Raw genomic sequence first — 52668 nt, forward strand, 5'->3', positions numbered from 1 at the left:
ATTGATCCACGTGCAGCGAAAACACTTTCCTCCCAATGAGCTGAACAACAAGCTGTGAACAATCATTGTGAACTCACATCTTTGAAGGAAAAGACTTGAGTGAGATGTGGAGAGGTGTCGGACTCCGGACTCCGGGGTCACATGACCACTTGAGCTTTGAGGATTTGAGTCACAAATTTGATGACTAACACTCAGACTCGACTCTGTCTCAGTGTTCACGAGAGACTTGATGGATCCTTTTATCCAGATCCAAGATTTCATACTCATCTGAACCAACGACTATAAATAGAGATGGATGATGCTTCTTCCTCCTGTTGTGATAAAATGAAGCCAAAATATTCCTGGACATGAGCGCTGCCATCTTGCAGGTTTGATGTTATTTAGAGACAGATTCTGTGCCGTCACGATCGAGGTGTGGAGCCTAGATAACTGCTTCCTGCAAATAAAATCTCATCGTGTCAGAATCACGACTCGTCAACTCGTTTAATAACTAATTAAAAACCAAACTTATCAGAAACACGAACCCTGTTGTCATATCGTCCATTTTCATTCTCAGTTTATGATAGAAACCTGCTTGTTCTATATCCTGTAAGCATGAAGTGGAGAATACAGGTTTTCAAAGATTCTGTATTTGTTCTCAAACAAACCAAACTGTCGGTGCATCGATCCACAGACTAAAGAGAGAGACAGAGATTAGAATAAAAAACACACCTCCTTGAACCACCTTGGGTGAAGTTAATAAAATAGGTTGAGAGCATATGGCTGCTGCAAAATTAATTTGGCTCCATAGCTGTGGGAGAAACAGGAACCACAGAACAAATGGTGTCAGTGCATCATCGGATCCTTCTCCTTGTGCTATGTATTTAAAAAGACACACTTTATTTAATGTCTGCTGATAAAAATATATTTGATCCTTTATTGGACTTAACTTTCAATGAGCTGATCAACAATAATCAGGATAACAAATTATTTTATCTCTATTGAAGTGCATATTGGCTCTATCTGTAATTTTCCAGCGTGTCTTTGTGTTCCTTCCTTGTAATGAAATCGTTTCTGCTTGTGCTCTGTCGGTGAATTGAGAAGTGCCTTAAACGACCAATCAGTCGTCTTGATGTTTAATCCTCCAGTGCATTGTTCCTCTCAGCCTGTGTGCTGGAAGAAGAAAGAGAGAAAGAAGAACCTGCACCGGTGGTGTCACCACGACTCCCTCGTGACGGCCTCCTCTCACGGGAGGCGTCCTAATCTCAGGACGATGTCAGTGGCCTTCTGGGAAATCTGCAGGGATGAGCGATGACAGAATACAGTCCTGAGGACTCAGCAGAAAACACAATGAACTCCCGGAGAGGGGGAGCAGATGGAGGAGCGAGCGGGACAATCATCTGAGGACTAAGTGTGTGTGTGTGTTTGTGTGTTTGTGTGCGTGTGACATGCATCGATCTCATCTTTTACAGCTTCGTTCCAAAGAAAATGCGTCTCGGAGCGATGAAATAATCACCAATAACTGACAGGAAAAATGTTGCAGCCACGTATTAACTCACGTGTCCAATAAAAACGATTTCACAGAGGACAAAATTGAAAAAAGAAAATACCATTAACTTTAAATACAGATGGACGACATATAGATAATTCATTATAACCAAACTGAACACAAACACTGGAACAGACATCAGTGTGGGATAAGAACTGCAGCTTATAAAGTGTCAGACACCAGATGAGAAAAAAAGAATGTTTGTACCAGTTTGAGAGCGAGAGGACGAAGAGGTGATCATCAGAGTCTGAGCTCTAATTTCTATTTTCTATATCAGAAGTGTCTGTCTGAGGCCGCGCTCCACTTTCTCTCCTAACTAGGCTGAATGCCCTAAAAAGAATCCACACAGACACACACACACACACACACACACACACACACGCACACACACACACACACACAGTAAAAACACATCGAGTTCAGTGACAGACTTTAATTTTGAAAAATCTCCTGGAGGTGTGTTTTCAATGTTCCAGCAAAAAAAAAAGAAGAAGCAACCAAGTTAATAAGTTTGACAAACAGAGAAACTGGGAGAAGTGATGGAATGAAAGTAGGACAATTTATTTAAACCATCAGCTTTTATTTCATGTGCACATTCAGCAAATAAGAATCTGTTTCTGCAGGACAGGGAACATTAAAATTAAAAAACTGTTGTCCCACATTTTCTCCTGACTCAACTCAACCGGCTGCACCTGAACATTTTATCGAACAGGTTTGTGAAGCCAATCATGGTCCGATCCGAGGAGTTCACGTCACATGTGCACGGCAGCGATGTAAAGACATGAAGAGAGAAACCAGTGGTGATGTAAAACCAGTCACAGCAGCAGCAACATACATGAAGCCTGATCTGGATCAGATCTCTCAAATTCACACTGAAATAACAAGCGTGACCGCAGGCGATGAGAGGAACCAGAGGAGCAGGCCAGGCCTCAGCCGTGGAAGGAACCATCCTGAAACATCTGCAGCGTCTGACCTTTACCACGAAAATGTCACATCAACAAATGACGACGGCCTTGGAGCTGTTTATGGTGCGGAGCCAGAGCCACCTGCACTTCCTCACCCACCGGGGACTGATCTTCAGCTGCCGAGGAGATATTTATATTCACAGACAAACGTGACATTAAGGAGCTGCTGAGAATTCAACAGGGAAACACAGAGGCGGCTTCAGAGCGGCGGCGAGTAAACATCAGGTTGTGTAGTACTGGGTACAAATATTCTTCTCTACTACATGGATTCAGATTTCGTGATGTTAAGATTGAATTTTTCTGATCAGGGACGTATGGAAAGAACAAAGTCAAAATGTCGACTCCTCTTCACCACAATTATTTTATGGGCTAAAAGAGAATGAATGTCCTCGTTACTAAAAATAATTCGGAAGAACAATTTCATCAATTCATCCACACCAGGCATTTTGTAAAGGCAGCCGTGTGCCAACGTTATATGTCTTTTATTAAATATTCTTAAAAAATTGAAAATCTCAACAATTCAACTTTATTCCTCAAAACGCAAAATGAAAACCAAACGTCCTCCGGTATTTATTTTCTTTAGTTTGGCCCCAATACTCGTACACATTAAAACAATCCTTTCCCCCCCTCATAACTTATAACCCTGGTTTCCTGAGGCCTGAGGGCCCTCACCTGTGTTTCTCAGCTGTGAATCCCCCCCCACAGGCCCCTGAGTAACGGCCTCTGCAGGTAGAACGTGTGAAGTCTCTCTCTGAGGTGCTCTGTGTATCTGCACCTCATTGGGCCACAGAACTCATGGTGTGCTCATTTCGTGCTGGGAGCAACAATTATTTAAAGTTCTGTGTAAGTGTGACTCATCGGTTTTTATTTATCTTGACCATCGATGAACCCAGTTGCAGCAAAAAAAAATAACTCAATGCTTCACAGCTCGATAACTGGAACATGAATATTTCATTCACTCTGTGGAATTGAGATCAATCCCCGAACCCATCGGCGACCGTCTCCTCGTGAATCAGCCTCAGGGGGCAAAGGTCGACATGTTGGGGTTGCCCCTGTGGACACTGTTCAACCAAGACTCCATCTTGGTTTAACTGTTCGCTGTTTACAGTCGTGACTAGTGTCACAGGAGTCAAATGTTTCTCCGAATAAAAACACAAACAGTTTGTTGGTGTTTTAGCTCCAAACAACATGTTGTCTAATTAACATATATTTGCATATGAAGCAGATTAATTAAAATAGTCGATGTTCTATGCATTTCCATCGTCTCTTCTCCTGCGGGCAACACAAGCCTGCTCAATCTGGATTGGATAATCTGAGACCAGAAGTCTTCCTGCACCGAAACCTTGTTCCATGCCAACAGATCCTGTATATAGGGTTAGTAGACTGTTTACTCTTACATATAATATTCAAACGTGTTTAAAATAAACATATTTGCAAAAGAAGAAAAAGTAAAGAGGTGAACTTAAACAGCAAATGCTCAAATGTTCGACAGGAAGAAGTGAATACTTATCGAGTCCGTCCCCCATAAACGCCTCGATCACTGAAATGGAATCACCTCTATATTGAAAAAAAAAAGTCTTGCATAATGAGTCTCTCAAAATGTCATATTTTGATAACCTGAGGTCCTCAGGCGGTCACATCCATCCAGGACCATCGTCATCCTGGCTGTTGGTCGGACCGAGTCAAAGTAACATGGATAAGTCAATAAACTGACCAGGTGAAGAACATTCCTGTCATTGGGCCCAGAGACATTAAATAGAGGGTGGGAATGGAAGAGATGGCCATATTGTGTATGTGTGTGTGTTTGTGTGTTTGCTCATGGTCAGGCAGCATCTGTGTCCTTGACAGGGTGGTATGTTCCCTCTGCCTCTACAGGACCTGCTGTACCTGCAGTGCAGTACACACACTCGTAACATGGACAAGAGGACAGGGACACACACACACACACACACACACACACACTGTCCACCTGGATCATCTGTTCTTGGGAGATCTGTGGATTAATGGCGGTTGTGTTGGAATGTGAGCGGTAAGTGAATGTTTATAACAGTCACAGGTTCACAAACTAAAGGTTAATGTGATAAAAATGTCTTCTGTCTGTAGATCCGTCTGAAAACCTGTTTGTATCCGTGTGCAGAAGAACAGACCAAACAATCACCAAACAGTCCAGGCTGTGAATAAACAATTACACATTCCTGTGTTCTTCAAGCTGTGTGCTTCAGCTCATTGATGGATACTGCATATTCTGACTTCACTATAATTTGTCCATCACAGTGAATGTAAGTAAAGATGGACGACATGTCACTGCCTCCTATTGCACAAAAATGAGGCCCAAATATCTGCAACTTGGACCAAACCGAACTCAAACCCTGATATCATTTACAAATATTTTGCCGGTCCCAGCCCGATGGGTCGAGGTTTTTTTATTTGTCACACTACACTATTAACTCATTTGTATACCTCCAGATAAGAGCTACCTGAAAATTTGTTTTTTTGGGATATTGGCCAATATCCCATCTGCCCAGGTGGAGGAGGTGGGGTTTCTGACCTTTACTGTTGCCAGCCACCAGGGGGCGATCAATGGGATTTAAAAACATTTTTGATTTTGTAACTCAATTGGAGTCTGTGGAGACTTAATGTCTGCCAAAATAAAAAAGAGGCTTCTGCCACAAAACAAACAAACAAACAAACACTCTGTGTCTCTGCTCCATCTGGTCCTGCGTCTCCTGCTTCTCCCTGCAGACTGAAAACCCACACACAGACACACACACACACACACACACACACACTGTCTCTTTAAATATCTCCATAACACACAAACAGCCATGGACGTACATCAGACCAGTGACGGCGGCTCAGTGATGTCACGAGTTCAGCGAGTGGTAACATCATGTGTCCAGATATAGGAAATAACTTGGTACGGTTAGTGGCGGTTGAAGGATTTTATTAAATCAGGGGCCTTAAAGGGGCAAGTGACAGGACAGGGGCACTGCAGGGGCCAATCAGAACTCAGCTGGTGCCAGGGGCCTGGATCTGCCCCTGGACCCATCCCTGGATCTGCCCCTGGACCCATCCCTGGATCTGCCCCTGGACCCATCCCTGGATCTGCCCCTGGACCCATCCCTGGATCTACCCCTGGACCCATCCCTGGATCTGCCCCTGCCAAAGAATCAAGAAAGAAAGTTGTTGGTGCAACTTAAAGTTACATCAGGTGGTAAAACACAGATGAATAAGGTTTAGTTAGGTTATATTAAGCTTCTAAGTTGGTCAAACATGTATTTTTGTGTACAACATAGTGATGATTCTTTTTTAATGTGACTATATAAAGTGCGACCCATAGTTTGTAAGTTGAGTGGACAACGCGTCTCTGCTTTCTCCACGTTCCAGAGATGAAGCCAAAATAAATCGGATACACTTGCTCTCATCCTTTTGAGCCAGATTCCATCATGTTACTTCAGTGAAACACGTAACCTGTGTCGTCCATCCCTTCTTTTTCTTTACGTGTTCGTCTGTCAATGCTCACGCAGCACGATGACAGATTCTTGTGGCTAATATGAGCTGTGCACGTGTTTGATAAAAGCATCACACATGTGTCTTTTAACAGAACAAGAACCTGGCCCTAGTACAGTGACAAGGTTTGTAACAAGTAGTTTCATTTTCTAACTTAAGAAAACAACTAATTTCCAATAAAAGCTTGTAAGTACTTCAAATATAAAGTACAGAATTAATCCTAAACATTTGTCACGGTATTAACAAACTCAAACTGTTGTGTTAATATAGTGAGTCACTGGTTTTAATGTCTCTTCAGGTTGTTAACACAACCGCAGAGAAACAGATGGTCTCAGTTCTGTGAGTTTCAAACATGAAGCAGCAAATAATTTTTACTGGATGAAAATCTCTCTCCTCTTTTCTCTGGATCCTTTTCGCCATCTGCCACTCGAGCTTCTGTTTTAAAAGAATTTAAGAAGTTTTTTCTTTTGTCTCGGTTCAGTTGTTCTTCATTTCGTTCTATCGTTCCAATTTCCCTGTTTCTTCTCGTCTACTCTCCATCCCTCAGTTCCTCTTCTCTCTATCCCCCCCTATAGTCACGTGGCCACAAAATCATTATTTACACACACACACACACACACACACACACACACACACACACACACATGTAGAGTAGGTCATAGAGCAGAATGAAGAATTGAACCTGTTCTCTCTTGGGACTTTCCAAACATGTGATTGAGATTCAATCTGCAGCACAGAGAGACCCAGGCTCATTACGTGTGAAGGCGTGTGTGTGTGTGTGTGTGTAGAAGGGTTGGCTAAGGGGTAAGGTTAGGTTATGATATCTCTCTAAAAGTGACAACGTGTGCATGTTTAATTTATTAAGTCTAATTCTTGCCGAACATCCTGAAACAGCCCTTTGACATGAAGTCAATCTTTCACTCATTTGTTTCACTGACATTCACATGGACAGCAACACTACGTTAACACAATACTTCTACCTTGCCTACATTAACCACAATGCATCAGCATCAGAGATTGAGGCTTTAGGAAATAATAGGAATCTTTGGGGTGGGGCTTGCAGTGCTGAAGTCACCTGATTGGTCGAGCACTCCTGCATTTCATTTCAGCTGCTCAGACTCTGCAACATCTCGTAACATCTGTGTCTTTATTGTTAGAATAAAAACAGTTGTTGTTGCGTTGCTCCATTTAGCGTATTCATTGTTGTAAAGTCTTCTGCGTTGCCTCAGTGGAACAGTTTGTTGTAGCCATCGGTTGTTTGTGTACTTCTTCAGGACCATTTGCCATATTTGCCAAGTTGTTGAGAACATTCTGCAGGAACCTCTAAGTTCCTTGAAGATACGTTTCTGAGACTAAAAGTTCTGATTACCTTTGGTTGAAAAGTGCCTTAAAATGCCTGAACAGCAAAACACACAATAAAGGCTACAACATACAAGTGAGCTGTATTGTGTTATCAGTGTGTGTATGTGTGTTGGGACATTGGGAGGTGAGCAGCTTTGCACAAGCATGTGATCTGTGCAGCTGTTTGTCTGTGTGTGTGTGTGTGTGTGTGTGTGTGTGTGTGTGTTAGAAAATATAGAGGTGACATTGATTTGTCTTTGAGGATGAAGTGGTTCTTCCCTCGTGCCTCTACCTTTACATCCAATCCCTCTCTACCTCTATCCTCCTCCCCATCCCTCCCCTGTCGCTCTCTCCAGCCTCACCCCCTCATCACAGTGAGGAGGACGCTGTTTAATCTCACAGAAACACGAGATGTGTAATTTTGTTTAAAGTCTTAAAACTCCAGCTCCTCCTCAGTGTGATGTATTCTCTCTGGAAGCAGGAGCAGCAGGAGCAGCAGGAGCAGCAGGAGCAGCAGGAGTGGGAGTCAGGAGGAGGTTCGATTGAACGGCAGAGGCAGGAGGCTGCGATTCTTCAGGAGCGAGTGATGGTCGTATTGATTCGGTCTCAGGGAAGGGAAATGAAAGGGGAGTTTGTTAGAGGTGGAGGTGATGGAGGTGATGGAGGAGGATTGATACTGACTTTCACTCACATCCTTGAACTAGACGTCACACCAAGTCCTCACATGACACATTTACAGTTTAACTAGAAAACCACGCAAGCACCGTGTGTTTAGTCAGTGTCAGGTGTTTTACTAACATTTTATTGAGTTACACACACACACACACACACACACACACACACACACACACACACACACACACACACACACACACACACACACACACACACACACACACACTGGTTACTCAGTGCAGATCTTTACCTCTGGCTGTTCGGCCGTCTGTCTCTCGCTGGATGGACTCCAGAGACACAGCAAGACTGAGAGACTGACGTCAGTGTGTGTGTGTACGTGTGTGTGTGTGTGTGTGTGTTCGCTGTTAATAGATATCAGTGGAAATGGCATTCTGTCATCCTTGCATTGATACTGTTGCACCACAATGGTTACACACAATCTGAACCAGCTACACACTGCGTGTACATACAACGAGTAAAGAAGAAAGTCTCTACAACCCAAACCGTGGGATTTGTTCCCAGTAACAGGTTGATGGTTCCAGTGCCCTCACTTGAGACCTCTCTGTCTGAGCTCTGACAGGAAGTCACTTCCCAGGTGAACGTCTTTGACACCTGATTGGCTGACAGGGTGGACACAGCAGGCAGGAGAGCAAACAGGGAGGAAGCTTCAGTACAACATGTAACCTGTGTACTGATTCCAGGGCTGCATCCTTCAGAGGCTGCGTTTGATAAGAATATTAAGATCAGGCCGTTTCACACAGAGACAAACAAACAGAATGGAAACGAGTGACAAGTGAAAACAAGAGAGAAGAATAACAGAGCACGTTAGACCTGCTCTGCTCGACTTATAAAAGTTTAAATGTTAATACCCGGCGAGGCAGGATTATGATTGAATAACACACATTCAATTGCATAATCTCAGTGGACTACATGGCTGTGTGTGTATGTGCGTGTGTGTGTGAGTGTGTGTGTGTGTGAGCTGAGAGATTTCAAAATTAACAAAATATGAACGCTGATGAAACCCATCCATGTTATTTTTTTTTCTTCAGGCCGTACGTTACGAGTCGTCTTAACGTCCTCAACCTGTTCCTTTATTATTTCTCTCTGTTTCTAATTCCCTCTCTCTCTCTCTCTCTCTCTCTCTCTCTCTCTCTCTCTCTCTCTCTCTCTCTCTCCCTCTCTCTGGGCGGTCTTGTCATCTCTCGTCGGTGTCAGCTGATCCTGTCGTGGCCGCTGCAGCTTGCTGTTGCTTGGCAGCGCCCCGGCTTGCAGCACAGTAATGAGGATGTGGATGTGACCTGCTGACCCGTCCTGATCTCTCTCTGCAGGTCGAGGTCTGGCAGGTTGTTACCTCGTGATTTAAGTCGAACGTGTCGGTGAAACTGATTCAGCCTGTGTTCTGGTAATCGGAACCCGAGCAGTGATGTGACAGGTGAAGAAACTACTTCCAGAAGTGCAATCGTGCAAAAAGGATTCGTCTGTTTATGTGGAAAGAAAATGTCGGCTGAAGGCCTTTGTGGCATAACACAGGTTGTCTGCTCATGATCCTATATTAAAAGGAGACATAACCCTCCATGTTAAAATGATGCTATCCCAGAAACCAACATCGTGCCCTTTTGACGTCAGACTCAGTGCATTGGGGATCATAAAGCGGAGCTGTGGTATCAAGGTATTATACCGGGTTTATGATGGATATAGCAGCCAGCCACCAGGGGGCAGTCGAGATGCTTTGGCTTCCTTCTATGCTAGCTTTCATGAAGCAATCTTTATATTCGGTCTTTGGTCTCCACTTGAAGACAACAACTCTTGGACAAACTCAACTGTGTCCCCATCGAGGCTCCTTCAACGAAAGGTTCCTTAAGTTCAATAACTATGGATTTATTAGGTGGATCCTTCTCGGGACAACGTATCCCAGGATTCTTTGCTGCTAAGCTGTAGCGGCTCAACGTAGCTAAAGATGCAACGGTAAGAGGAGGGACAAGGTGGTAACGCGGATAGGAAATAAATTTGGTTTGTGGTGAATATTCCTACAATGCTCCCCAGTTGGGCTAACGGCTAACGGCTAACGGCTAGCTAACCACAGCATGCTTTACCAGGTAAAGTGTTTGCCAAGTTAAAAAACCCTCAAATGTCAACATCAATATAAAATCTTCACATAGTTCCAGTTTTATCACATTTTTGGTTGATTTGAATTATTCCAAGTTGTTTCATTTCCTGCCTTATGATATTTTCAGTTTCTCTCAAACCTCTGCTTAGTAAAAATAACAATAATTTTGCCTCATCAGCCGTATTTTCTATTGTTTTTAGCTTGAGTAAAAACTGGGACACTCAACACAACCCAGCACCTTGCGTCTCTGTCGTCCCTCCAATCATTCTGCTAAATCCGTCCAGAAAAAAAATACTCAGCAGCAAATAAATCTTGTGATTGTAGATAAACAAACTCATCAGTCCGCTGCAGATTAATCATCTTTTCTTCTTTTCTGCTCCGAGAGGAAGACATTTCTACTGACGGCCTTTTTACATCCCGGATGTCAGAGACTGTGCTTGTGTGTCTGTGTTACTTCCAGTCAGCAGCGTCTTATAAAAAGCTCTTTACACGACACTGCCTTCTGTCCTCGTGTGCCACTGTGGCCAGTGAAGTGCACCGCCATCGTGTCGACAGGCGCTTGGCGGCTCGCCGTGAGCATGCTGTCCAAGCACGCCTTATCACAGGAGCATTGACCTTTTACTACAAGTACCTGCCTCCGCCGCTGTCTCCGCCTTTTCCGTGTCGCTGCCTGCCCCCCCCCCCCCTATCTGCTGCTCCGTCAGACCCCTTGTCTCTCTCTCTCTGCATCTCCATATGTCCTGCTGCTGCCATCACACTAGCTCTTTACTGTTTCCATGTATCCTCTGTTTGGATCCTATTCACTCTCATCATCATCTTCTTTCTTCATCCGAGTTTGATTTAAAGAATAACTTCCCCACGTGTCTTTATTATGTCTGCCTGTATTTCTAAATCTTGAGAGCGGTTCTTCTCATCAGCTTCACACTTGTCTTGTGTATTATTAAGATACCCAAGGAATTGCAGTATTTAATTAGGTGCAATTTGAAAGAGTGATATGTTCAATGTTAACACATTTTGAATGAACAGGAGACCAGAGACCAGATGCTGACGATCACAACTGATTCTCCAGGTCAAGGTTCTGCATCCTGAGTTGAACAATCAGGTGAACGGCTCTTTGTTCAGAGCTCAATCTTCACTACCTGCAGCTCAATGACTCATCGTTACTTTAACAGTTTCAAACTAAACATATTGTGTGTTACAGACTTATTTTGTCTGCACCTTCATTTCTGATTAGTGGGAAGAAGTGGAAATGGTCGTTCATCTTTCTTAACAGTCAATGGAAGTCAATGATGGGCTTATTCATACATTTAATGTTTTAGATTTATTACTTGTGAATTTCAGGATCATAACTGCGGTAATAACGATCAGCACATAATTAATAACCTCTCGGACTGGAAACAGCAGCATGTTACGTTGTGAAGCTGTGGATCAGAAAAGAGGAAAATAACACAAATGTATAAAACGGCCTCGTAGGACAGTCGATGGAGAGAAAGCCATGTTGTTAAATCTGAGCTGAAGCTGTTACTTCTGGCGACAGATGGTTTCTAATTAAATTTAAAGATGACCAGAGGAGAACTGACCCCCCGGCGTTATACTAGGAAAATACAGAGTCTGTAGAAACTGAGGTTTTTGAACATCTCCTCAGACTGAAGCCACTAATTCTCTCCACTCCACTGAGTATACTCTATAGTAAATAAACTTCATGTAACTTTACTAATAATCTGCAGGAAGTTTGTGTTGGTCTTTAATCAGTGTGTTTACAGGACCTGGATGAAAAGATCAGAGTCGTGACATTTTCATGAATGTGCTGTGATGTATTAGTGCGCCGCTGTTCTCTGACCAATCATTTGTCTGGCTGACGTTGTGAAATGAACTCGGCTGTTGGACACGAAAACAACTTGATCATTTCTGCCGACTGTTGCCCGAACGTGTGTGTTTGTGTGTGTTTGTGAGTCCCTTGTGTTGTGATTACATTTGCAAAAAAACGATGATTCGCTATTTTTTTCCCCACGTGTGTGTATATACGATGCATAGTGTCTGTGTGTGTGTGTGTGTGTGTGTGTGTTTGTGTTTGTGTGTGTGCACGTCCCCTATGGCTTCCATCTATGGAGGCAGAAAGATGAATGGAGCCCTGTGAAACACTGTTGATTACACATCTTCTCTCTGCAACACAGAAAACAGGAGAAATGAGGAGAAGAGGCAACGAGCGCATGAAGAACAGAGCTGAAGACACGGAAGAAGATTGATTGACTCGATTGGCCCCTGATTGGTCGCCTTCGTTTTGTAAAGTCTTCTGCATTAGTGCATTTGTCTAATCGACTCTGGTCTGTAGACGACTGTGAAAACACAGGCAACAACAATCTGCAGGAGCCTTTGAGTTCTTTGAAAAAAACAAAACTATTCTGGCCTGTTTGGTGGAAAAGTGATCATGGTCATCATCACAGAGAAATACTTTGTCATGTTGTTTCTATGAAGCTGGCTTTATTTGTAATTATCTCCAAAAGTGTGCAACAGCCAGGATCAATAGGTAAAGTGAGTCATCCAGCACATGCACCCAGAGGTGGACGAGACAGGAAATAACATTCCATGTCATGTTTGATGAAAAATAGGATGCATATACTTCAGTTATAGCAAATAGTAATAATATATATACATATATATGTATATATATATTTGTCCTTGTCTTTCTTAAAATCCTTGTTTGAAAAGAGAGCCTCAAGGAAGTGAGCAGAGAGAGAGAGAGAGAGAGAGAGAGAGAGAGATAGAGAGACGAAGGGAGAGAGACATTTTCTAACTTGCCGTGCTCCGCTCCACTTCCACTTCCCTCAAGCCACACCCATATTCCCTCATCCCCTTTGTGATTGGCCGCACTGCCAGCAACAGACTGCTCTCCATCCTCCCTCCTCCTCTCCCTCGCTTCCTCTCTCACTCACTCTGGAGCGAGTGAATGAGTCCAGTCAGACACAAGCTGTTAAAAACAGTGCAGCCTCTCTCTCTCTCTCTCTTACACACTCTCATCATCTCTCTCTCTCTCTCTCTCCCGAGCATCGACACGGCAACAGAGGACAGAGGAAACGTCGTTGACAACAACTCAACACTGAGACCATTCACAACAACAACAACAACAACAACAGCAGCAGCAGCAGTAGAGCATCACTCCAGTTCAAAGCAGGAGCAACAGATTGCCCCTCAGTTGTGATTGTTCCTGCAGCTGAAGCTCGGGAATCGGAAAAGCAGCAGCAGAGCAGCAGCTCCTGCAGCGGCCGTCTCCCGGGGGTTTGAAGTCAGGGTCTCTCTCCTCTGCTGTGCCGGTGCACGAGGAAACGCCAACGAGAAGCTTTGATTCAGTCTGAGAGCAACACGTTTTCGAGGAGGGCGTCAACATCACCTCTACCACCAGCAGCGTCTCCTCCCATCCTCCCTCTTTCCTCAGGATCTGAAGAGCGACCAGAGCACTCAGAGGTGGAGGACGAGGGAGTGACATGCAGAGTTCCGGGAGTTTTGCCGTGAAACCCAAAAAGACGAGATAAGGTTTTTTATCGGCGTAAAGACGGAGGTAAGATTCAGACGTCAGGAAGTCCATCAGACTTCTGAGGAAGAGGAGGAGGAGGAGGAGGAGGAGGAAGAGGATGCGCACCAGCACCTGCCTGAGAACGGAAGCAAAACAAGAATCCACAAACTAGAGACGGGATGACAGCAGGAGGGAGATATCACTCTGCTACACAAAGCCAGAGATACATATCCAGTTGAAAACGCTGTGAACCAAACAGAAACACATCTTGGTGCCTGGTTTTATTTTCTAGGATGATTCTGCACCAGTGGAAATTACATCTCATCTGATGCATCAACATCCACATCGCTCTTTGACCTCAACTTTTCCCGCGAGAACGCTTTTGCGCCGATTCCGGTCGGTGTGAGAATCTTTGGGGGTTTTTCTTGCGCCACTCTTGTTTTCGGGGTGAGGTGGATCTGCCGTTGGGGGCAGCTGACAGACATCCAAGACGCCGCGCGCCGTACTCCGCGTGAAGAATGCCCAGCCGCGCTTGGCCAAGCCGGCCGACCCGGGCCCGACGCCGGGCCTCTACATGGAGCGGTCGCAGAGCCGCATCAGCCTGTCGGCGTCCTTCGAGGCCCTCGCCATCTACTTCCCCTGCATGAACTCCTTCGACGAGGATGATGGGGGTGAGTGGGAATGACACGCACATGCAGACACACACATGCACACAACCACAACGAGATTGAGAGGCCATACATAAAACATGGGACACGCAGCACGACATTTGTCACCTGTCAGGCAGCACGAGAGTCGCACTCAGTGAATCACACTGCAAAACACACATGTCCTGTAAAAACATTGTGTAGTGTCCACGTTCATGCTGACACATTCTTACCCCAATATGGAAAATTCACATTTCTATTTAATGATGTTTAACCTGAGTTAGTGTCTGATCCTCTGGGTCCTGCCAACATCGTTTAGATCTCAAACAATTAACTAATTAATGGATGAATCAACCCAGAGAATATGAATCATCAGCGGTTTGGGTTTGTGGATGGAAGCCAGTAAAGAGAAGACAAACATTTTCTGGCTGCAGCTTCTGAAAAGTGATGATTTGATCATTTTGTCATTGAAATGAAAATGTGTTGCTTCCTGGACAGAACCACTGGAAAACTGCAGATCTCTCACTGCCCTGAGGTTTTATAGTGAAATGATTCATATGTGATTCTGAATATAATGGAAAGATTAAATGTGAGTGAAAATATGTGTTCGTTGTTAACATTGAGATATGATGTGATAAACCGGGTCAAAGAGTCACATGTCCGTCTATAGTGTTTGGATTTAAATAGATTAAATAGATCTGTGTGTGCTTGTGTGTGTGTGTGTGTGTGTGTGTGTGTGTTTGTGTGTGTGTATCCATATGTGTGTCTATACTTACTTGACTATCTGACACTATGGTAGTATCGGATTCCATGTTTTCGCTGCACACCTGAGGTTACGTCAGTTCTTCTTTGATGAGATCAAATCTTTCCTCGAATCGAAAAGCATCCGATGATGTAACATGTTTTAATCTGAACTGGTTTTATTCATTTCATTGCTGCTTATTTCCCGTCGTATGATTCCAAGTGTACATGCTGGAAAACGTTGGTACCGGATTGTTCTGAAGTACAAGATAACGGGTATTATGAGTGAAGGCCTATATAAGTACAAGTATACGAGAACCTCTGGAAAAACAAGTAGCAGCAAGTCCTTTTAAAAACAATCAAGTATAAAGACAATTCAGCAATTTTATGAATAAACACGTTGATTGACAGCAGATGACAGGAGTGACCCGACGTGACATCAGAGCCAGAAATGAAGGCTAGTGTCATTTGACTTTCGTTGTGTTTGTTTCAGCTTCTGGAATCATATCTCGATTCTATGTGTTTTGTTACTTAAATTTCCTCTAAAACTGGATCCCAGTGATGTTGAGGCATCTCAGTGGGGCAGCATGTATCTGGTGTGAATCCTTCTTTTTCCACTCAGGATTCCAACCTGTCCATTTAATTCTGGCAGTGTCCACGTAAAATGAAACCAATAAAAATCCAAAAGCCCCTTAAACGCCCATTTGTACGTTCACAAATACAAACGTGTGTTTCCAGACGCACACACACACACACACACACACACACATGTGAAAGCAGTGTGTGAGGTAATCAGAGCGGAGCGGCAGGCCGGGGCTTGTGGCTCTCAGACTAATTAAATGCTAATATGGCTGCTGATTGTGGCTGACTGCGGCTAAATAGAAGCCTGATTGCAGGTTAATTCTCTCTCTCTCTCCTGCTCAGTCTAATTGTCTCTCAGCCGAGCTTTCCCCCCTCTCTCTCCGGCCTCCCCTCACTCTGTGGTCTCATAATCCTGTTTGCAGGTTAACTCCGTCTTTCCACTTTAAATTGGGCTTTAATCACTTTCTCTTTCATTTCTTTGTCTTTTTTCACTGTCTCCTCACATCTCTCCCTCTGACCTGAATTTGAGATCGCTGTTATTTTTCTCTCGTCTCGCACACGATCAACCCACACACACACACACACACACATACACACACACACACACACACACACACACACACAGACACACACACACACACTTACAAATGTGTTATAGCGGCTCAGGCGTCAGACTGACAGCTGAGGTGATTCTCCTGCATCACACAGTAAATGTAAAACCTGACGAATTAAATGTTCTCATCCGTGTCATCCGACTCAAAACAACATCCGGCCTCCACTGTGTTTAAAACAGAAACTCACTCACACACTCACTCGTTCACAGTAGTGTCATGTTTTACAGTCCCTCCTTTCTACATTTCCCAGAAGGCTTCTTGATAACTGCCAGATCACATATGTCCACTCATGGTCGTGAGCAGAGGATTTTAAAGTTAACTGGTGAGGTCAATCAAATAGGAAACCAGTTGCTGCATTTTATTCTGACCTGTTTCCTGCCTGTTCAACGCTGACAATAATTCCCTTGTATTACTGCACCGCAAGACTTATAATGTTTTAACTTCATGTGATGTCTTGATGACGTCATTCCTCATCCAAACTAGTCGAGTCTATCGTCCAATAAGATGCAGAGATTCTCCCACAAATGTTATTTTGCACATTACTTTGTTGCCCTTTGACCGATCAGCTCCAAAAGTGAATCATCTGGTGATACACTTTCAATCAATAGTCACAACAAATTTGGTCAAAGTCCATACATGTGTTGTTAAGTTATTTTGTACATATACACACACAGACAGATACAAATAGTCCAAGCAGATGTTTACTTGTGTTTTTAGCTGCTCAAACCTATAAAATTATTCTCATGTGCTGAGTCCCAATGACAGAGCGATCTCAAATTGCAATTCTCTTAAATACTTGGCGCTGCAGCAGAAGCCTGAAGAGTAGATCTGTCTCTCACGTCACTTTCACTAATCGTGAAGCTCCTCAGGATCTCCAGGTGACCGAGCCTCGTTCTGTGAATCCTGGATCAGTGCTGCAGACTCACGTCTTCGTGTCACAGACTCAGCTGCACACAATTCAAACTGCCAACACAATAATCTGCACTTTGTTCCAGTGATTTATGTGCTTGTTGAAGAGTTGTTCACACTCCTCACAGTGATTTATGTGATTTATCGACTCCGTGAAGTGTTGAAACACGACAAGTGCATCTGCAAGGAAGAGTTCAAGTTTCACACAATGAAATTACTGAAGTATCTAGTAATTTTTCGTGTTTATAAACTTACAGTAGTTACTATACTTTCACAATAACTATACTTACCATATATTTATACTTTAGTATACTGACATTGCCAATTCATTACAAATCCCACATCACAATACATCATATGATACTTTAGCTACAGTGTACTTAAAAAAATATGAGGAAGCAAATGTACAGATTTATAAATATTTTATAAGAAATCATATTTAATTGATTTAAGGAGGAGTCTCTTGTTCTGGCTTGTTTCTTCAATTAAGATATAAACTCTAAATATATACGGGCAGAACAGGAGACAACCTGAGTTTATATTTTGTTCACTTCTCTGTTCGTAGATCAAATATTTATTTGCATCAACACACCAGTTGATACTCACATTAGATTCTGGTTTATTAGTCGCACCGTGGGGAAATTAACCGTGTTACGATGTGGATGGTAAAAATAGACACTCGTTAAAAGTAATGAATGAGTACATTTACAGTTTAAACACAAGGAAATGTAAAAATAAATAATAATACATACAATCTAAACGGTTTACAGCAGCATTGCACACATATGAAATTAATTTACACTAATACGTTTCTTACTGAGACAAATGTCAAAGGTTCCTTCAGAATCCAAGTTTCCCCCGAAAGACTCTGAGGCTGTTTGTCGATCAGTAAGTTACGAGAGAGTCGGTTAAACCACCGTGTGACGTACGAACACACATCAGGTGCAACGGCATCGAACCAGCAGCAAACAGTAATGAGATGTCACTTGTTGTGGGAGGAACTGGAACATAAATCTTCCACGAATTAGGTGGAAGCGAAAGAAGGGAGGGAGAGAAGGAAGGAAGGACGGACGGAGGGCAAGAGATGGGAGGAGGAAGCTGAGGTGGAGGGACGACAGAAGAAAGGAAAGGGCTGGAAAGAGGCAGTTAGAAATAGAAAAGGAAAGCAGCATCAATCATACATCAACCAGCTATAGACGGGGAGATGGAGGGATTGGAGGGAAGAGTGATGTAGGTGGAGGAGGATGGAAGGAGGGAAGGAGGGAGGGAGGGAGGGAGGGAGGGAGGGAGGGAGGGAGGGAGAATGGAAAAAAAAATGACTCTGTCTTTCCTCATCACCCTTACATTTCCTTTCTCTTGCACCGTCCTTCCTTCAACCCTCACCGCCCTTATCTTCCCTCTGTCATCCCTCCGTCTTCACTCCTGCCCTCCGAGCACAGGACGGTCCAGGGCAGGGAGGACAGGAGAACGAGATGGGACGGTACAATAGTCATTTCTTTTTTTAATGAAAGATTTTAAACAAAGACGTGTTAAGATTTCTATTCTGGTGAATGTGGCCATGGTGACGTGAAAAGGGCGGATTCATGTGTCGGAGGCACGAGTTATAGAGGGGGGGGGGGGGGGGGGGGGCAGAGAGGAGGAGCGAGGTCCCTGGTGAGCTCCTGAGCTGCAGAGCCGACCCAGAAAAGTCAGGAGTAAAAAATGGACTGCCAGGAAAGGAGGTCTATTCTATAGGGAGGAGGAGGATGAGGATAATTTGTTATACTGAGGGTTGTGGTCGGCAGCGGCAGGGAAGCAGTTGTTCAGCTGGTCTTGAGTCTGATGCAGGAGCTGCTCCTGTTGTTTGAACAGTTTCTCACCAGGACGTACAAACGCTGCAGCTGCAGACGTGACCACCAGCAGCTGCAGCCGGCCCCAGAGGTTCAGTGAAGGTTATAAAGTCATGTGACGTCAAACAGATCTGATTCTTTGCACCAGAAAGATCTCACGTTTTATTCCCTCTAACCTGTCATATCCATTCTGTAACTCGTCTCAGCCTCGATGACCTGGTCCGACTGTTCCCAGGTGTTACAAGATGAACTGAACTCTAAACCCGACTCACAGCTTTTACACGCTCGGCCTATTCTCATCCCTGGCTTCATTGTCAAAACAAAATAAAAAGAAATGAGCAGGTTCATATAGGTGTCTTGTTTCCATCACTGCTGATTGGAGTCGTTTGACTCAGAAGTCAAAGCTGATTGGATCCAACACAAAAGCAAGATGTTAGTGGGTGTAGCTGGTGTTTTGACGAGTGGGAAAGAGGCTTAATTTCCTGTTTTTAATTAAGAAATCTTCATTAGGAGATTCAATGAGCCCACAGCCCGGACCACAATGATTTTCTCTGCTGTGAACAAGACCCACCGATGCCTTTATAAATAATCAGCCGGATGTTAAACTGTGTGATGAGTTTGATTCAACCTCTTAAACTCCTGAGATCCGGTGGAGATTTTATCAAAGGTGTTGGAGGCCGAGGTCGAAAAGAAAAAACTGAAAAAAGGAGAATAGAACGAGGGAATGGAAGAAAATGAGGAGGAGAGAATATTGAGCGATGCACCTCCAGCGAGCTCGGCCGTCCTGACGTTGTGACAGATTGAGAGCAGGAAGTCCGGTTGTCATGTGAACTTCAAGTGGAGACAAACGAGCCGAGCGGCGGTGAAACCCTCTTCAAACACAACGTTACATAATGAGTGACAGCTTCGCTCTGAACGCCACCGACGATTAACAGCGGCTCTTTGTGTCGGAGTGACAGGAAATCACAGGGAGGCAATTGGAACGTGTTGATCTGACGAGTCACCTCGCATTGTCTGTGCCGGTGGGTGAAATCCTCCCTCAGCTCGGGGCCGTCGTGAAACGGTCTGATACGAACGAGTGTTAGCGGTGAAATATGAAAATCACTGGAGAAGAGACTTTAAACGACGGGTTCTTATATCGTCCTTCCACTTTGACTAGTCAAATCTCCCCATAATTTTCTTCTCTTGATTTTCTGCTCTGTTCTCCTCTTCCTTTCAATCTTCTCCTTCACCTGCTGCTCTGTCCTTTGTCATCATCTCTCCCGCTAACACTCTTCCTCTCACTCTTTTCTTCTTCTCCCATCACCTCCCTCTTCACCTCTTATCTGCACACTCCTCCTTTTACTTCCTACTCTCGTAAAAAATATCGAAAACTTTAAGAAAAATATTTTTTTAACAGCCTAAAAGCAAAGTGTCCAGAGTCCTCAGACCACTCTCTGTCTCATATCTCATGTTTTATAGGAAATACAATTTCTCTAATCTCTGCATCGCTCTATAATTTGATTGGCCGCACTTACTGCAGCTCAACCACTCGTGCAGCTAGCTCGTTAGCTTCGTCACCAGGATGGAGTGACTCCTGGGGTTGGTTGGCCAGAGAGAGATCCACCTGTTTAAACCTTCCTCACTCAGGATTCTGAGAAGCGATCTGAAGGAGCCTTCGGGGGAGTTACGTTTCACCACTTGAAACGGTGACAACGTCAAAGATGATGCAAACGACCGCCTCTCTCCTCCACCTCTTGTTTCTCTAGGCTGTGGCGTTTGTGTGTGTTTTCACGACAGAGGAATACAAATACACACACTTTGTAACACACGTTCGTCTCTCTCGTGTCACGCTTGCTAATTAAATGAAGTGGAAAAAACCCAGATGGAAAATCTGAAATAAATGAGCTCCATGGGATTCTCCGATGTAATCTGCTCTCACTAATGAATCTAATTGACTGTGGTAATCTGCTTACATCACACTTGTGACACCGTCTGACTAACCTCAAGTCACCAGATGTTTCGTCTCTCGTCACGGCCTTTTCTAAACAAACCGATGTGATGTCGAATTTCATCCTCTAATTTTCTTAATTTCTTAATTTAAAAAAAAAAAAGAGAAGCTGCATCCACCTCAGGCGGAGCATCAACGTCTCTAATGACCGGCGGCGCCTCCCTCTGCCGCGGTGTGATAATGAAGTGAATGTGAGGACACGTAGAGAACGGCCGTCTCTTTATGACGCTGCCGACTGAACCGAGGGCCGGGCAGAAAGCACTGGTCTGCAGCACACAGCTCTTTATTGCTGCTCGCTGCCGCGTCCACTCATTATTTGGCAACAAGCTGTTTGTTGCACCCGGTGTTTACGAGCGGGGAAGCATCCGGCAGCGCGGTGCTTTCTGTGTTTAAAGATACGCCCTGTCATTTTGTTACCCCGCTCTCAATGTCCTCCATGTTTTCTCTCCGCTCAGTGAACAATGATACTTTCGTATGTTCTGATGGATTTCAGGGTTAATAACTTTTTATATTTATTCAATTTCTTTTCAGATTAGTTTTGTGTTTGACTGACATAATAGATTTGAATAGTTTGTTTTGGAAAAAGAATTCGGTCTATTATAGATAATATATCAGCACAAGGAAAGGAAAAATTACTTAATAGCTCTATCTCGAATTTTCATAACTTAATTCTATTTTTGTTTTGAATATATATAGTTGAAAAGTCATGAAAGCTCCTCAAAATGTCTTGATCGTCCCCAGGCTACGGGGTAGGTCATAAACGGTCCCTCCTCCATGTTAGTGGATAGGACATGGTCCAAATTTAAAGGCAAACTTTATGTTGCTTTTATCAAACTAATATTTGTGTTAGTGTTATTTTTGCCCTTATCATCGTACAGTGGGAGGAAGAGGAAATGCGTCACCCATCTTTATTCAGAGTCCATGAGCCAGGGACACTTGTCAGGGACTCGTTTTACTCGCAGATGTCCGTCAGTCAAAGTGATCAATAACTCAACTTTACTTTACGTGTATCAGGTTAAAACACTCAAAAGGTAAAAGTTCTAAATAAAAGCAGAGGTTATGAAGCAGCCATTCATTTGTAACTCTGTGAGAACGTTAGCTGAGCCTCAGTCACACATGGCTTCATCCCTGGGGCGTCTTCTGGGATCTGCTCCGAGCGGTGGCAGCTGGGAGGATCTGAGGACGCTGACGTCAGGGTGTTTATACATTATTTATTTGCACAGGCTTTAATATCTCCTGTGAATATCATTTCAATACACAGACTGAGGCCTCTTATTGCTTTGAATTAAATAGAAAACGTTGTTTAACTGTGTAGTTGGGATAAAGAAGTTTATATGGTGAGGGATGGAGATATAAAGAAAAACCGAGGGCAGGACTCTGGGAAAATAAAAATTTGTTATAGTTGAAATAAATAACAAAATAAGGGACTGACAGCATTGCTAAAGCATCATCATAATAATAGGGGTAAAACGAACTGATGAACTTTGTTTCAGAGCGGTTCCTTTTCTTCAGATGAGAAATAAAAAGAGACAAAGCGAATAGTTTCTCTAAATGTAAACGATCTTTAAACATCAGTCTTTTCATTCTCCATCGTGTATACAGTTCACTATAGTGCAGAGCGATGATTGGACAGTGTAACATGTTGCTGCAGAGGCAATAATTCACCTTAAAGTTGTGGGGGAGGTTATTAAATACATTTAACATGATTTAGGACACACACCTACACACACAAAAAGCACAAGTGCTAGCACACAGACGCCAGAGTCCTCTATTATAACTGGCACAAAGGTGATTGGTTCCCGCCAAGGTCTGTGCTGCAACCACGGAGCAGCGCCGAGGACCGACTGTTTTGAGAATGAGGAAAATGCCTGAGCAAGGACTTTGGGAAATGAAAAGGCTTCTCTGAAGACTCAACCCTAACAAAGACGTGATGAAATTAGGAAAACGCCGCTAAAGAGCTCCTGAAGCCAAGTTTAACTAATGAAATGGTTTGATATCGACAAAACAGGCCATGTGTGGTCGACCTTAAAAAGCACATTTTTTACGAGCATTGCTCACCCCTGAAGTTCTTATCAAAGTTTATTTATATGAGCTTTATCCGTATATTACATCTAGACATTGATTAATGGTTTTTCATAACAAATGTAATATGAGGCTCATAAAATTCACACACCAGATTCCAATGTTTTCCTTGAGTCAATAGAATAGCTGAGTGTCGAGTGTTTGTGTCTAAACAAAAGCAGCTGAGTCTCAGTGCAGCAGCTTGGAAGCTCATTAACAAACCAATGATGAATGTGAACTTTTACCACAGAAAATGTTTAATCAATACAGAGGTTTAACCGGAGGATCGGCAGCTGAGGCCCGATCGATAACTTCCCCACAGGTCACTGAGACGCTCCCTTTGCTCTGAGCCCGAGACGGTTGAAAAACATCCTCTTTAATTTTCAGGAGAGATTTTCCCCCGGCCAGGGAGAAGCAGGACGTGTGACATGTGGAATCAATCAACTCATGCACAGACACAGTGTCACCAGGTCTGAATCGATTCCTTTTAACCACATTGGGGAACTTAGTTTTTTTTTTATCACACTATATAACATCAGTGGTGCTGTTATTTAAGATTTAAATTCCCAATGAAAGCGTTACGGTTTTCCAATTGATTATTTTATAAGGAATCTCAAGGAATTATTGGCCAATGATGAAAGCAACATGGTGTAACATGTCAGGAGAGTTGGGAGCATGGACAATATCACAAAAGCGAAGCCACAGTATAGGAGATGTATCCCCATCTCCTTAATGTAAGCAAATGGGACCAATGCAAACTACAAAGTCAACATTTTCTTAAAGATGGTTTCTGTTATTTCTTTCTTTCTTCTTTTTATTTTGACTTCCTCAGGATTTGAATAGAACATTAAATTAACAGAAACCTTAACATCAACAGCATCTGTCTTGAATACAAAGACCAGTAGTTCCACTGTTTTGTTGTGTTTCAGTTTCTTTGGCTTTTACAGAGAGAAGGATATTTGCTCTTGTACTTTTGTGGTAGACAAGGAAGTGATGCATCAGGAAATGAGGTCCTACAGGAGTTATTCCACTGGGTAGTGTGGCTTGTCTTTGTTCTACTGGCTTGCAGCACTCAGAAATGGTTCTTCACTAATGGTCTTCCGCTGTGCACCACGTCTTCTTGGCGTACAGCATTTCTTATTAACATACGTTACCACATAAAGTAATTGAGCTCCGACTCCATCTTCTGGGCCCGCAACATTCTGCTTCGCCCATCGCTTTCAGTGCCAGGTTTCAAAAAGCTGCTTCTTATTCATCTCAGGCCTTAGTCATCGCTCATCATCGGCTGTAGTACCTCAACGGGAAAGTAATTTTTCATATGAATGCCAAACTCTCTCTTTGCCTCCCAGGATCTTCTTCCTCCTCCGGCTCACTCTGACGAACACCTTACGCCAGAATTTCTCTCTGTTTGTAATGAATGGGCTAAGGTTGACAGAGCAATTTTACACACTGGATATTGCAGTATATATATTTTTACTTATCCAATATGCAGTATTATCCGGCCCTTGTTTCCGTCATTGTGTGGCTTGATTTTAGGAGGGAGAGAAGGTTTTAGTAAGTGGTACAAGAGAGAGAGATAACCTGCTGCTTGTCAAAATGACAGATAACAATTTTTTAAAGAAAGCGGAATAGCAAGGATGTCTTTAATGAAGATGAAATCTGGAAAGTTCTGAATCTCACCTGCAGAAGCATTTTGAGACGTTTTCTTTTCATCCTAGACTGTGAGTGTGAAATTAGGTCAAGCACAAATGCATTGTGATGTTTTATTCTTATTCTCCAGATGAGGAGACATACCCAGACTGTCTTCATTAGCTTGCAGGGCGAACTCAGTGTGGGGTTAAGGGGCCAACACAGCATCAGATGTGTGTGTGAAGTTTGAGAGTTTTGAAATGTTCTTAAAGGAATTCAAACGAGAAGGAGGAAGAGTCTGAACAATGCTTCAGTAACATCAGCAGCTTGAGGAGCTCTTTGATTACCCGCCTGTACCCACTCCCTTCCCCTGTGAGCTAGTTATGGATCTATATACTAAATACTGATTCGTATATATGAGGTTGTTGTTCAAATGTATAGAAATGTGTAATAACTTGACTCGACAATGCTTTAACTCTCCACATCGTTAGGACAAACAAAACAACCAGGTAAAAAGCAAAGCTAACTTTTGCCACCAAGTTCAAGTGAAGTCAAAACATCTCCATTTCCCCCTGGTGCCTGGCTGCAGTATAGGTCATGAATATTTACCCAAAGATTAGCTTTGATGCTATAAACAGGAGATGACTCTTCCATCTATATTAACCATCTGTGGATATTTTTGCTTTGGAGCGTTAGCATGTAAAAACATTCCTGCTGGATATTTGGCCTAGTGTAGCAGTATGTTAACAAATTTGATGTTAGCTTACATGGCCTAATATGTCATAAAAACGATTTTTCCTTTTTGACTTTGTCTTTTGTTCCTTCTAGATGCAGTAGCATGTAAAAACTTGCCAAAATCCTATTCATCATTCACACACCTTTGTTTTCAGTGAGCTTACACAGATAAGTTTGTTATAAAACTGTGACTTTTCACTTTGGATAACGTACTTTATCATTTATATAATCGTAGACCTAATATTATAAACTTTATCCTAATTTACTTAACAGCAACTAACTAGGTGTAGCCTTTCTCTTAGAAAGTGGCTGCTGGAAACCATGGGGTCTTTGTGGTATTTTTCCTCAGAGGTCTAATTCAGTTCTGAGTCATTTACTAGGCCACTAGGTGCGACCCGCCTCGTTACCGTCTCCCTGTCTGTCAGTCAGTGTGTTGGCTGAATGGGGAGCAGCTATTTTTGTATCTGCTCTGCTTTCATTAATGTTTCTCTGCTGGGAGACAAACTAATGAGTCCCCGCTCTCTGATGCTACATCACAACTTTTTTTGTACGTCAGATCAGATACTTTTTGTGCTACATCACAGTGGGCGCTCTGGATCGCACACCGTGATCTACATTCACCAGGATACTTAAGAGCGAGGTGTGTTATTTTCTCATGCATTTTTTCTTTTCTTGAAGTACCTGTACAGAGCACAGAGGAAAGCAGATTGTGTTTGAGTCGAATCATCCATGGTAATTAAATCAATTCTTGCAGATGTTGAATCATGTTTTGACTTCAGTAGGACACGGGTGTGAGTCACTGATAGGTTTGAGAAAGTGGAGAAATCAGGTGGTGAAAGTGGATATTTACACACTTTCTGATTCCTGTGAGTAGCGACATATGCTTCCTGATTTCATGTGAAGGGACGAGACCTGAAACATCTGGAAACAAATAAACAACAGCTGGGCACAGCGGGAAAAAGTGGTCCAGTGAGGCTTTCCAAGCAGATGCTAACCTCTGCATTATAATCAAACTAAAAAACATTTGAGACATTTTTTTGTTAATTAACTGGCAGAGCGACCAAGGCTTTGTCATGCCGTGGATATTTTCTCCTTCATTTTAGAAAAACAGCTCCGTCAACACAACCTTCTTTTTTTCAAAACACAAAAAAGACTAGAAAATCATACCTGTCCAGCAGGTGGTGATAAAGTCCACCTTAAGGATTAATCAATTACCAGTGGAAACCGCAGTGGTTTATTGAGTTGGGCAGATGACTGTGAATGTCGGTAATGTGGTGCAGTGATGCAGTGATTCACAATGTAAGCTGCCATTGCTGTTGTTTCAGGGACGTGCTCATTATACAAGGCAACAGTGAAGATGTGTAAAGTAAACTCAATCAATCAATCAATCAAATTTTATTTGTATAGCCCATATTCACGAATTACAATTCGTCTCATAGGGCTTTAACAGGGTGTGACAATCAAACTGGGATGTCAATGTGTCCCAAATGCTCTGATTGACATCTGGATACCGATTAGCACAGTTTTTGAAAATGTTCACTTTGTTTTAGTGACGTGGATGAGAGGCACAAACACAGAGGGAACAGGGGATAATACTAGATGTATAACAGCTTAAAGACATGGAGAGAGAGCTGAGGACCAGAGGAGGAACCACAGGCCTGATGTTGTGTGGAAAGTGTCGGGGATGAAGAGAATCAGTGTCGAAATAATGTAAATAAGAAAAGCTGCTGATCTGCTAAATTCTAATCTGTTATCCTGATTGCCTGGTAAGATTGCCTTTCAGTCTGCGACAGATAGAGCATGTTGAATCGGATTGAATGGAACTGAGATAATATCCCATCAGCGGCATGGAAGGGTTGCAGCGGAACCGAGTGGTGGATGTGTCTCCCGCCATTATCCACCTGCTGTGTTGGTTATGTAACTCTTACCCTTACTCAATGCAGCACCTGTGAGGAGAGGTGACAGGAGGCTACACAGACACACACACACACACACACACACACACACACACAAACACAGTTGTTGTATCTTTGTCTTCAGAGGACATTACAATGACTTACATCCATTTTCTTGTTGTTGTTGTGTGTCTGTGAATGTGTGTTTGTGTACGTCTTGGCTGCAAGATAATTTGTATGGACAATAAAACATAGTGTTAATTCTATGTCCCCATAAGAACCACAAGTTCTCAAAATGTGTAAAAAAGATCTAGGTCCCCACATTATGAGAAATACAAACACCACGTGCAAACACACTCACCCATGTTGTGTTTCCTTCCTTTTGGGGACACTCACTGCCGTTGTGTCTTGAATCTTAACCAAATAAAACTTGAAACAATTTTTAACCTGAAACACAAAACCAAGTCTTAACCCTGAAAGTGAGAACTGGCCAAAATGTCCTTACTCTCTGAGGGCTTATAGTCAAAGTATCTGGAAGGGCAAGAACACAAACACACACACGCAGACACACACACACACGGAAATGTAGAACATGACATGCCGCTGTGCGTCCTCACTATGGTCTCCCTAGTAACCACATCATTGTCCTTGGCAACTGTGTCTTTATTTCTGTCACCGCCGGAGACACAAGCTGTGTCCGGAATCACTCCCTTGTTCACTCATTACCCACAATAAATTGTGCAGCGTTGCATTGTGGCACCATTATTACAAAGTAGGACCCCTGCTGTGGCCACTAGTATTCTTAAAAGAGCACTTTATCAAGCAAACACAGGGTTGAGACAGATGCACAGATACTGGATAAGGTTCGGTTTTTCCCAAACGAGCAACAACTTTTGTCTGACAGAAGTAAATGCAAAGCCAGTTTCTACAGAATAGAGGACATCCGCATAATTATGTAAATGAACACAATGCTTGAACAGAAACACTTTTACTTTGGAAAAAATGCACAACTTAAGGGGCTGCTGAGGAATTGTGGATTTAGGTTATAACATGATAATCAGAAAACAGCTCAAGCTTTTTTCTGGATTTTAACAAAACACTTTTTACCTTTTACTGAGACGTTTTTAAGTTTATATATGTTGAATTTTAATATATACAAATAACAGTTTGAAGTATCCAAAGTCAAGAGGTGATTTTTGTAAAGGATGAATTAATAGATTAAATTACTGTGAAGGAAAGAAACTACAAAATAAGCAAAGAAGTTCATATATAATAAAATACTAAGCAAACAAAAAAAAACCTAACAAAAATACAATACAACAAAATATGAAGACGGGAGAATTATAGCAAGTCATAGTCCAGGTTTATATAACGAGTGTGTTGCAGAGCAGAGGAAGGAGACAGAAGAAGAATAGAGGATAGAACATGTGTTTTTTCTTCTCTGTGTGTTCATGTACATGTTTTTACACATGTTTTGTGTAGATGCCGTCGTGTTCTGCGATACTCTGGAGATCAGGGAGTTTTTTTTTTTTTGTGAGTATTTAGTTTAGAAGAGGATGTTTTCCAGGCTTTATTAAAGTCTGTGAACTGTCATTATCTCTATTGACACATGTTCTGTATCTAGTTTAATCCTGTGAGTGAAAAGATTTTCTACGTTTCCAGTTTTTTGATATTTTATCATTAGGTAAAGAAATCAGTGTTTCTGAATGGATGTTTGGTTTCACAAGAGTAAACTGTGTGTGTTTTGATTCTGGTATAGACGAGCGTGACTCGTGACTGTTCTCAACACAATGGTGCATATTCGGCTGCAGGGCTGAGAGCAAAGCAGATTTGGTGGCTGGTAAATCCAGATGTGGGGCAAGATTAGGATTAGGAAGTTTATTTTACAACTCCAGGGGTCTGCATGTGGCTGTTCAGGTTGATCATCAGGTCACTCGAGCATTAAAACTTCATTCTGACCTAATTTCTGCTGCTTGTAATCTTTACAACCCTTGAGCTTTAAGCTTCCGTCCTCTACATCTCATAGTTAATCAGGCTGAACGATAACGTCGAGTGCATGTTTGGGATGAAACATGTAAATGCAGGTTCGTATTGTTTTACGACTTTTGTCTTTTGCATCGTGAAATCGTTTGAAATGCAAACTTGTGAGTTGCTCCTTAGTTGCTTGATAATCTTAAGAGTTTATTAAAATATCCTATTTAGGGACAAGATTTTGGGGCCTTTTGGTTTTGGTTTAGAAACCGGCTTTATGCTTTTTAATTTATCTGCGTTCAATATGCTGTAAAAATAGAAGAGCCAAAATGTCGCCCTGACATAAACCACCTAGAAAATCGATCATGCTTTGTGTTTTTGTGTAGATATCTACTGAATACAACGGATTCAACTGGGTAAACGTTCAGCTTGAGTCAGTTTTGCCAAAGTGAATGTTTCACCTTGTGACAGACTGAACAGTTAAATATATATAAATAATACAAAAATGAACATTTACAAGATGTGTCCTATAGTTCGTTTTGAGCAAGGAAATATAATGTTTATCTCGGCATCACTTGATTTCTAGGGATTATTATCATCTGGTGGTTTTACGCAAACAGCATGTACAGATCTCTGGTTCTATTCTGCTGAAGGAATAATGTTTCTGTCTGCCACCGCCATTAAATATGTTTATGTCTGCAGTTCCACTTTTGGTAGAACTGATCTCTGGAGTCAAAGGAATGAAAACCACAGACGGAGGTGCAACTAATCTACATTGCTTCAAAAAAAGCAAAAGAAGATTAAAGTGGAATGATTATTTCCCGTAATACTAATATACAGTATGTGTAGTTCCAGGTTCTATTGACCTTTGTGCCGGGTCGTGCTGACAGCAGCTGAGTGGCAGCTCTGCTCAGGGGATCACTGATCGTACAGAACCAGTCAGGGAACAGGAGCTTTAACCCAGATCTGCCAACAGCCCGTCCCACGTGAGCACGATGGAAATAGAACCATTCTAGGTCGCTCTGTAATAATTGCAGGACTAAATTCATAATTTGTATGTATGTATGTTTGTGTGGGGAGTGCGTGTGCCAGCGACTTTCTTTCCATTAAGGTGATTGAAACTGTCTGAGGAGAAAGAAACGGTACGACATCGTCTGGAATTGATCAGGAGCCGGAGGCTGAGGAGGGAGGAGCAGAAAGATGGTTCTTAATTCATCGATTTTAACTTTTAGTCAGAATAAAAGAAAAAGACCACACAACCTTTTAAAGAAGAGACTGTCACATGGTCTCCATACTGTGTGTGTGTGTGTCTGTGTGTGTGTATTTGCACATGGGGACTTTTTTTCTTTAAAAACATCAGTAATTTTAGAGTAAGTTAGGTTTAAGTTAAAGTTAAGGCTAGGGCTGGGTTTAGGTTATTATTAGAATAAGGGGGAAGTTTTCGTAGTTGTTATGCTCAAGGTTACAGTAAATCTCCGGGAAATGATTGCAAGTCAATGAAGTCATGACTGTGCGTGTGTGCGATTATGAGTGTGTGTGTGTGTGTGTGTGTTTGTTTCTGTGTGTGTGTGTGTGTCCTCACTATTAAAGGAAAACAACTTCCCCGTCCTGTTCTAAAAACAAGGTCAAAGACCTCCTGTAAGAGCACTTCATTATAAACCTAACCTCCATCAGCACACTCTCTCTCACACACACTCTCTCTCTCATACACACAAACACACACACACTCTCTCTCTCACACTCACACACACTCACAAGCACACACACACAGGACACCTTGCAGCTCGGTCCCATAAAACGAGCCATGCATCGATCTCCTGGTCTATTTTGCAATAAGATGTATGTCTTGGCTCTGAGGAGGAATCCGGGGCTTTTGTCCTCGGCCCTGTTAAAGTGATTTCTCATCGCCGGGCTCGTCCTTCTCTGACACTGATGAGGTCACGGCAGGAAAAACATATTAACAGTTATAACACAACGGCAACAAGGACAAAACCAAATCCTGCTAAGGGCAGGAGGCAAAGAAACGAGGCCCCACAGCAGAAAGACAAACATTTTCCGAATTTTACGCAGATGTTGATGAATGCCCTAGAGACGGTGGAACAATTATTCTGAAGGCGCTCTTTTATACGGATCCACGGCTAAATTTAAGTAGTTGTTCCGTGGGTCATGGCCCAACCCTCCATAAAATTTCAAGTAAATTTGTTCGGTTGTTTTTTTACTAATTCTGGCAATGAAAACAAAACCTCCACAGCGAAGGTAATGATCCTAAAATAAAAAAGAGTTCACCTCAAATCATTTCAAGGACGATTCAGTTTTCTCTACTTGCACTGCGCTGTTTTCACAAGTGTGTTTGTGTTGGTTTCACCCACAGTGGACACGGATGGCAGGAAGTTGAAGGGAGGCATCCAGAGGAGCACAGAGACGGGTCTGGCTGTGGAGATGCCGAGTCGGACGGTCCGTCAGGCCAGCCACGAGTCCATAGAGGACAGCATGAACAGCTACGGCTCCGAGGGCAAGTGAGTAAACAAAATCAACACAAACACAACTTTGCACACAACTGAATTTAGTTCCAACAGGTTTGCCTGGGCAATAAAAAAGCTGGTCTGCTTTGTTCTGGCATCGTTTAGGCATCAGCACCGTTTTGAAACAAGAACAAATTTAAGGCTACATCCAAGTTTTTGTTTGAAAACTACATTAGCTCTGCTACAGATCCGCCGGGAGTTCACACTCCACTTCACACTGTTTCAGAGCCAGTGAAACAGAGACGGTTGGAAACGCAGCTGCGCATATTTGAGTTTTAAACTCTTTTTAGTCACGATGTAGCCTTAGCTGAATCCTAGGGCTCCTGTCATACAGAAGAAATCAGCCTCAGCCGGTGTAGAACACAACATGGAGATCAATTCAAGTGTAACTGCTAATTTTATAATAAGTCTTGTGAAGCTTATTTCTCTATTTCACAAAGATAAAACTGTTCGTAGGCGACGAGCTGTTCTTTTTTACAATCTACCACAATTCAGGTGTCCAGCAGTAGCGGAGTGCATGTGAGTGGTCACATGATTTGTGTTTTTAAGCATGTGAATTAAAATTGATAAAGAGACAAAACGCTTGTGTGGACGGAAATAGTTTTACTTTGTGTTTCGCGGCAGGACTGTTCAGTATCGATGAAGGTTTTTCTCTGTGAACTGTTTGTTCCTGTCGTCCACGGAAAAGGAGCAGTCAGCAGGGGTTTGGATTATGGTTCACACACACACACACACACACACACGCACACACACACACACACACAAAGCATACAGTAAAGCCCGTAGGAAAAGGGCCTGTGCCATCAGCAATGTAGTACTACACACACAAACACACACACACACACATACACATGCACGGTCAGCCACATGCAGATCAGGGCCAACCTGGCTACCAGCTTGAATTCCTGCAGTTGCGTAACAAGACACGTCCGCCCGAGCGACGGGGGCTGGGAGGAGCGTTCAGAGACAAACAGTGACGGGGGGGAAACGAGAGGAGAGGTGGACACTCAGAGCGGATGATTGCATCATCGAATGCGCTTGCATGAATATTAATAGGCCATTTTATTTTGGGAAAATGCAAATTATTCTGTTCATGCTGCGAGACAATCTGGTTGAGTTTGTTTCCCATATAATGATAAACATGGCAGCGATGACCGGTTTACTCTCAAGTGGGAACACGACTTCCTGTGTGAGGCAGCAAGAGAAGCAGGATTTCTTTCTGCTATCCGGCTTAACCCGACCTAAACCTGAAGTTACTAACCAAAGATCCTGCTTTGTGGAGCAGGCCCCAAGTGTCGAAGTCCAGTGGTTTGGGAATAACAAGTGAGAGTTATCGATTGTTTCATGACAATTCCGGATCAAACTGAGGCTTTAATCACTTTTCATTTGAGCTTATTTTCAGATTCGTAAACAAAGACAGAATAATAACGAAAACAGATACAGAGAGATGTAGAGAGGCAAACTAACAATCTGTGTTCTCCCCCTGAGTGTATTGAAACGCTTCCGTCTGCTAATTCGACACTGAAAATAGTAGGTGAAAAGTTCGGATTCAAGAAAAGCAGCTAATTAACGTATATGTTGTGTTGACCAGGTGCCAGATTGTTGATAGTAAGAATATTGGTGTACAATATCCCCCCCCCCCCCGTAGCAACTATAGCATGAGTTCTGCATGTGAGCATTTAATCCTCGTAAAATATGAACCATAAGCATTTACTGTCTGCAAGCAGCATTGTTGTTTCTGTGTGTGTTTGGGTGTGTGTGTGTGTGTGTGTGTGTGTGTGTGTGTGTGTGTGTGTGTGTGTGTGTGTGAGCTCTTTGTCCGTCCATGTCTCCATCAGCTGTTTGGCTCCGTGCACCGGTTGAAAAGCTCCTTGCTGTGCCTGCCCCTGCATGAAGAAGCACTTTGTTGGCAAACTCCATCCAATCACACTTATGAACTTATTGATGAATGGCTGGTGTGTGTATGTGTGTGTGTGTGTGTTTGTGTGTGTGCACTGGTGCTGGTGATTAATTACACACTATTATAGCTTCTAGCAGCCATGTTTGGACTTAATGACTCGAAACTGCCTACTGTTCAGTTTCGTTCTCTCAGTTATCCTGACATGTTAAATGATGTGTTGTGTGATGAGTCCAAATGCGTCCAAGTGAAACACATCAGGGTGAAGCAGACAATCACGGAAGAGACAGACAGCACGGTTACAGAAAGTAACACAACCCATAGAACTCCGATAAGAACTACAAAGTAAAACAGGAAGTTCAAATACTAAACCAAAACTTCCAAAAGTTCCAATTAAACACAATCACAGAGTTCTTAAAATGAAAAAGAGATCCATCCATTTAATAGACGACACTGCTCCCATGCGTCCTTTACGTTGTCATGGCCGATAAAAAAAAACATCCACTAGAGGGCAGCGCTAGAGTAAAACGTTTCCGAGGTTGTGATATATATGTCTTTAAAAACCGCAGAGGTCCAACTTACCAACTCCAAAAGTCTCTCGTCCTCGTGTCCTGTGGTCGTATCACTTGAAATGTTGGCTGCCCCCCCCCCCCCCCCCCCCCATGATTTCAGGTGGTAGTGTCCTTTTTTTTCTGAATACGTACGTTTTCAGAAGATGTGCACAGATGTAAGGACAGAAGGCTTCGTTTATCTAACATTGAGCGTAAATGAGCCTCATGATAAGTAGATCCTGACAGAATGATGATGTATGATTTCATTCTATTGAAAATGGTATAATGCAAAAAATACTGGATACAATCTATAAGCCGGAGGCAAACTTGTCACTAGTTTATGATCAATGTAGTCAACATGAAGCCATGAGGTCTTGTGTTGGTTACACATATTTAATCCTGGCATTGTTTCACAGATATGAAAACAATGTTTATAAATCCACTCTCACAATGCTGACATCTATTTCTAATTGGTCCAGATCATCCAAACATTCAAAACTCAACCATTACTGCCTCTAACTATGCCAGTAAAAAAGTTTCTTCCCTACATTCATTTGTAATAACTTGATGATAAATGATTATAAAGAGTTTTGTCTTTCTGAGCTGCAGCAGCGACAGTGAATAATGTATTTATCCAGAGTGGGCGCTGCCTCCAGCACAGTTTACATCCAGCATCATCTTTCTGGGAAACAGCAGCATAATCCCCAGATGTGCTTCACACACCAACACTGTAATCTAAAGCTCAGGATTTTATCACCCAGTAATACCCACTCCTCGGCTAATGTCGCCTGAATTATTGCATGTCACCGTACTCCTACACACACACACAAATTATTACAATATCTCAGGATTTAACGTGTAAATGTAGTATTTGCATTGTACTTTAACTTACTTATCAGAGCACATACTGTACGTGCATGAAGTGAACACATGCACATAAGATAAGAACATGCAACACACAGAATATGTGAATCTCAGAAAGACACCGTCGTCCATTGGTGTGTGAGCGGCCGTTTTGAAGCCCTGAGTTTGGACCAACGCCATCTTGTTTATTTTAAACCAGAGGATACCATATTTGGAGGAGTGGTGTGGGTGAAGCCTGTACTCATTGGATGACACCGTCTGTCAATCACACAGTATCCACGCCCACCTGCATACGGTGCATTATCGTGTATTTTAAAATGAACATTAACTATAAACATCCTGCTGCTTCTGCTTCTTTCTTCTGTTTGACGTTGTCTTCATTTCCTGGTTTGGTTTTTACTATCAGACTTTTTTTATTTGATTTTACACTGAAAACTAATTAACTAATTATCAACTAAGAGATTGAGACATAAACTCCTTTGGAATAATACTTATTGACGTTTTAAATCAAGTGAGAATTAGTAGTCATGTTCTCATAGACTTCTATAGAAACTAAATGGAGTCGCCCCCCTGCTGGTCATCTGAGAGAATGCAGGTTTCAGTCACTTTGCATTGTCTTCACTTTCTACGTCTAAGTGACCGCATAAAAACACAAAGCCTGACCAATGATATGTTTAACGAGGCTTCAGCTGCATGAGGGAATATTAATTATTGAAATTGACCTGTGATAATTTAATGTTTGCTGATGTCTGCATGAATGACTAATGTTTGCTAAGTGATATTTTGTGTTAATCTCACAGGAAGGAGCTGCCTTGTAAATGGTTGTGTAATCTCTGCTGAGCTGCTCATTCTGAGGTTAATATTAAATGTCGGCCCGCAAGACTTTGTTTTCTGGAACAATCCAGTTAATATTTAAACTCCAATTTTCCCGTCATTTAATATTGAAGACAGAGCTACTGTATGAAGTGAGGACGTCCCGGTCAAGGAACTGTTGAGTTTAAATAATAATTCACCTGTTTCCTTAAATGTGCAACGCTCCAATCAGAGCAGCACAAAACCCCAAATGTGACATGAAGGACGAACGAGGCAGAGAAAGGTTAAAGAGATGGAGAGGAGAAGACAAGAGGGATTCTTGTGAGGAGAGGAAGAGGAAAACGAGAGATTGACGAGAGCCCGGGAGAGAGAGAGTGAGGAGGACAAGACTCGCTGATCGGCTCCAGTCTTTATCTGCTCCCCCCCGACCTCAATCAATCATGTGCAGCTACTTCACTGAAATAATAAACAAATACACCAGAGTATCATTTATACATTTCAGAAGTTGTGGGACGTCAGCTGGTCTGTAGGGAGACCGCCATGTCGTTATGAATCCCAGTTTAAATCCACAACCTTTAAAGCAGGAGACTGATCACAGGTAACCAGTTACTGGTCACCCATCCCCGGAGTGATGCATGATGGGAATCAAAGAGTGATGCTACACACCAGCATCATCACATATATGGGGGGGGATTTGTCCTTTAACTGCTGTGAAACACACACACACACACACACACACACGCACTTACGCACACACACATGCGTGCACACAGTTGTAGTATACCTGGCAGTCTGCCACTAAAGCACTCTGAGCTGATTCCTTTGCACACAAGCAAACACACACAAAAACACACACAAATACACACAAACGCATGCAAGTGAAGCACACAGGGGGTTGAACAGGCTGAGTGTAGTTGTTCTCAGTCTCTTTGTCTCGTCCTGTTTCCTCTGTATCTGAGTCACTGTCTCTGTCTGACTGAAGACCTGCGAGTCCCGGTCATGTCTTTAACCGTCCGTCTCTTTGTCTCTTTGTCTCTTTGTCTCTGCAGCCTGAACTACAGCGGCATGTGTCTGGCGTCTGATGCTCAGTTCAGTGACTTCCTGGATGGGATGGGACCCGCCCAGTTCGTTGGGCGACAGACGCTGGCGACCAACTCCATGGGTGAGAGAGGACGTTGCTGTTCTCTCCTCAACAGAGAGAAGCTTTATGTTCAAGTCCAACAGTCAGACTCTCATCTAGTTCTTATAATTACTGTTGATCTATAGACTCAAAAGTCGAAACCATTGATTGGAGGCTTTACCTTGCGACCCTCGAGGGATAAACGGTATCGATTAAAGATGGATGAATGGACAGTTTATAGAGAACCACAACGTTCGATCTGTGTCTAAAAGACTTCCACACTCTGGGTGATGAGCAAACTTTAAGGACAATGAAATGTTCAAGTTGTGACGACCAACAGAAACACGTTCCACACATTGATAAAGAAAACAAGAGATGTTCTGTCACCCGAAGTGCTCGTGTGGAGCCGTGAGATCGACAGATAAATACTTTATTGATCCCGAGGGAAATCAAGGGATCTGCTGTAGCTCTGATGACACATCGGTTGGACTCTTGTTCTGGCCTGGACTGATGGACTCGCTGCCTCGTGCCCGATGCAGCCGTGTTCCAGACGTGAAGTCATGGAGAATGTGATTGTGATTGACGGAGCCACTTATGTCGATGAGTCCGAGCCGCGGCTGCTGCAGAGCCGGGGCGCTTGTTTTTCTCTAAATGTATTAATAGTGAATGTGTCACATGTCTGAACACACCTGCCAAGTTTGAAGTAGATTGTATGATTGGTTTCTGGGAAAAGAAAATTTCAAACATGAGCTGTTTTTATACATAAACTCCAGAAAACGTGGGGAACCAATTTTCCAGACATTTCCTGGATTTGTGGACTTTGACATATTAACACTGGCTGAGGCTCTTATCTCCTAAAAGGTCTTGAATCTCATAGTTGACGTCTCTATTGGCGTCTTCTACGTCTTAGAGCCGTGAGTCGGAACCCGTCCAGTCGAATGGTGACATGATATTCAGCTTTCAACTTGATTGACACCTCGTTTTCCAGCCTGACACGTTCGTAGTCTTCTAGTTTCACGTCTGTCAGTTGATAGAAGCGTCATCAACACGTCCACTCGCTCACTTTTCTGTACATCTTCCTGCCGTGTCCTCACGTGGACTCACTCAGACATTTTCCGGATGATTTACTAGAGGAACCCACACATGCAGACGGAGATTCCTCCCTCCATGTCTGAGCTACAATACAATATCAAGTTTTGAGGGTCAACACTTTGCAGCTACCAACTGAACCGGTTGACTGCCTCATAAATCTGAGCCGTGTCCTGCTGCAGTTCCTCCTCATCGTCTCCTGCATTTATTAATTTCCAGGTTATATTTTCTGGATATGTGCAGCAGTGATTTACTGTAAGTGGGTCAGGTTCCTCTCTGGCAGTCAGACTCTGTCCTTGGCCCGACAACAGTGACACTGACTGGACCGGCTCCGGTCCAAACCTGCTGTCCACTCCGGCGTTATATAATGTGGCAGAACCCAGAATAACTTGGCCGTCATCTGCGCTCCGTCACTTTCAAAAGAATGCCTTTGTCCTTTTGGGAACATTTTGCTGAAACTGTGACTTTCAGTGGGTGGATTGAAGAAAAGTTCGGTTTCACAATGATCCATTTTACGCCAGAGGACACGTTAGCAAACACTTTGTTACTGAAGCATCGAGTCGACACAGAGAAATGTTCACTTAGTCGGGTTTCAGCTCCAGTTGTATCTTGGTCTCCATCGACTCTTTAAGTTTCACGTCAGATGCTTGAAGATGGTTGAGGAGCAGCCGAATCAAAACAATGAGCTGAGAGAGAATATTCTAAAAGTAGATGTTTCCTAGTGTCACTGAGGGAGGTTCAAGTCCAGAGATCCAAGTGTGTTTATGTGAGAAGATTTAATCTGGAACGGCTCAAGATGGAGCAACAACTTTTATTTTGTTCTCCTAATATCTTTATACACTAAATATACTTTTTTTCCTTCTGGGTTTTTACTGAACACCCTACTTTACAAAACAAATACATATTTTTCATCACTGTGCATTCATGTTAGGCTTTCCACTGACACCACACTAATAAAACTGATTTAAAGGGCACTTACCCAGAATGGAACACACATTGACCTCCTCTGTTCTCACTTGACCTGTGTTCTCACCCGTCCAGGCGATGTAGAGATCGGCCTGATGGAGAGGAACGGAGGTCTGGAGGTGGAGGTCGTCCAGGCCAGAGGACTCACCATGAAACCGGGCTCGAAGGGACCTCCAGGTGAGTCTGACCCAACGGGACCACAAGGGTCAAAGGGGTCGCTCCACGAAAACGCTGCTTTGCTGCTGTTTATTAAAAATAACGATAGCATGGGTTGGAAAATGGAGTTTTCCACAAACACGAGCCCGCTACACACACAGGGAGAAAATTATTTAATTCATATATAAGGAATAAAGATTATAATAAAAAAACAAATCTTACAGAACGATGAAAATTGCAGCTGCTCATTCCTTAAGTTTAAAAATGTTGACCTTTTAAATTATTATAATTATTAAGTCATCAATATCACATCACATCATCATATCAATACATTTGTCTGAGAATTTGTCACAATTATCGCTGCAGTTATTGAGTTGTGGCCAAAACCAGCTTTCATTCCAAAGTCTATAAAACTCTTCTGTCCATGAATAGATTTTTTTTAATCAATGAAGATATAAATGTGATATTAAAACCAGCATTAGGTAATTTCATCAAAGTACAGTCACATGAATTTGCTTATAACTCGAAATAAACATTAAATCATATCCAAAACCAGGTTTACAAAATACTTCACTGATGTAAAACCTGAAATTACCTGCAGTGTATTTACAAATGAGAAGGCCCAGTTAAAAGTAATTAATAATTTAGAGAATTGTGTCCATTATGTCTTTAAACATATTTTCTATGGTGCTGATGTTTGTATATGTTTATGTTCTACTGTAATTGTGATTGTGTTACAACAACAACAACAACTAAAAACTCAGATTGTTGAATAATATTAAATCTAGCCATTGATCCTAATTACATAAGAACAAAACAGCATCAGCAAGCAAAAACTATATCTGGTGAAAACTATGTTAGAGAGATAGAATGGGGGGGGGTTGGATGATAAACACATGAAAGTACAAACATGAGGGAAGAGACGAGAGAAACAAGAGTATTTAATGTGAAATGAAAGAAAGAATACATGATGAAAACAAAAGAGTGAGAGAAGAACAGAAACACTACAGGTAACAGGAAGACTAAGAAGAACCTTGATCCAGATTTTAACGTGGCAGAGTTTAATCTCTAATCTTCTTATGCAACGTGCAGCACAAAAAGCTTTACAGTGCATGTGTGTATGTGTGTGTTTGTGTGTGTTTGTACTGTCCTATAATTAGTAAGCTGTATTTTCCTCTTCACAGCTGTTTAATGAGTGTGTGGTGCAGGAACACAGTGAAAATCTAAAAACGCTCGGCTGACAGCTGATCACACAATGTCGTGAAAAATGACCGAGCGGTGATTTACTTCAGGTTCATAAAAAAAACTTGTAGAGTCGCTATCATCTCCTCGAGGGGAAGAAGCTGCTGCTGACCACAGTTGCTCGTGGGCGGTTTCAGATTTCAGGGAAGCTAATGATTGGTTGTCTTCTTAAATCTACTTTCCTCTGTGAGACAATTTAGACTTTATCAAATGCTAACATTTCCGTACGTCTAATTCGGGCTGTTGGCCGTGTGAGCTGATGTAAAATCAAAGCCGGCAAATGATAGAATAAAAAATCTAAAATCATTAAAATCAATACGGAAGATAAAATAATAATATGATATTACGGCAAATGGAAAAAGAAAAGGATAAAGGAACCATAGGTAATACAAAAATCTAGAAATACTAGTTTCTGTCTATTTACGACTATCTTTCCAAATAAGTATCAGGTACATTTTACATATGACCTTCAAGAGCCCCAAAACACACAAACAGCTCACTTGACCTTGACCTTTGACCTCGTCACTGAGCTCTGTGCAGCGGGTTTGAAAAGTCCTGACTTGAGCTTTTCTGTCGTGTGCGGTTCCAGCGGCCTACATCAAAGTTTACCTCCTGGAGAACGGCAGCTGCGTGGCCAAGAAGAAGACCAAGTCGGTGAGGAAGAGTCTGGATCCGCTCTACAACCAGGTCCTGGTCTTCTCTGAGAGCCCACAGGGGAAGGTGGTGCAGGTGAGACGCCCCCATTCAACACCTCAGGTTCACAACACGTAACACAACACGCTGACACACAATGAAACTCGTTCTCCGTCAGTTGAGACAAAGCTTGTTTCAGGCAAAAGTCAATGGGTTATAAAAGATGGGAACACGTTTGCTTTGTTCACCTTCTTAGCTTATGGTGGTAGCATGCTAACATGTGACTGAAAATAAAGATGGACGACATGAAAGCTCCTTAAAAGTGAAGCCAAATACTCTTGATCGCCCCCTTGTGGCTGCATGCGGTATAGGTCATAAACCCCAGCTCCTCCATGTTATCAAATGAGACCGAACTAAATGTTTCTGTAATCTTTTTTCTGTCATTATAGATTGTTCTTATCACGTTTTTATGTTTCTGATCGTTTTAGTTTAAATTTCTTATTTGATGATGTAAAAATAGGATGAAACGTCATGATTGACAGCTGAGACTGACACGCGATTGGTCTAGTGCGTGCATTGGTGGGACCTCAATTCCGTGGCGCCCAATAATCCCACGAGCACAAGATGGCCGTTGGCAGACAAAGTGAATTAGGTTAGAAATAAGAAAATGAGCGTATCCCAGAGAAAACAGAGTGAATCTGATGATGCTGATCATTTACCGATGGTTTACCGATCTCAAACCAGCGCCTCTGGATCCTCGCTGTGAACAGATTCCTCCAGGATCGTGTGTCTCCCGCTGGCGGCCGAACGCAGCCGGAGAGTTTAACATTCACAGCGAGGCTCTGACCCGAGGGAGCAGCAGACGGTTGGAGCTGATTTCCAGACTTCAGCCGCGCTCACGATCTGAAATGTCACAAAAGGATGAGGACGATGATGAGAGATTTTTTTTATCTCAGCCAATTCAGAGCTCTCCCACTTCTCTCCTTCCTTTAAACTACCTTACATTCTTTACCTTTTCCCTTTATTGTCTTTTCCTTTCTTTTCAGCTGGGGTATTATTTTTATACAATTTTTTAATTAATTATTTAAATGTGTTTTCTTTATTTCTTATCATCTGTTCCACTGCTGTTTCATTTATACACCACGCGTGTGTTTTAGGCTGTGTTTCCTCGCTGGGTGCAGAGGCCTCTGCCTCAGGCGGCTCCACTGATCCTTCCTCTGTGTAATTAGCCACTAAACGCCTCCCTCTTAATTATCCGCTGTCTGTGCGGCTGTCCTCGGAGTTTCATCAAACTCATTCATGCTGCATAATGAAAATCGCTGAAATCAGCAGCGCTTTTCAATTTGTCACTTCCTGATTTTGCAGAGCCGAGCGTCGCCGAAGTCTTCAACACAGAAAGTTCATTCACAATCTTTCCTTAACTCCCACACACGTGATGTGGGGGGGGGAAACCAAGTTTTAATTCACTGCACGTGATGTTTGACACATGCTAATCAAAATGTCTGCATCAGAATCAGAATCAGAATTCTTTTTATTGCCATGTATATTTGCACATACAGGAAATTGCCTTGGTGTGGTTGGTGCACTTTACAAACAACAAATTAAAAACAACAATAGCGAACAATGTTGTGGTTGATATTTGATCAACATATCAAATATCTATGGATAATAAATGTTGAGCGTCGGCCATCATCACCAAAAGCTCCTGAAACTCGTTATCAACACGCCCACTTGCTGTGTTCTCACACCACACTTGATAGGACACAATAGATTTCATAGCAGATTAATAGTGACAGAGGAGCCGTTGGTTTTTTAAAGGCCTCGGTGAAAAAAAATCCCTAAAACAGCCGGAGGACGCTCGGCTGCTGTCGCTCAGTAATTAGCTGCTAAACACCTCCTTTCTAATTATCAGCTGTCTTCTCCTCCGCTCTGCACTCCATCTCCTCGTTTCCTCTCCCTAATCTCCGAATGGATGATGTTTCATTGTGTTTTCCACACGTGTTTGCTCTGTGTTTTCTGGTTTGTCCGTGTAAGAGGACAGACTTCATTTACTTAGAATAAAGGCATGGTTGCAAAATAGAAGATTCGAAATCAAGCATTAAAAGTGAACCGACAGTAGATCTTGGTTTTAGTGTATTTCTTTAAAAACGTGTCACTTTATCTCTCTTTTCTTGTTCTTTATTATTCTGTCTTGTTTATCCAGCGATAGTCATGTCAAGTATTTGATGGAGGTTGAAGAACTACTATCACTGTGTCTTGAATATCATCGTATGCTGTGACATTAAGATTCATCCTCATAGAACAAAGTGACCAAACCACCATCAGACATATGCTCAAGTACCTTTGATCTTTTAAATATAAGACTCACTTCAACGTCCACGAAAAAAAGGCTTAAACTGTCGTAAACCTCCGTAGATAGTTTTAGTGTTGTGTACAAAGTTGTTTCTGTGAAGGATTCTCAAACACGCTGCAGCCGGCGTCACCGCTCTGCACCATTACTGTGTGTTTTCCTAGGATGTCTGAATATTGTGCACTCTCTGGTGCGGCTGTCCACTCAGTGTTTCCTCGAATCCGTCACTCGTCTGTCCTCATCCTCACTTCAATGCATCACTCGGTTTTCAAAATAAATCCGGTTTTGTCTTTCCGTTCACAACTGCCGTACGTATTTTTAGATTTGATCAAATTCCCGGAGAGTAGAACTGTATTTTTCATCTTCCACCCGTTTCTCGTCCCTCTCTCTCTCTGTGTCTCTCCTGAGTTGTAGTGGTTGAGGTCAGGGCCTTGTTGGGATTGAACTGACCGCAGACCGACAGAGAGAGAGAAAGATTCTCCCTCTTTAGAGATGGAGGGAATAAGATTGAAGCAGATTTTGGCCTCTGAGTCTCTGTGGAAATCACAGGCACACAGACGCACACACAGACACACATCGACCACAGGAATTGGCATGCTGGAATGCACGGACACACAATACGGCCATGTGAGAGGACACACGCAGACACATATTGATTATTTTGTCCACTGGTTGATGAGATGTGGGGCCGTCTCAGATCGTGCCCCAATGTGATCATGGTGTCAGGGGACAGAGGACATCTAACATACAGACTCACACAGGTTTCCAGGCACATATCAGCATTATAACACACACACACACACACACAAACACACACACACACACACACAATCCCTCTTCATTCACCGACTGACATCTCTGCTCTGTGCTGCTCTAACACTGAGACCCACTCCTGCGTCAGAACAGATTCCAAACCATCTGGATTCATAGTAATTATCATCTTCACCTTGTCAGTTCATCACTTTGTTCATCACCCACTGACGGTTTTATGTGTTAGATTTATGGACCTTTGTGAGTAGCAGACTGATATTTTTCTGATCTGAACAGTATATTCTTGTTATGTGATATTTATACAGATATAATAAAGGTATAATGATGGTATTTATTATAAACACTGCAGGTTTACAGCTTTAATGTGTCTGTGGGACATGGAAATCAACCTTTGTCTTGGGACTTTCTCTTACAGGTGATCGTTTGGGGAAACTATGGACGAATGGACCGCAAATGCTTCATGGGCGTAGCTCGAATCCTATTGGAGGAGCTGGACCTGAGCACGATGGTGATTGGCTGGTACAAGCTCTTCCCTCCCTCCTCCATGGTGGACCCGACAATGGCGCCACTTATTCGCCACTCGTCCCAGATGTCCCTGGAGAGCACCATCGGGCCGTGTTGCGAGCGATCCTAAGACTCACGCAGAGATGTTTATTTTTTGTTGTTGCGAGATGCTCACATTTTTTAAAACAGCCTGTCGACCTGCTCCAGGGTGGACCAGGGGGGAACTGCCCCTGGGGCGGGTAGTTGCTCAGTATCTTACACAACAGCACTTCGACAAGTCCAACCACACCAGGGAATGAATCACTCCCCTCATCTGGAAATTATTTTACAAATCAGTTGGTAATCCTGGCGCTCCCTGGAAACGCACTGTATTTCTTTTGATATCGTGTCAGCCTGTTTTCCAGAGACTCGTGGGAGGCACATTTCTTTTGTTGTTGCAACAGATCGCCCCTCAGACTTACAAGAACTTTTTTGCTCTCCTCAGATCTCGTTGAGGAAAAAACTAAAAAACACCACTTAATGAGAAAACTTCAAAGGGGGGGGGGGGGGGGGGGGCTCTCAATTGCCGACATCGATCACATCCTGTTGGGACCACGATACACCGCGGGCTCGGCTTTGCTTCAGCTACGCGCCTTCTTCACAGCTACCTTTGATTCTCACTCCCAGGACTGCTTGTTGTCTTTCAGTGTCCTCATGAAGGGGCTGAAGGTGGCCCCCTGAGTGTTTTTCTGTCCCTCCACCAGACTGGGAAGAGTGGGAAACTGTCCTCAGACAGTTTGAGACAGAAGCCTCCCAGTTTGCAGGAGCATGGGGTCAACCGGTTGTACGTGAATGCATCTGCGCGCCGCAGGACTTAAGAAGACTTCCAGAGAAGGACAAGACTCATTTGTTGTTAGCAGCTGAGACATCTTGGTTTCGAACACATTGACTTGAGCAGTTTTTCGTATGTTCTCTGTCACACATTCGGCCCCTTCGGTGTTCTGCTGGTTTTCTATCCTCCCAGTTTGTTAGCACTGTAGAAGCAATGCTGTTTACCTGCACTGCCAGCTGTTGAATTAGTTCCTGGGTGGATCTGTTCAGTTCACAGGCAAGTTCTGAGTTCCCAAAGACCATGTGCCATCATGCTCGAAGGGCCTGTACATTTTCATTGCAGCCGATGAAGACATTAGCTGATTTAAGTGATTATAGTCATTTTGGGGGGCAGGGCACTTTGAAAGGCTCATTTATGCTCAACATTAGATATGGAACCAAATGGAGCCGTCTTACGAACACAGAAGAAACAGACTAAACAGAGCAGCACCACCAGAAAAACATACGGTTGTGATGCATTGTTTAAGATGGATTCATCTCTTGTCCTATGTCAATGCAGCAACAATCAGCCTTAAGCCAAATCAGTAAGTTTTACGTTTGGTAGGAATGAAAACGACTCTGTTTGAGCCAAAAGGAATTGATTGAAATTCGTATAAATATAAAAAACCCAGAACCTTTTTTCTCACATGTGCATCGGTGCATATCAACAGAAGGCCGACATGCAAACGCTGTAACTTCAAATATCAGGTGTTGCATCTTGAATTTGCCTGAATCTTCTGCATTTAAAATAGTATTTGACGGGAATTACAATTCTAAGATCTTACCTCAGAAATGTGTGAATATCTGGTCTTTAAACAGTCTTGAACCAGCCAGGTTTCAATTGGCTCTGCTGAACTCCACTCGGTTGTGCAGGTTACATCAAATGCGGGGCGGGGGGGGGGGGGGGGGGGGGGTATGGTACCCATGTAGCAGCACTGACACGTGACATCACAGCTGCTTCCAAAAGCATGGGGTTGAGGGGGGTAGTGGCTTGTGGCGGACAGTGTAGGGCTGAAATCTTGCTGTATATCCCAGTTAAATTGTAGTATTGAAACGCTTTTCAATTATCTGCAGCTCTAGAAGTAGATTTTTAACATTCCTCCTCCCTCTTTCAACCCAAAAAAAAGGCTTTGGCTAACTATTATTACAAAAAACAGGTTCTGCTGTGCCAATCTCAACCAGCAAGTGTCTTCTTCGTCCTTCCTCCTCCTCAGTTACCTAATGGCATGTGCCATCCTGAGGAGGGAACAGCAACAACCACGTGACCGCAGCGTTCAGAGCTGTGCGGAGAAGCAGCCTCTTTTATTCTAAATTACAGCCCTAATCCTCAGGCACCCGGTGATTAACCATGGTACGACTCAGAGTGGAGCGAGGGGAAAGAGAGGGAGGCAGAGGAAGCATGAAATGTTCTTTGCATCATCCGAACAAAGGATCTGTCTGGACCCATGTCAGGTTTCACCGATTTCAGAAACAAGGACACACAAATAGGAATTTAAAGGGAACATAACGTGCACAACGTAGAGACATTTATAGTTTGTTGAATAACAGTGTGTATTTAATTTGGCGACTTTATGATTCATTTTTTTTACAAGTGAATTCTATGGTTGTTAGAGTCCTTTGGAGTGAGCCAAAGTTAATCTATAAGGATTTAGTTGACCTATGTTTAACCTCGGAGGGAGGGAAAGGATAGCCTTACTAGTTAACCGTACGATTGTAGCATTAGCTGTTAGCATCCGCATGCCTGATAATACATCTAATTAATTAGCAGACAAACTGATAAGGCTAAGCACGAGCTAAACGCTACACGGAAAGAGGAGAAACTAATTTATGTACTTTGGGTTTAGAACCAATGCAAATGAAGGAAAACATAGATATGTAGCAAGTTAAAAGAGATTTTTTACAGATTTGTCTGAATTTAGTTTTTGGCTTATTTTCCTTTCACAGACATAAAGTGAAAGATGTAATGGAGGTAGAAAACAAGAAAAAACAATAATATTTGCTAAGCACTTTCTGTGTTTTAACTTCAAGGCAATATTTCAGATGAAAGTTTCTCTCACACTCATCGACTGACATCGGAATCAAACCATCCCATAGAGTATTTTACTCTGTTTTGAAAGTATCAGCGTTGCAGGGATGTTAAATCTATTTCAAGACAAATTAGCTACATTCTGTAAAGCAATAATCACAACAACATCCATTCATCACTGTTTTTTAGTTGCTATGTACAAACTGTGGAAAATGAGAAGCCAGTGGGTTTCAGAGCAGTGAGAATTAAAAAGACAAATTAAGTTATGTGGCAAACGTCCTGTCGGCAATATGATTTAAAGGAGACATATTCTTCTCATATTGGGTTGATGATTTTATTAAATTAAAAAAAATGTCATGCTCTAACAGTCCATCGCTGCAGCTCCTCTTTTCAGCCTCTGTCTGAAACACTTGGTTTTAGCTCCTGTCTCTTTAAGGGTCCGCCTCCTGACTGAGCCCAGTCTGCTCCGATTGGCCAGCCAGTGGTCCTCTCTGTTGTGATTGGTCAACCTCTCGATCAGCACATGTAGGAAATGTTTGGCTCCATTCTCTCTTTACCTGATTTCGTCAGAGTAGCCATGAGGCGTATTTTATGCAACTATGGTGGATCACAAGTATCGTCCAGACTTCTGACTGAGGTGTTTCAGCAGCTTCAGCGTTTTCTGTGGAGGAGACGAGCTCCCTTCTCCCTTATGTTAAATAAACAACCTTCATAATACACTGGAGGGAAGAAGAACTGAAAAAGCATCTGTCTCCTTTAAAACATCTCAAAGATCTGATCGCAGGAAACTATAAAAAAACACTTTTTCAAGGTTTGTCATTTGTTCTCTGTAACTCGTTTGAGCGAGAGCGTCGCTTGGTGTGAGGATCTCTGTGAACATCATCATAAGCTAAAATGTAATTCCCTTATTCAACATGAGAATTTCAGATTTAAAAAAATGCAGGATCATTTTTCACAAGTCAAATTAAATTGGAGAAGCATGGATTTTAATGTAGCGACTGCCGGGTTGCGAGAACAAGAAGGGTTTTTAATAAAAGAGAATGAATTAAAAATGATATTAGAAGAGTTAATACTCTTGAGTTAAAACTCAAATATATTTGAAAAATCAATCAATGTCCTTGACTGTGACTTGAGGAATGTCGTTATTTTTTGTCTGTGTTCTTTTGTGCCAAAAGTCAAACATATTTCGAGGGCTGATTTCCAAATCGAGGACCGATCAAAGAGGAACGATTACACAAGTGGCATTAAATTCTCACTAAAATGGCTTCAACGGCTTCTTGTTCACTTGTCTGAGTTCGTTCGAGCCATTTTGTGTAAATGCAAACGACGATCAGCACCTAAATGTACATTTTTCTTTTTTGTTTTTGCATTCCCCGGTATTCTGATTGTATCTGCCACATGGATGTTCATGATGTATCCACTACTAACAATTGTAATGTAAGTAGAGGCCTTAAACACATGGATTTACATTTTGTCAGGGCTAAAGACTAAGAAATGTCACGTCAAGGGAAAGGAAACCAAGCAAAAAAAAACATCACTAAAAGTATTTCAAGTGTCATCGATGGAGACGATTAACTTTGCGAATGTTCTTAATGAATTTCTGACACGCAGGTATTTCAACGATTGTGTATTATTCTCCCTCCGTGTCGTGTAAACCATCTGAGCAAAAAATATATATAATATATACAAAGGAAAAAAGGTTTTGAAGACTTATTTTCTAAACTTAGAAAAATGATTCTACTGTTTCTTTATTGATGTTTAAATGCTCATTATGGTGTCATGTGGTTTCAATCAAGTAGAGTACATCTGAAAAAAAAAAGGTTCTGTCAGGGTCGTTTTCAGACCTCACTGGCTTTTAGGTCGTCATTCTGCAAAAACAGACATTTTCGCTCACTTCCTTTAAGATATATAGAGGAAACAGTTGGTTTATACACAAACGTTATCATAGATAATAACTTTAAGCAGCAACTGACAAGTATTTCCCTAAAATGTTCCAATACCATTCACCTTTACTGGCTCATTTACATGATTCGTATTAGAGACGCTTCACAAATACATTTTCCTGAACTGTACATTTAAGAGCGTCTGTGCAGCAGCGTGTTAAGACCCAAAGAAACACAAAGAAACACAAAGCAAAAGAGACTTTTTTTATAATGGATGCGTCAACAAATCCCAGTAGTTTCACACAGGAGACCGTTATTCATTACTGGTCTAAAAATAACAACCATTTGTTTCTGTTATCCGTGACTGTTCCTCAACTTATAACACATTTTCAATTCTGCAAACATGTCAACGAGCGTCCTGTAATGTAAAGGAATGAGATCTGTTCCTAAACCTAAAGCCTAGAGGTCGCATCAAAGGGATGGAACAGACGACCTTGGGAATATGGTCACTCAGTTTGGAGGATGTTGGTGAATTTACAGTTGTATCTATAGATAAATAAAAAGATGTACCCTAAAACGGCCATAACTATAACAATACGTTTTAAATGGATTAAATTAAGATACAGGTACATCAATGCTATCTCAATGATAACGTATCTCAGGTGCTTCTGCATTTCTTGGGTCAAAATAGCAACATATAATATGAACAACTCAGGTAGATACGATTTGAGGAAAACGTACATTGAAAAACTAACTTTTGGAAATTTCCAACATATCTGTGAGCTGTTGATCCCCTCAGAACAAATGTCTGTGAAAAATTCATATTTATTAATCCTGATTATTCCAGACGGCCTGTTTTTGCAGAAGATCAAACTAAAAGCGAATCATTTGCGTAAACTGTCCATATCGTTTTTTCCTCATGACTAAATGGGTTTTAGTTTTAAGAAAGGAAGCGTGCACGGTTTGTGTCCCTCTTCTTTTTAACACCACGCTGGGTACATTTGTAGACACATATCCAGTTCTCTCCTGGGGAGGAGGTGCAGGAGTGGGAGGGAGAAAGAGAAGCTGCAGCTCCTCGGTGGCTGTTACGAAACAGTGGCTGCTGGATCCCGACAGAAACTGGTCTCCTCCGGTCCACTGATCTGCGGAGGCTCCCACCGAAACCCCGGCCCTAAGAAAAGCCTCCCTCCCTCACTATCTGCTCCATCCCCTCATCCGAAGTGTTCCACATTAACATGAGGGAATACACTTTTAGGTCGGGTGAATCAAAGTGCCGTGGAGCTCTGTAACTTGTGTTTCTCCACACGGCCCCCGATACATTGACCATTCACCTTCATGTTTCAGTCCGGTGTCGACACTCTTTGGGCTCCAGTCTCCTCGTGATTTGTCCTTCGATATAAAGCCATTTTATCTTCAGCATTCACAGCCTTAAAACTCGACAACACTGAACCATCATTTGAGGCCTTTTGAGGACACTTGTCATTTCCCTCGAGCCCCGTAGATTATATGTTAGTGATGTTTTTTGGTTTCGAGAGATGTTCATCATATCCTAGGGACTACGTTTGAAAGCAAGGTCCGTGGAAAATGTAATTTTGTCAATGATTATAGTTTATCCAGATCATATAAGGACATTTATTTTCACCTACACCCGTCACATTCAGTGTCGACTGTTGGCTTCATTCAAATGACTTTGCTGCATCGGTTGATCAATAGAAAACTGTGGTCATCCCAATCGATAAACGTGAACACAAACTATTGTTAACAAAGCATCACGCAGCGCTGTTTTCCATTTCGCTGTTCATGTTCTACAGCCTCGAGGACCTGAATGTTACCGGAAGAGAAGCAAACTTGTGTAACTTTAAGTTTTACTCATCATACTGTCGGTATATTTGCAGATTCTTTGGAAACGCTGTTATATTGTTGAGTAAATGCACAATTTGGTGTGTTGTTATTCTATTCGAGCCGTCAATAAACTTGTTTAAATCCACCATTAGATGTTTGATTGTGTGTTTTTATTGTGTATCTGTGGTGGTAACATCATCTGTCTCGATTTGAAGGTGTCGCTACTGTCCAGACTCTTCTGGCTTCATTTCTAGTAAGTGGGAGGAAGTGGAGACATGTCGTCCATCTTAGTTCACATATTCCTCAAACCCGGATATACTGCCCCCCACTGTTCATGTGCTCAACTGCATAATCAAGAGCATAGAATTCATGTGTTATGTCATGCATGGGAAGTTAAAAGCAAAGAACAGATCAAGGCGGCTGAACTGAAAATAACCCGCAGAAATACAGAGGAGAACGAGAGGGAAGAACAGAGCAAAGACACAGGGGAAGAATAGGAGGAGGAGGAGGAGGAGGAGGAGGAGGAGGGAAAACACAATAATAAGAATGAGATGGGAGCTGGAGAGAGAAGCAGAGGAGAGGAGGGATTCATTTTGTTTGACAGCGAAGGACGAGCGAGTACGAAGCTCCGGCCCGTCTAGAAGGAATACTCTCTCCCTCCGTCCTCTCTCTCTCCGTATTGTCTTCTGTCACTCTCTCTCCTTTATTTCTCTCATTGTATCTCTGTTGTTCTCTTTCCGTCGTTTTCTCCACATCACTCACAATATCTCCCTCCCTCCCTCCATCTCTCTCTCTCTCTCTCTCTCTCTTTGGTAGACATCCAGACTCCCCGGTGACCAAACTGATCAGATTGTATTAATGTCTCTCTCTCTCTCTCTCACACACACACACACACACACACACACACTCGGGACAACCAGTCTTCACCGAACAAAACACTTTTTGTTTCTTAGACCTGCAGTGATTGAGCCACAGCGGAGTCAGTCCGTGAACACGCTGTTATCGTCACTTAGGTCGATGAGTCCCAGCCGCCGAGCTCTGGTCATCTGTCTTCACAAAGTTTATTAATACTGAAAGTATCGTGTGGCCAAATTCAACTCGGCACTTCCTTGGGTTAGCTTCACACCTGCTGAGTGTGAAGCTGAGGAGACGAATGTGAGACAGAGACAAACCTGCTTCTGTCGTTTTTCCACAGCAGCAGAATTTGGTACGAGAACAGATAAGATTTGAACCTCAAACACACAATGCTTCTGACTGCACTTTCAGTTTTAACTTTGCGTGTTAGATTTCTAAATTCACTATAAGACGTCAGATATACACAGATAATCCCTGTCAGCCTGAACTCTTTGG

General features: G+C 42.6%; 1 protein-coding gene across 1 annotated transcript; it reads left to right on the plus strand.

The window, feature by feature from the left end:
* Window positions 1-13288: 13288 nt before the first annotated feature.
* rims4 (regulating synaptic membrane exocytosis 4) lies at window positions 13289-49723 on the plus strand. The gene is made up of 6 exons (XM_062409317.1): window positions 13289-14308; window positions 31612-31756; window positions 36937-37049; window positions 39138-39239; window positions 41050-41189; window positions 44630-49723. The coding sequence occupies exons 1-6, from the start codon at window positions 14212-14214 to the stop codon at window positions 44846-44848; spliced, it is 816 nt and encodes a 271-aa protein (XP_062265301.1). The 5' UTR covers window positions 13289-14211; the 3' UTR covers window positions 44849-49723.
* The last annotated feature ends 2945 nt before the right edge of the window (window positions 49724-52668 follow it).

Source organism: Platichthys flesus, chromosome 2 (assembly GCF_949316205.1).
Source record: "Platichthys flesus chromosome 2, fPlaFle2.1, whole genome shotgun sequence".
Lineage (NCBI taxonomy): Eukaryota > Metazoa > Chordata > Actinopteri > Pleuronectiformes > Pleuronectidae > Platichthys > Platichthys flesus.

Coding starts and splice junctions, on each gene's coding strand:
- rims4 (XM_062409317.1), top strand. CDS start 14,212: ATGGAGCGGTCGCAGAGCCGCATCAGCCTGTCGGCGTCCTTCGAGGCC. Junction 14,309..31,611: donor CTTCGACGAGGATGATGGGG/GTGAGTGGGAAT, acceptor TTTCACCCACAG/TGGACACGGATGGCAGGAAG. Junction 41,190..44,629: donor CACAGGGGAAGGTGGTGCAG/GTGAGACGCCCC, acceptor TTTCTCTTACAG/GTGATCGTTTGGGGAAACTA.